The 72,089-nt window shown below is 39.5% G+C and overlaps 2 protein-coding genes across 6 annotated transcripts in view; one reads left to right on the forward strand and one right to left on the reverse strand.

The window, feature by feature from the left end:
* Myo81F (Myosin 81F) overlaps nucleotides 1-11,416 on the forward strand; it is a 243,317-nt gene extending 231,901 nt beyond the window's left edge. For both annotated transcript variants that reach the window (XM_070090678.1, XM_070090679.1), the window contains 8 exons: nucleotides 118-249; nucleotides 526-692; nucleotides 839-1,046; nucleotides 1,256-1,401; nucleotides 1,878-1,997; nucleotides 2,640-2,879; nucleotides 10,005-10,208; nucleotides 10,749-11,416. In XM_070090678.1, coding sequence (XP_069946779.1) covers nucleotides 118-249; nucleotides 526-692; nucleotides 839-1,046; nucleotides 1,256-1,401; nucleotides 1,878-1,997; nucleotides 2,640-2,879; nucleotides 10,005-10,208; nucleotides 10,749-10,955 — 1,424 coding nt within the window. In that variant the 3' untranslated portion in view covers nucleotides 10,956-11,416. The remainder of the gene's footprint in view (nucleotides 1-117; nucleotides 250-525; nucleotides 693-838; nucleotides 1,047-1,255; nucleotides 1,402-1,877; nucleotides 1,998-2,639; nucleotides 2,880-10,004; nucleotides 10,209-10,748) is intronic.
* Nucleotides 11,417-21,843: 10,427 nt separating this feature from the next.
* Nucleotides 21,844-58,974, reverse strand: CycE (cyclin E). Of its 4 annotated transcripts, none has more exons than XM_053778784.2 (10): nucleotides 58,899-58,974; nucleotides 56,755-56,824; nucleotides 55,951-56,077; nucleotides 50,969-51,060; nucleotides 47,554-47,755; nucleotides 45,800-45,911; nucleotides 29,044-29,174; nucleotides 27,434-27,595; nucleotides 24,849-25,127; nucleotides 21,844-23,868 (listed from the first exon to the last, which is right to left on the reverse strand). In XM_053778784.2, exons 2-10 carry the CDS (start codon nucleotides 56,772-56,774, stop codon nucleotides 23,749-23,751), a joined length of 1,245 nt encoding a protein of 414 aa, XP_053634759.1. In that variant the 5' UTR covers nucleotides 56,775-56,824; nucleotides 58,899-58,974; the 3' UTR covers nucleotides 21,844-23,748. The 4 variants fall into 4 exon arrangements, with proteins under 4 accessions (XP_053634759.1, XP_053634757.1, XP_053634758.1 ...); XM_053778782.2 differs by lacking the exon at nucleotides 58,899-58,974 and adding an exon at nucleotides 58,615-58,756; XM_053778783.2 differs by lacking the exon at nucleotides 58,899-58,974 and adding an exon at nucleotides 58,503-58,651.
* Nucleotides 58,975-72,089: the final 13,115 nt, after the last annotated feature.

Raw genomic sequence — 72,089 nt, forward strand, 5'->3', positions numbered from 1 at the left:
CAGAATCGCATTTAAATGCACCTCAACCAGAACTTCATCTTCAGTGTATTTAATCATAACTTTATAAATGTGTGCAAGTTTATCTGTTGTTGTAACCTGAATCAAAATTGTTCATAGCGGAAGCAGCAGTGACGAGTGATGACCAACAACTGACTATGGTGCAGGGTGTGGTAGAGCAGTGCATGAAGAGAGATCTCCTCCTCAATGAAACCTACCTCCAACTCATAAAACAGACTACAGATCATCCAGGTATTTGAACATACACTGCGGGAAACATTTCACCTGCATACTGAAAGCTCTGTCATAGAATATGGTTGATTAGAAATGGGCACTGACATTGATGAGTTTTGGATAAAGAATTGCAGTAAAAAAATTCATTATGTAGCACGGTATTGGTATTTGTATTTTCAGTGAGTAATTTTTTTTGTCTGTTATTATATACAGTATAGTATGTAATTATATATTTCCATTGTGAGTAGTGACTTATTCTTGGCCATTAACCATCTTGGAACATTTTTTCTCAAGATCCTAACTCCCGAGTTAACCTTCGACACTGGTCGCTGCTGACACTCTTCTGCTCTGTAATACCTCCTACTGATAAAACTATACGGAAATACTTGCGGGCGCACTTGCAGCGTTGTGCAACGGATTACGTATCTGAAGAAGGCAAATACGCTCGTTATGCTGAGAAGGTATATTGTAATTTTTTAAGCTTATACTGTAGTTTAAAGCCATTATACTATTTTCATAATACAGTTATGAAATACACTGTATAAGGAAACTATCAGTGAGTAAAATAGATTATTTTATGCACTTCTTGTCTCTTCCTCCCACCCAGTGTTTAATAAAAGCACTCAACAATCGACGCAGGCAGTGGGCACCTTCCAAGCAAGAGATTCTTTGTACCATAAATCGCAGACCAATTTATGCTAGGTTCCACTTCATGGATGGCCAGTTTCATTCCCTTGAATTTGATGCTTCAGCCACCGCTGCAGAAGTTGTTCAACTCATAATGCACAAAATTGGCTTAAAAAATACAGCTAAAGGTAATACAGTATATAGAGTACCCATATTTTATGTTCTCTTTTTTTCACCAAAGACAAAAAAACACTCTTCTACAGTGGCTGCCTTTGACTTAGGCAAAGCTAGATATGGTATAAAAGTAGTTAATTAACATTTATACTTACACTGTTAGTTTTCATTATCCATACTTATTGTAAAATACAGATTTCTAAATTAATTATTACCTATACAGGCTATTCAATCTATGAGATGTTGGGAACAACTGAACGATGTATAATATCAGAAGAGGTGTTGGCTGACGTCATGTCTAGATGGGAGCGATATCGCCAGTCCACCGCAGCCACGCAGCATCACACCCATCATATCTTCCTCTTTAAGGTATGTACGAAAAGAGGTAATCATTAAGTTGTGAAAGCACACTGAAGGAAGTAGTTGTAGACTTGAATTTGTATTTTAGGAGAGGGGGGGCTGTGCAATTCACTGATTGTTGGAATGAATAATGGCACTAAATTTATGAAAATTACTTTTAATATTTGCAAGTATTTTGGTATATATTTAGATTCTAATGCATTAGCATTAGAATCTAAATATATACCAAAATACTTACAATACCAATACATTTATACCAAAATACTTGACATGATTTGTCAAGATGAAACTAATGATATATTTAAATGGGCAATAAACAAAAGGCATACTACAAACATTACTGTATATGTATGTACAGATGCAGTCTGACCTCTTGTAATTTTCATGCATTCCAGTTAATGTACAGATTTCAGAAGATAAGAAAAACTTGTAAGATTTGTATCACTCAATATTTTTTTAATGATGACTTGGAACTCTTCCTGCAGAAACATCTTTTGTTGGAGTCGTGGCTTGATCTTAGTGATAATGTAGAGAAGGAGTTGCTCTATTTCCAAGTTCTCTACACTCTGCGTGCTGATAAATTCCCAGTCACACAGATGGAGGCTGTAAGTAGAAGTATTATGTATGTGTACATAGTAAAATTAGCACTGAAATAATAATTCTTAATATTCAGTCATGATGTATAAAGGGAAGACATTTTACAGGTACAGTCATGCATTGCTTAATTACTGGGATACGTTCTGAGAAATGTGTTAGGCAATTTCTTCGTCGTGCTAACGTCATGGAGTGTACTTACACAAACCTAGATGGTATAGCCTACCACACACCTTAGCTATATTTTTTTTTATTGTAGATTTGCTTGTAAGCAGATAATGCACCATGAACATTTCTTACTATTAATGAAAACCTTCTGATAAACATACGATGTATGAGGCTGCTGCCGGCGTAGTATGGCACACTGTTTTATAGTAAATTTTTTTATAAGTAGGAAGAGTACATTCTACATTAGTGATAAAAAGTACAATATAGTAAATACATAAACCAGTAACATAGTTGTTTATTATCATTATCAGTATTATGTACTGTACATAATTGTATATGCTATACTCTCATATGACTGGTAGTGCAGTAGGTTTGTTTACACCACTGTCGTATATGTGATTTGTCATTGACCTTAAGGTTGTGCGGCACATGACTGTAATAATAAATTCATCTAACTTATTATAATTTCTCTTAACCATTTTTAGGTGATGTTATGTTCCCTAAGAGCCCAGATAGAGCTGGGTAACTTCACTGGAGCAAACATGGACTATGGAGAGGTGATAGCACACACACTCTCACCACGGCTTTTATCAAATGTGACTCATGAGGCAGTGGCCATGCACCACCAGAGTTTGTTTAATATGGACTCACAAGAGGCAAAACAAGCCTTCCTCAATCTCATCAAATCTTGGCCATTGCACAGGGCCACAATATTTGATGTCACGGTAAGTTATAATCTTTTATTTTTGCGTGAAAATGGTTCTTTCTTTCTTTCTTTCAACACACCAGCCGTATCCCACCGAGGAGGGGTGGCCCAAAATGAAAAACAAAAGTTTCTCCTTTTACATTTAGTAATACACCTACCATCCGACTTATGACCTGCTCGACTTAAGACCACTCGACTTACGACCGTGTTTTTTATGCCAAATTTCTGGGAAATAAACAACTATTTGTGTTGTACACAGTGTTTATCCTAAACCTTACAGTATAAAATACAGTACTAACAACATAAAAAGTAAAGTAAAACATGAAATACCAAAATAAAACAATAAAATAAAGTCATTACAAAAATGTTTTGTTGATATTCAGTAGTAAAGTTCGACTTACGACCATTTCGACTTACGACTGGTCTCTCGGAACCGAACTCGGTCGTAAGTCGGATGGTAGGTGTATATAAAGGAGAAGGGGTTACTAGCCCCTTGCTCCCGGCATTTTAGTCGCCTCTTACGACATGCATGGCTTATGGAGGAAGAATTCTGTTTCAACTCCCCATGGAGGTGAAAATGGTTATAGCTATCAAACTAAGTGAGAGATGTGTTAAGGCAGTGCAAATCATTTCACATGCATTTTTTTTTCTTTCAACAAATGGGCTGTCTCCTACCTAGGGAGGGTGACCCAAAAAGAAAGAAAAAATCCCCAAAACGAAAATACTTTCATCATCATTCAACACTTTAACCTCACTCATATGTAATCACTGTTTTTGCAGAGGTGCCCAGATACAACAGCTTAGAAGCATATATAAAGATATAAAAAGTGACCAGAAATAATATAATAAACTCCATATAGAATATAATATCAGGGCCCCAATTATATATATACCGTCTTATTACACATCCCTCCAAACATGCATGTACATATATATATACTGGAGCTCTGTCCCTGCAAACACATGCCCTTCAATGGCCAAAGTAGAGGAAATCATGTTGTCTGAGTGTTATCAGACAAATATACTACTTAGTTAGTTTTGACATTGATAATTTATTGGAATTTTTAACTGAAGTTTGTTAATTTAACTTAGTTTGATAGTACAGTTGACTCTTTTTTAACAACTTAGAAAGGAACCAGGTAAACATTTTGTTAAGTGAACTGTGTCTTCCCAGAGAGGCTTGTGTCATAACCTGTGATGCAGACTGGGATAGGAATATTCTCTATCTAGTTCCTATCAATTTTGGAGGAGTATAAAATTCATAACTATGTACTACTGAGCTCATTAGAGATTGGCTTCCATCTCTCCCATTCCCTTCCTCATTCTTTCCCATACCTTTTTTTTTATTCTTCCATTCCCACTTCCTCTCAAATGCCTGATCCAGTTTCTATTCCAACTAAGGGACGTCAACATATGCTTTAAATGTCCAGTACATTGAAAGTCTTGCACTCTTACACTTAGGTCACACTACACATACATGTACACGTTTATTTATACACACTCATCTGAGTTTTCTTTGATTTTATCTTAATAGTTCTTGGTCTTATTACTTTTCCTTTTATATCCATGGGGAAGTGGAATAAGAATCTTTCCTCCGTAAGCCATGCGTGTTGTAAAAGTCAACTAAAATGCCGGGAACAATGGGCTAGTAACCCCTTTTCCTGTAAAGATTACTAAAAAGAATAAGAAGAAGAAAATTGTCAAAGTGGGAAGTCTGAATGTGCGTGGATGTTGTGCAAATGATAAGAAAGAGATGATTGTGGATGTTATGAATGAGAAGAAACTGGATGTCCTGGCTTTAAGTGAAACAAAGCTGAAGGGGGTGGGAGAGTTTCAATGGAGAGGAATAAATGGGATTAGGTCAGGGGTTTCAAATAGAATTAGAGCTAAAGAAGGAGTAGCAGTAATGTTGAAGGATAAGCTATGGCAGGAAAAGAGGGACCATAAATGTATTAATTCAAGGATTATGTGGAGTAAAATAAAGATTGGATATGATAAGTGGGTTATAATAAGCATGTATGCACCTGGAGAAGAGAGAAGTGTAGAGGAGAGAGATTTTGGGAAATGTTGAGTGAATGCGTGGGGAGTTTTGAATCAAGTGTGAGAGTAATGGTGGTTGGGGATTTCAATGCTAAAGTGGGTAAAAATGTTATGGAGGGAGTAGTAGGTAAATTTGGGGTGCCAGGGGTAAATGTAAATGGGGAGCCTTTAATTGAGCTATGTGTAGAAAGAGATTTGGTAATAAGTAATACATATTTTATGAAAAAGAGGATAAATAAATATACAAGGTATGATGTAGCACGTAATGAAAGTAGTTTATTAGATTATGTATTGGTGGATAAAAGGTTGATGGGTAGGCTCCAGGATGTACATGTTTATAGAGGGGCAACTGATATATCGGATCATTATTTAGTTGTAGCTACAGTTAGAGTAAGAGGTAGATGGGAAAAGAGGAAGGTGGCAACAACAAGTAAGAGGGAGGTGAAAGTATATAAACTAAGGGAGGAGGAAGTTCAGGTGAGATATAAGTGACTATTGGCAGAAAGGTAGGCTAGTGCAAAGATGAGTAGTGGGGGGGTTGAAGAGGGTTGGAATAGTTTTAAAAATGCAGTATTAGAATGTGGGGCAGAAGTTTGTGGTTATAGGAGGGTGGGGGCAGGAGGAAAGAGGAGTGATTGGTGGAACGATTAAGTAAAGGGTGTGATAAAAGAGAAAAAGGTAGCTTATGAGAGGTTTTTACAAAGCAGAAGTGTTATAAGAAGAGCAGAGTATATGGAGAGTAAAAGAAAGGTAAAGAGAGTGCAAAAGGAGAGCAGATGATAGAGCGGGAGAGGCACTGTCAAGAAATTTTAATGAAAATAAGAAAAAATTTTGGAGTGAGTTAAACAAATTAAGAAAGCCTAGGGAAAGTATGGATTTGTCAGTTAAAAACAGAGTAGGGGAGTTAGTAGATGGGGAGATGGAGGTATTAGGTAGATGGCGAGAATATTTTGAGTAACTTTTAAATGTTAAGGAAGAAAGAGAGGCAGTAATTTCATGCACTGGTCAGGGAGGTATACCATCTTTTAGGAGTGAAGAAGAGCAGAATGTAAGTGTGGGGGAGGTACATGAGGCATTACGTAGAATGAAAGGGGGTAAAGCAGCAGTGTTGGAGTGGTTGGTACTTTTGTTTAATAAATGTATGAAAGAGGGGAAGGTACCTAGGGATTGGTGGAGAGCATGTATAGTCCCTTTATATAAAGGGAAAGGGGACAAAAGAGACTGTAAAAATTATAGAGGAATAAGTTTACTGAGTATACCAGGAAAAGTGTACGGTAGGGTTATAATTGAAAGTATTAGAGGCAAGACAGAATGTAGGATTGCGGATGAGCAAGGAGGTTTCAGAGTGGGTAGGGGATGTGTAGATCAAGTGTTTACATTGAAACATATATGTGAACAGTATTTAGATAAAGGTAGGGAAGTTTTTATTGCATTTATGGATTTAGAAAAGGCATATGATAGAGTGGACAGAGGAGCAATGTGGCAGATGTTGCAAGTATATGGAATAGGTGGTAAGTTATTAAATGCTGTAAAGAGTTTTTATGAGGATAGTGAGGCTCAAGTTAGGGTGTGTAGTAGAGAGGAAGACTACTTCCCAGTAAAAGTAGGTCTTAGACAGGGATGTGTAATGTCACCATGGTTGTTTAATATATTTATAGATGGGGTTGTAAAGGAAGTAAATGCTAGGGTGTTCGGGAGAGGGGTGGGATTAAATTTTGGGGAATCAAATTCAAAATGGGAATTGACACAGTTACTTTTTGCTGATGATACTGTGCTTATGGGAGATTCTAAAGAAAAATTGCAAAGGTTAGTGGATGAGTTTGGGAATGTGTGTAAAGGTAGAAAGTTGAAAGTGAACATAGAAAAGAGTAAGGTGATGAGGGTATCAAATGATTTAGATAAAGAAAAATTGGATATCAAATTGGGGAGGAGGAGTATGGAAGAAGTGAATGTTTTCAGATATTTGGGAGTTGACGTGTCGGCGGATGGATTTATGAAGGATGAGGTTAATCATAGAATTGATGAGGGAAAAAAGGTGAGTGGTGCGTTGAGGTATATGTGGAGTCAAAAAACGTTATCTATGGAGGCAAAGAAGGGAATGTATGAAAGTATAATAGTACCAACGCTCTTATATGGGTCTGAAGCTTGGGTGGTAAATGCAGCAGCGAGGAGACGGTTGGAGGCAGTGGAGATGTCCTGTTTAAGGGCAATGTGTGGTGTAAATATTATGCAGAAAATTCAGTGTGGAAATTAGGAAAAGGTGTGGAGTTAATAAAAGTATTAGTCAGAGGGCAGAAGAGGGGTTGTTAAGGTGGTTTGGTCATTTAGAGAGAATGGATCAAAGTAGAATGACATGGAAAGCATATAAATCTATAGGGGAAGGAAGGCGGGATAGGGGTCGTCCTCGAAAGGGTTGGAGAGAGAGGGTAAAGGAGGTTTTGTGGGCAAGGGGCTTGGACTTCCAGCAAGCGTGCGTGAGCGTGTTAGATAGGAGTGAATGGAGACGAATGGTACTTGGGACCTGACGATCTGTTGGAGTGTGAGCAGGGTAATATTTAGTGAAGGGATTCAGGGAAACCGGTTATTTTCATATAGTCGGACTTGAGTCCTGGAAATGGGAAGTACAATGCCTGCACTTTAACCCTTTGAGGGTCGACAGGCCCTCTCCGAAACTCGTTCTCAGGGTCGTCCAAATTTAAAAAAAAAAAAAAATATTTTCTCTTATGAAAAGATAGAGAATCTTTTCCCGATCATAACGACACCAAAAGTTTGAAATTTGATAGAAAACTTACGGAATTATGCTCTCGCAAAGTTAGCGGTCTCGGCGATGTTTACGGATCGGCGATTTTGCCCACTTTGAGCCCCATTTTCGGCCAATTTCACTGTACTAGTCGACAAAAAACATGAATATTTCGCTAGAACTCCATTTTTTCTATCGAATGGGTGCAAGAAACCACCCATTTATAAATTCAACTATCCAGTACAGTGGTCAGAATTTAGCAATTTTGCCAATTTCACACAAATTTCAAAAGATGCCAATTTCGGAATAGGGTCCAGAATAAACAAGAAAGACATTCCTGGCACTAAAATGACATTTCCTCTAGTCATTAGTCACGTCTCAAGGCCCCTCTTATATTCTTTTGCTTTCCACTTTGAATTTTTATTCTCACAAAAAATATAAGATTTACTGTTATGCAGACTACTGCATTAGTGTAAAAAATGGTATAAATATTATTGGTGCACTTGTGAAAGAATATTAGACTCACCAGTTGACGTATATTGCACGCTTGGCACGATTTGTTTACTTTTGAAGTTTGGTAAAAATCGAACATTTCTGCTACTTTGAGCTCAATTTCAAGGCACCTTTCATTGTAAAACCAGTCAAAATCATCTCAATTTCAGTAATATGTCTTCCATTCTATAAAATGAGACCAAGAAAACTAGAATACAACAATAAATACTATACGAAAATACACTGTAAAGTCACTGATTTATTAAAAAAAAATGGAAAAAGTTTTTTTTTTCTCATTATGCACCGTGTGCTGCAGGATTTTTTTTAGACTGTGCACACTGACCACATAGACCCATTCTTTCATATGAAGGCCTACCAGCTTTCTCCCACTAGATTTGAGGTCGCTAGAATTTATGAGTACTAGTACGTCAAAAACCCCTACGCGTAAGACGTACTAGTACGACGAAAACCCTCAAAGGGTTAAAGGAGGGGTTTGGGATATTGGCAGTTTGGAGGGATATGTTGTGTATCTTTATATGTGTATGCTTCTAAACTGTTGTATTCTGAGCACCTCTGCAAAAACAGTGATAATGTGTGAGTGTGGTGAAAGTGTTGAATGATGATGAAAGTATTTTCTTTTTGGGGATTTTCTTTCTTTTTTGGGTCACCCTGCCTCGGTGGGAGACGGCCGACTTGTTGAAAAAAAAAAATACACACACACACACACACACAAAACAGTTCATCATAACATCCATACATACAGAATAGCCAGCATGAATTTACATTTATTTGATCTCAAGATTCAGAAAGTTTTCTCTGTTTCAGCTAGAAATATAAATATTTCACAAGCACATTGTTTTAAAAATCTTATTCTGGTGACCAAAAAAATTTTAGAATCTAATATTTAGAAGGGATTTTGGCATTCTCTTTTAAGAGTCACGTGAAAATGCAAAGTGTAGTTTAGGTTTGTGTACCTTGACAAGGGAGCAGTGGTTATCAGAAAAAACTAAAGTACAAAGGGAAGGGCATACTAAAGAGATCTAATGTTTTGTTTTTTAAAGCCCTGGCCATCTCCCACCGAGGAAGGGTGACCTAAAAAGAAAACGAAAATTTTTCCTTTTACATTTAGTAATTTACACAGGAGAAGGGGTTACTAGCCCCTTGCTTCCTTCATGAATATTATTTTTTTTTTATTATCACACTGGCCGATTCCCACCAAGGCAGGGTGGCCCGAAAAAGAAAAACTTTCACCATCATTCACTCCATCACTGTTTTTAAACTGCAACATTAACACCCCTCCTTCAGAGTGGAGGCACTGTACTTCCCATCTCCAGGACTCAAGTCCAGCCTGCCGGTTTCCCTGAACCCCTTCATAAATGTTACTTTGCTCACACTCCAACAGCACGTCAAGTATTAAAAACCATTTGTCTCCATTCACTCCTATCAAACACGCTCACGCATGCCTGCTGGAAGTCCAAGCCCCTCGCACACAAAACCTCCTTTACCCTCTCCCTCCAACCTTTCCTAGGCCGACCCCTACCCCGCCTTCCTTCCACTACAGATGGGGTAGGGGTTGGCCTAGGAAAGGTTGGAGGAAGGGGGTAAAGGAGGTTTTGTGTGTGAGGGGCTTGGACTTCCAGCAGGCATGCGTGAGCATGTTTGATAGGAGTGTTACTAAATTATGGATTTTCTTTAAATAAATAATTTGCTGTGAGGCAAGTGAGTTGTGATGTAACACTTGTAAAATTACCTAATATTTTTCTCCTAATTTGAGTTGAATACATGTTGAAGAGGTAATAACTGTGCCTTACATATTTCTTTTAGACTCTTATATTTATAGAGGTTTGATTATATATATTTTCTCTCCCTCAGCAATCATTTACCTCCAACTGGCCAAAGGTTCTCTGGCTAGCTATTGATGAGAGCGGCGTCCACTTGCTGGAACACCGTTCAAGAAATGTCCTCTGTACGTATGAGTACGACTATATTCTGAATTACTCGGCTTCCATCACAGCTCTCATGATTATTACTGGATCAACACGAAAACAGAGCAAAATTATTCTCAACACTACACAGGTAAAGAAAAAAAGTTTGTCTTGAGGTATGGAAACATTGAAGGATCATTATGCCTTGAAGTAGTATATTGATTTATAAAATGTACATTGTTATTATTGCATACATTTGGTTCTATTTTTTCATTATCTAACATGATACACTATATTATCATATTTTTTTTTCTTAATATCAGTCAACAAGACCATTTTCAATGTTTAAACTTGTTTTTTGTATCTTATTTTGGATATCTTTGACATGTCTTTTGAGTTTTCTATTTTGTCCACATGGTTTTTAGGTGTACACATCACACTACTGTGGCATATTTCAATTTTGGTCAAATGTGAAGATAAAAACGAGTCATAATACCATGACTGGAACAATAAACAAATAACTTACACAGGAGAATGAACTTCCTGTAATAATATTAAAAATAATAATAATTGTGTATTGTTTTGACCAAAAATAAAAAGGGAGAGTTTTTCCTATTCACTGATTTCTGCTTTAAGTCCTAAACTGCAAGATTTTTTTTATGTGCTTTAATTAGTGCTGCTATTTTTTCAGGCTTTTATGATCGCTACTTTAATCAAAGACTACACAGAAGTTTTGAGGGAGAATCTTGGCGTGAGCAGCGATGGTCCTCCTCCTGCTGGACTAATGGCACCACCTGCAGCACAAGAAGCGGTACCTCAGGAACCCCGACGTTCCCGCCCTCACAGTATTATGGCTCGACCACCACCCACGTTAACGGAAGAACTGGTCACTCAGTGATCCCCTCGTACTTGTTGTTTCTGTCATCCACACTCCACTTAATTCTTTGAATATCTTTACAATATTGTTAATTGAGCCTTTACTTAAAATTATGACTTTCTGCAAAATACTGACAAATTCTGTACTGCTGTATTTATCCTTGAAATAATTGTATGAGTAAGGCTGACTAATAATCATATGATTACTTTAAAAAAATATTACTTTCAGACAGAGAGGTTAAGTGCCAGAATAATCATACAGTATTTAACAAAAAAGATATGTTGTGATAATATACAGTGTCAATTCATAATTTTTGTCAGTTTGTGTTTCAAAGATGGATACTGTAATAGTGCAGTCAGTAGTAGCAGTTTGAATATTATTTAATCCAGTTTACAGTACCTGAGAATACTTGATAAATGACAAGTTAATATGTACTGTAACTTTAACTTTGTGAGTTACTAAAGAATTTTCAATCAAATTTGTTTAAATCTTTTTCAAAAACTTGCTTACCCCAGAGTATTATATATACAGTGGACCCCCGGTTAACGATATTTTTTCACTCCAGAAGTATGTTCAGGTGCCAGTACTGACCGAATTTGTTCCCATAAGAAATATTGTGAAGTAGATTAGTCCATTTCAGACCCCCAAACATACACGTACAAACGCACTTACATAAATACACTTACATAATTGGTCGCATTCGGAGGTAATCGTTATGCGGGGGTCCACTGTACTGCGTACTTACTTGTCTGTTCTTACCTATATGTGGTAGCAGGGGTCAAGTCTCAGCTCCTGGCCCTGGCTTTCAATTTTCTGCTTGCCAAAATCACTCACTTCTAGCCTTATGTGCCATGTCACACCTGCTCTTCAAACTGTGGAGTCTGCCCCCACTACTTCCTCATTCAAATCATTCCACTTCTTGACCACCTTTAAACTAGCGAAGTACTTCCTGACATTCCTGTGGCTCAACTGTGTCTTTATCTTCTGGCTGTGACTCTAAGTACCTGTTTCCCACCACAATGGCCTATCTGTCTACTTTATCAATTCCTTTGAGTATTTTGTATGCTATCATGTTTTCCCTGGTTCTGTTTTCCAGTGTTAATAGATTCAGTTCTGATAATCTCTTCTCATAGCTCATACACTTCAGTTCTGGAACTAGTCATGTTACACACCTCTGCACACTCTCCAGTTTGTTTAAATGTTTTCTCAGGTGTGGATTCCATGCTGGTGCTGTATACTCCAAGATTAGCTTGACATAAGTTGTACAGTAGGGGCCCCTCTTTACTGCATTTCACTTTACAGTATTCCACTAATAAAGACATTTCAAATTATGACCAAAACTTGCTGTATGGCTCCCCCACCTGATTTTCTAATATGGTCATCGCGTCCCACCCGGTTTGTTTACATTCTCCGTGAGCACTGCATCTCTCCATTATGTTTTAAATCTACTCTGATAATTATACTTATGTGTACCTGTACTTAAACTTATACACTGTGCTGGCATGCAGGTACACATTAAAATCACTAAGTGTGTCTTATTAGTCTTGAGGACACCATATTAATAATAATAATAATAATAATAGTGATAATATGCAATAATAATCACTCTGAGGCACATTAAATGTCATATACAGTATTATATATTATTATATATTACGTTAATATACACATTTTCAATAATCCATCTTTGATATTTTTTGAAAATTATATAATAAACATGCTACATAACATATAAACATAATAAATACACCCCACAGTAGAATAAATTAACATAAATATGAGATGTTTTTCTAGTCATCGGAATGTCAGAAAGAATAACGTTTTCTCTAGTTCAACACCAAAGAAAATGTGTACGCAGTATTACTGGTGGGGTAACTGGGAATGAAGAGAGAGAGAGAAAGCTTGTGTTTTGTTGGAAGCTAAATAATATTGTATTTATTATTATTATTATTAAAGAGAGAGAGAAAGCTTGCATTGTGTTGGAAGCTAAACAATACAGTATTGTATTTATTATTATTTTTATTAACACATTGGCGAATTCCCACCAAGGCAGGGTGGCCCGAAAAAGAAATACTTTCATCGTTCAATCCATCACTCTCTTGGCAGTTTATAAAACTGCAGCATTAACACCCCTCCTTCAGAGTGCAGGCACTGTACTTTCCATCTCCAGGACTCAAGTCCAGCCTGCCAGACTTGAGTCCTGGAGATGGAAAGTACATTATTATTATTATTATTATCATTATTGTTAATATTACCATCATAATACAATTGTGTTTGTTTACATCGTCTGTGCCTCTGTCCTCTCTCTCATTTACTCATTCTCTCTCTTGTTTATTTGTTTAATCTTGTTTACTCACCTCTTACCCTACATTAAGACTAGAAATATTGTAAGGTAAGTAATGAGTGAATTGTATGTGTATTTTATCACTCTGGGACGCTTTAAATGTTAAGTGGATGGGGCTGGCTACCATACCAACGACACCTGATTTCTTACTATAAATACTACTCATCACACCCTACATTAAGACTACAAATAAGTGGAAAAAAGGGCCCTCCACTTTATGACGATTTCCACTTTACGGCAATAGCCTGGAACCTAACCTGCCATATAAGTGGGGCTCTGCTGTATAAAGGGCCCAAAATGACTGAGATTTCTGAAAGCTACTTTTAGATGTGCCAGATAACCATTAGCTACAAAGATTCAGTTGATGTGAAAGTGGTTAGGAAGTGGAATGATCTTCATGAAGTTGTGGAGGCATGCTCCATACGTAGGTTTAAGAGCAGGTATGAAATGGCCCACAAGGCTAGGAGGGAGTGAATCTGGCAGACATGTTGAAGGGCAGGAGCTAGGACTTGACCCCCAACAACCACATGTAGGTAAGTATATAAATGTACAGATACAGTACCTCACAAAAATATCCCCTTTGTATAATCTATGAATTTAAACTGAGTTCATAAAAAAATATATCAGCTCTTAAAAATCTCAGTGGAAGGCTGAGACAGTGTACATGACAGATCTCTATATATAATATGTGATGTTGCTGGGCCAGACAATGGCAGACTCTCCACTTCCATGCACTGACTTGCTCAAGAGCTTAGCGTGCCGACTGGTTCCTAGTGATCTCTCGCATGCAGCAACAACCAAAGCCATGTGTTAGTGTTTTGTGCCAAGTATTGGCTCTGTTTTTTCTTTCAGCAAAGTGCTTTTAAGTGTGAATGTCTCTGAATGATGATATTTTTTGGTGGTTAATTCTCATCTCCTGGAATAATTATACAGTTCATACAAAAACTTGTTCACAATGTTTCCTTCTCGTACAAATATTATTAATATTACATACATGTGTGTGTATATATATATATATATATATATACACTAAAAATATTAATTACCTTGAAAAGAATAAACCTCTTAAATTGCATTGGAATTTAGGATGTTGTGTACTAAAACAAATTAGATGCTATTCATTCCTAGTACATTATTTTCCAAACTTTTGTAAAGTTATGCCCAAAAAAGTCGTTAATTAACCATTTAAGTAGTTAATTGAGCATATATTTCTGGTGCTACATGTTTGTTGATTGTTTTCTACATACAATGTAGGAATACTTGGTTTTTGTGTAATATCTTGTTGATGAGTCTGATAGTGACTGCAGACCTGTGTTGTGAGTACTGGCCATCAGTAGTGCCTTCTATTTAAATACTATTTATCACTGCTGATGATTGTATCACTGTTAAATGAGCCAATATGTGATACTCTTGGTAATTAAAATCTTTATTAAGTGAAGTCTGCATTATCTAAATATTTGGTGCACATTTTTTTGTAAGAGTTGAAACGGTTGTAATTATTCCCATATTAAATATATGGTGCAAGTAAATCCTCAGAGCTCCTTTTTAAAGTAGCATAATGAACTATGCTGCAGTTGTCTGTCAAGACAGGGAGTATGTGATTAATATATTCATGTTTGTCTGTGTTACTCAAGACAGGAAATAATCATGTACCTCCCTAGTTCAGCTCATGCTAGTCGTTACTATTTCACTTTGAACTATTTTTAGTTATTAATTTAAATGCTCTGGTTTGGTTTTATGTATAATGATTCCAGACTTTTTTTTTCTTACTCAGTGAATGTAGTGTGCAAGCATAACAAGTTATATGATAACTATTAATTGTTGAACAATATGATGCTAATGATCAAAGTTTTTACATGTATTTTTGTTTTTAGGAAAACTGTGTATATAGTGTAAGAAGAAAATATAATCGTTAAATATGGTCTCCAGATAAGAGTAAAATAACATCTTTAAAGTGAAGAAAAAAATTTGATTAATTAATATTTCCTGAAGCCTTTCCTCGATTTACTTTTAAATGCAGTTTTTTATTTCAAGGCATTTCCTTTTTTTGTGATACCATCCTTCAGACAAAATAAATATTAACATTGTATCAGAGGTCCTAAAAAATTATCTACAAATATTTTTGGTCTCAGCTCAGGTGAGTTAACATGACAGCTGTAAATCAGATGGCTAAAATGAAAGAATAACTAATAGTTAATTATGATATTTTCATTAGTATTTGGTAAGGGTTTCTGTAATAAAGAGGGATGGCATTTGACATAATATCCCAAGAGACCAGAGTCTGACTGTATAAACTAGGTTGGTCTGCAGGCCAAGAAAAGCTAGTTTAACCACATGAACAGGTTAAACTGGTAAGCCAGGAAAGCCTAGTTTAACCACATGAACAGGTTAGACTGGCAGGCCAAGAAAGACTAGTCTAACCACATGAACAGGTTAGACTGGTAGATCAAGACCCAGATCTGACTGCATTAAGAAGTTGGTCATTTTAAGAGGTCTGCACAAAGATGATCGCTCTGGACACGATGGTGGAAGATGACAAATAGATGTCAGCTTAAACTCTTGCTTATCAAAATGTGATGTATTTCAATATGAAAAATAAGATTAATTATGATACATCATCTTTTGCTATCTATCCAAATATTCCAGAATGCCTTAATGTTTAGAGTTGCTTCCTGTGCAGTATTTGTGTAATGTGATTATGGGATGAATATGAATGTATTATTGTAACCACAGTTATGTGAAACAGATTCTCCTCATGCCTTTTGTACTTATATTTTTACCAAAGAATCTCTCGATGGTAGCATGAACGTGTGTATATATTTATTATATGGTGACTCGTGATGAGAAACCGCTTCTTTGTTTAACTTTGGCATGACTTTGACTGAGATAATTTATGTCACATTTTTAACACAATGTAACGAACACAAAATGACTGTTAATAGTGTCCCTTTATGCAAAATAAGATAATCTTCCTTAAAATCACTCTGATATTACAATGGTGTGTATATGATGCTACAGTACAATTATTCAACATTTTGTCAATAGGAATTTTCTAAACGATTAAACTAGAAAGCTGTAGAATTTATTTTCTATTTTTTCAAGAGTAAGGCCGCCATAAGAAAAGCTCATTATAAACTAGCAGACATTGCAGATACAAGAATGTGCTAGGAGAGATTGAAAGTTGTAAAACATTGAACATGGACAGTGTTACTATTATATTCTTAAGTGTCTCTTCAGTAACTAGTTTTGAAATGATGAGTGTGTACAAGGTTGTTAACTGTTATTTATTACAAGTCAGTACCTAGAAGGTGGGTGTTCATCTCTTACTGATTGTGTTGCATCAAGGGTCTCTGGTACAATTATTATATACCCAGTCCTTCACAATTATTAAAAAAAAAAGTAAACTTGAGTGATTTTTAGTTGGTATTATAGTGTTTTTCAATTATTTATAGGCTATGTTTTTATTTTATTATATACATATATATATTTTTAAATATTTTTGGCTGCATATGAGATGTAAAATCTCATTTAAGAAGACGGAATGTGATGGTATTATCAAGAACACAACATTAATGATTGTGTGAAACTCTCAATGAGCTTTTGTAAATCTTGTCAGTGGTATGTAAGATGTTATTTCTACACAAATATATAACATTAATTGTATACTGTTAGTGATTTTCCTGATTAACAATACTGTGCTGTATATATTGTGTACACCAGGTTGTACACAACCTGTGTACACCAGGTTGTACACAACCTGTGTACACCAGGTGTACACAACCTGTGTACACACAGGTTGTGGCGTCATTTATTATATTAACACATGCTATTATTTATTATCAGCGCTGTATAACCCTTGTGGTTTAGCGCTTCTTTTTGATTATTATTATTATACTCGTTGGGTCATATAGTGTCTGGGAAATGGGAAGGGTAACCTTAGCCAGCACCCAGACACCCTTCTCAAATTAAATTAATGGACCTGAGAGGTGAATGAAAATACAGTGGTTACTCAAAACTCCTTTTTGTGGAAGTTTTTCATGCCACTAATTATACTGGTCAAAAACATAGGGATAGTCTTAGAACTGATTTTTCTTCTGAAAGAACCACACTGGAGATGAGTTTATTTCCCTGCAGTACTTCATTTTCAAAATACCATAAAGGATTGTGAAATTTCAGTTCATGTAGACAGGAGTATTAGGGAACAATGGATCACTTTACAGAGTACTGGTTTGATGTCCTGATTATTATTATAACTGGAGGAGTGCTAAACCCACAGGGGTCATACAGCAGATAGGAAATATGAGCAATTAGGTGAGAATATGTCCAGTTCCTTGATTCAAGAGTCCCTCACCAGCATCAAGGCACCTTACTTATTTCTGCTAAAGAAATAAAATATCAGTTTCAGTATTCTTTCCTGTTTGTGAGAAAATGCCAAAGGGGACCCACATTACTCTAGAGGAAAAGGCCCTGCCAGGACACAAGCCTATGAAAGACAGGCTAACTCTTTCGTTCTGTGCTGGCATCTGGAAGATGCCAGCAAGTCTCTTCAATAAAGGTAAGTAAATGTTAGTTTAAATGTTTATTTAAATATTAATTTATCTATTGTATACTAGTACAGTGGACCCTCAGCTAACAATGGCATCACCTTATGTTAAATCCAGTATACGATACATTTTAATGCAAAAATTTTGCCTCGGCTAATGCTAAAAAAACTCGCCCTACGCGAGCGCGCCTCAGTTGTCCCGTGGATGTCAGTGTTTACAAGCCAGCCAGTGCGGTCGCATCCACGCATACAATTGGAACATTTCATATTATCACAGTGTTTTTAGTGATTGTACCTGCAAAATAAGTCACCATGGGCCCCAAGAAAGCTTCTAGTGCCAACCCTGCAGGAAAAAGGATGAGAATTACTATGGATATGAAGAAAGAGATTAAGGAAATGTGTGCAAAGTGGCTTGAAGTGCAAACCTTAATGGATGAAAATCACCCTCACACAGCCATTGCAAGCCGTGCTGGTGACTATTACAATGACAATGTTGTGAACCACTTTAGACAAATCATAAAGGAATGAGAGGTACAGGCCTCTATGGACAGATATGTTGTGTGACAGAGGTCCAGTGACTCTCAAGCTTGTCCTAGTGGCATTAAAAGAAGGGAAGTAACCCCGGAAAAGGACTTGATACCTCAAGTCCTATTGGAAGGGGATTCCCCTTCTAAGCATTAACAACTTCCACACTCTCCCCCTCCTCCCATCCCATCAATCATCACCAGATCTTCAATAAAGGTAAGTGTCAGCTTGTGTATTAAAATTAATATTTCATGTGGTAAAAAAAAAATTTTTTTCATACTTTGGGGTGTCTTGCACGGATTAATTTGATTTCCATTATTTCTTATGGGAAAAATTAATTCAGCTAACGATAATTTCAGCATACGATGAGCTTTCAGGAATAGATTAATATCGTTAGCTGAGGTTCCACTGTATATATATTTATCTGTGTTGTGTGTAAAATTATAGTTATTCTTTAAAAAATGTATTTTTTGTGAATATTTGTGGGTCTAGAACGGATTAATTTTATTTACATTATGGGAAATATTGTTTCGCCTTTCGGCCGTTTTAGTTCAGGCCTAGCTCCTGTAATGGATTACGGCTGAAACTCACGGTTCCACTGTACTAGGAAAATATATTTTAAGTATTCACATATACATGTACCAGTAATATCAATTCAACTATGCCAGTACGGTAAATCCTCACTTAACATCGTTTCAAAATAACATTGATAAGGAAAAAAATAAATTCATGGCCGGGGCCACTGTCTGTGGAGTTTACATGTTTGTTTTTGAACTGTAAGTGGTGCTTCTTACATTATTATTATAATAAAAAAGAAGCACTAAGCCACAAGGGCTATACAGCTAGTGCTTCTTACAATTTTCACTTTGTAAACATTTATTCCTTGATTTAACCCTGTTGCAATGAGTGTTAAAGGTGCACTGTGCTCCCCTCATATTTCAATCAGTTAGCTTATGGTAAAATTGGTTTCGTTATACATCGTTTCGCTTGAAGTCGCAGTTTCCAAGAACCTAGTGACAACGTTGAGAACTTGCTGTAAGTTTATTCTAATGGTTTGTTTTATCAGGTTGAAGAGAATGAAGCTATGATTGAGCACCTGCTAGAGAATAAGCCAGAACTGGTGCTAATTCCAACTAGGGTTTCTCTATATGTTCCTCCTGGCTTCACTCTCATGGATGCAGGTACAGTTGGCTCCCAAGTCAAGGTTTTGTGCCCAGGATATATATTTACCATTTTAATAGTTCATTATTACCATTACACAAGAAAAGTTCAGCCCACATAGCTTATTCAGTGCTGTCGAACAATGTAGGACAAATGGTACATGTGTACCCCTTTCCTGTCTTGAAGTAAATTTGCTACACATTTTATTATTTTTTTTTGTTTATTTTAACATCTTTTTCAGTGTTTCCACTACTGACATACCTGTACTTACAAAAGAGCTATATTTTTTATCTTTTTATTTACAGTGCTTGTACCTCATTCCATTGTTTTACCATTCTGCAAAGAGGATTATAGTTATGACATCAACCTTATTTGTTAGTTTTTCTTTTTATACAGTACTGTACTGTGTGACCCTTAAGGGTTTAGTGCTTCATTATGATTGTTATAGTTTCTTTTTATAATTTTGTGGTTATGTCTCATCAACTAGTGGGTGAATTTTTTTTTTAACAGGTATTTGCCACACAAGAGTTCACTTCTAGGCTTAAATGCCAGGATGCCTTACCACTTCTCAAAATATCTAGAGAAGAATGAAAAATTGGATATCAAATTGGGGAAGAGGAATATGGAAGAAGTGAATGTTTTCAGATACTTGGGAGTTGACGTGTCGGCGGATGGATTTATGAAGGATGAAGTTAATCATAGAATTGATGAGGGAAAAAAAGGTGAGTGGTGCATTGAGGTATATGTGGAGTCAAAAAACGTTATCTATGGAGGCAAAGAAGGGAATGTATGAAAGTATAGTAGTACCAACACTCTTATATGGGTGTGAAGCTTGGGTTGTGAATGCAGCAGTGAGGAGGCGGTTGGAGGCAGTTGAGATGTCCTGTCTAAGGGCAATGTGTGGTGTAAATATTATGCAGAAAATTCGGAGTGTGGAAATTAGGAGAAGGTGTGGAGTTAATAAAAGTATTAGTCAGAGGGCTGAAGAGGGGTTGTTGAGGTGGTTTGATCATTTAGAGAGAATGGATCAAAGTAGAACGACATGGAGAGCATTTAAATCTGTAGCGGAAGGAAGGCGGGGTAGGGGTTGTCCTCGAAAAGGTTGGAGGGAGGGATTAAAGGAGGTTTTGTGGGCGAGGGGCTTGGACTTCCAGCAAGCGTGCGTGAGCGTGTTAGATAGGAGTGAATGGAGACGAATGGTATTTGGGACCTGACGATCTGTTGGAGTGTGAGCAGGGTAATATTTAGTGAAGGGATTCAGGGAAACTGGTTATTTTTATATAGCCGGACTTGAGTCCTGGAAATGGGAAGTACAATGCCCGCACTCTAAAGGAGGGGTTTCGGGATATTAGCAGTTTGGAGGGATATGTTGTGTATCTATACGTATATACTTCTAAACTGTTGTGTTCTGAGCACCTCTGCAAAAACAGTGATTATGTGCAAGTGAGGTGAAAGTGTTGAATGATGATGAAAGTATTTTCTTTTTGGGGATTTTCTTTCTTTTTGGGTCACCCTGCCTCGGTGGGAGACGGCTGACTTGTTAAAAAAAAAAAAAATTAAAAAGGAATCCTTGTGTAAATATCTCCCAATTGTGGTTCTATGGTGACTTTCTCACCAGCCAAAGGGGACTGAATCATCAGTGCTACTAGACATTACCTGCAGATTCAGAATACAGGGTATCCACAACTTTTAAAAATTTCAGAAGTTTATTATAAACTAAGACATGATTCAGTTCTCTGCATGCAATAGCATACTTATTGAACACAAAGTTTCATATTTGATGAACAGTGCATGAGTATCCTACCTTAAGACTGGTTAAAACGGTGGAAGGACAGTACAGCAGACTGACCTATCATTCCTTCAAGTTTTATCTGCTGAAAGTGCTACAGTGTAATTATCCTAACAAGTTTTTCCTTCTTAGGTTCAGCACGGATACATGCTTCACCAGACGAATATATACCCATCACATGGATGGAGTGTTCAAAGATACAGATAAATAATTTTTTAAGATGTTTAGGATCTGTTGCAAGTTTCTTTCTTGATTAAATTTTGTTTAATTATTAAAGAAGCATAAATTTTTTTAACTATACCATTTTGTAACAAAATGGGTTAATGACTGAGCTTGAATTAAAAAGTTGCAAGTCTTTTCCACCTACTAAGGATTAATGAATTTACGTATTAAACACTGTTTTAGTAAATGTTTGTTGTGTTAAATGCGGCAGCTGTTGGTTCTTCTGTGCTGCACTTAACAGGTTTAGAATGTTTTATATATGTATTCCTTGAGATCATACACTTTAATGGCTTTTAGTTAAGAAAAATGGCCTAATATTTTGACATTATGTTCCTGGGGAAACACTAAATCCATAGGGATTATTCAGTGCCAGGAAAACCAAATTCACTCCCAGGAAAAGGAGCGTAGCTCCAGTTAATTGGATCAAGAGCCCTGCATCTTACATCTAAACACCTCCATTGAAAGATGGACATTTCATTACCTTTGAGAATGGTGCCTTTCTGCTGGTGGAGGGCTCTTAATCCAAGGAATTGGATTTATCTTCCCGTTTAAACCTGATTACCTCCTAAGCTCTTTCGGCCTCTACAGGTTTAGAGCCTGCCTGTAAGTATTATTATTGAACTCTAAGTGATGAAATGCTACAGTTCTTACATAAACGTATTTCAATACCTAATAGGAAATTTTAAGTGTGCTTTTATATCTACAATTATTGGATTCACAAAATGCAGGCATTTTAATTATTTTTATCAAAGTTCCACCATGATTCACTAGTCTATCATTCAGTCCCAACCTCAAGAGATCACACAAATGAATGTCACCAATGGATATGCAAGACACTTTTAAAAGTTTTTTATTTATATTCGTTTTCCAGACTGCACACTAATTCAATGCAGTAAAATTAATTTAACAATTATAGTTTGTTAAGTGTACAAAGAAAAGAAGCAAATTTTCATTTAAACTATTGTGATTACTGGAATTTGTAAGTAAAAAAAGAGACCTTATTTTTCTCATTGCTTATGTTAGGAAATTACACAAGTAACAGCAAACACACATGACATGACCAATGCATCTTTGTATATGTTCTTAATCCAAATTACTAAAGATATTAAATGCCCAGCTTACTTGTAATATGTAAAGAATCAGAAAATACAATTCTAATAAGTCGAAGTTGTGAACTGTAATATGCCTCTGTATCCCTTATCTGTCTAGTTGGCACAGTCATTAGGGACAAAACAGTGCCATGCTTTGGAGATGATGGATGACAATATGTATATGTGAAAAATATATAGATATAAATAAAAAGCCCTGTAGCATCACGCAGACATGTCACCACATATCTTTCCTTGATACACATTTTTTAGTATATTTTCATATACAGAAAGCTGACAGGATTCGCCCAAACAGCTCAAAAGAACAAGTAATTTTCTAAAGTAAGAGTTATGAAGCAAAACCCTGAACGAGCATTTCATACTACTATGAAATGCCATTGCACGTGGCACTAAAACAATAAACTGTACTCCCATTACGGAAAAGACTAGATTTGTTTTGCCAGGCACAGTCATGCTATTTACACGGCCTGTTTCGATGGCTGGCCAACTACTAAATATTGACCATAAAGAAATTAACTTTTAAACCTCAGGTTTAATTATTAATCGCTTCGCTACATACATTTACGTACCATATTATGTACAATATCATAAATTAAGAATAATTAAAACCTTACAAGATTTCAATAGGAAGAATTCAGCATGTTAACAAATTGCCTAGTTGTCAAATTAGAGAACAAAATTATAGAAAGTTTAAAAATTGCCATTGAAGCTCCTTCCAAATATAAGACTTGCCCACAAAGTCAATACTGTACACAAAATAACATTCATAAGAAACACAATGTTGCACAGCATGCACATTAGTGAGAAAAGCAAGTACAATAAAATGTTACTTTTTATATTAGATTCATTATAAAGTAATATGAAATGCTTCTGATATGTATAAGCATGGCCAAACCTATCTGATATGTATAAAAATAACCACAAGACAGTAAAACACTTGTGTACACCCACTATTGGCCAACAATCTTCATGGATGAACAATGACAAGTCATTAATGTCTTGTAGCTTCAGGAATCCCTTAAAAATTAAGGTGATTCATCTACAAAGAGATATCATAATGAAATGAGCTTATCAAAAACTGCAAATGCCATTTCCTATTTAAATTTTAAAAATAAATCACTTTAAAATTTGGTTTTCTCATCTGTTTTTGGAGGTGTAAGCATCACGACTGAAACTCCTGATGACTCGGGACTATTCCGAGAAGAAGACCGTATCTGACTCAACCTGATCTGTGCTCGCTCCTGTAAGGAACAAGAATTATTAATTACAGTATTATAAAATAAGCTCTGTGTGAGAGGGGGATGTACGAGTAAGTCAGTGAAGTTGTGGGTTAGTGCAAATACAAAATTAAAAGTCATGTTGATGCAACACATTAGTTTATCAGTCATGGACATTAGGGGTAGACTTTCAGCAAGGAGGACACTTGGAATAACAGTATCATTGAATTGCCTTGAATTTGTCATAAGTGTGGTCAATTATATGATGAACTAATAGTACTATCTGGCAGTCCTTGCAGAGAGGAGCTAGGTGCAATTTTCATTTTGCATATATCACCAAACATTTCTATTTTATTATTTAACACTGAAGTAGGATCCCCCCCCCCCCAAAAAAAAAACACTTTCACTATCAGTGTCTTGCCAGAGGAGGCAGATACTCCAGTTCAAAACTGCATATATCTCCACCCCTCCTTCAGAGTGAAGGCACTGTACTTCCCACCTCCAGAACTCAAGTCCTGGAGGTGGGAAGTACAGTAATCACAGGATCTGCTCAATAATGTTCATGGCAATGCCAACAATTTCTTCAAGCACTGATATCTAGACACCAAATTCTCTCCAAGCACACCTGCCTTAGGGGGTACAATGTCATGCACTTTTGCATGCTGTTTTCCTTCATGTAAAGCAGTTTTCCCATACCCATACCAAATATTTAGAAGGGCTGAGAATAAATCAATGGGTAAAAAGAAAAGGTCACTAAAAATAATAGACCACAAAGAAGAGTTGAAGCGAGTTGGGAAAGATATAAACATTCTGGTAAACGATATTTCACTTGGTATTATTATAATAAGCTCCCAAGACATGCATTTACTCACCCCAAATTTGCAACAAGGATTAAAGTTACCTCCTGTCAACACTGTTTTCTAAAGCTTTAGCATTCCTTAAAATCAAACTTTTCAGGGTTCAAGGATGTGATTACAAGTACACAACCATGTATAGTTATTTACCAAAACATCGAGGTCTGCAGTGTGTGTCTGGATGTTGTGCATATCGTCTTGTGCCACTTGGCTAAAAGATTTCAACTGTACTGGCCCCATCTCATGTACTGTAATAGCAAATGCTGCCATCCAGTCATAGCACTCCTGTAGATCTTCTGATGAGTAGCCAGAGACCTGAGTTGCCAACTGAGGGGAAATCATATAGCACATAGCTGTTGCTGCAACCATGCTTGAAGTGAATCCCAGACTTGACATATCCAGAGTACACAAATCTAGTAATCTTGCAACCTGAAAGAATTTAAATAGAAAAGTAAGAAAAATACTTCATGAAAGCCATGCAGAACTTGTCAAAAAGAAAATGGGGAAGGTTTTTGGTACTGTCAGTGTGGTAATGGAGTGTAAAATAGTAAGTGCTAAAATACATACATTTGAGCAAGTGCCTAATATAATTTTAAAGAAGACTGAATATCAAATTGCATCAGCAGAAAAAAAAAGCTCACTTTCATTCAACTAAAGCTTTATTCATTTGCAATTAAAAACAGAAGCTACAGTTAATTACATATGAGTTATATACAAAAAAATCAAAATGTAGATTGACATCTGATCTCACACCCTTCTTTTGTAACTAGAGAATTCTTCATAAAACTACTTAAGGATCCTCAACTAATAAAAACTGCAACCAATGAATGTATATTACAGGCCTATGAATCTTCATGGTAACACCATGTTTTCTACAGAAACTACACTACATTCTCAAGAGTGTAGGACTAATGTAAAATATCCAACAGACATTCCTGCCCGTGAGAGGTACCCTGATGCCAGTGAATGACTTGATCCAAGGAAGTGGGTTTGCCCTTGCATTCCTTGAATCCAATTCATTTGCCTCCCAGTTCTATACATTATATGAACCCTACCGGTTTAGCGCTTCCCCTCCCCTCACCTGATAATCATCCATAAACATCAGTAATCTTTCAAGTTTAGAATTTAAGGTTTGGCTATTTAACACAGTGTAACTGTATCATGTTCATTATCACAAAATGCCAAATAATTTTCCGAGTACAGGCACTCAACACTCATTCCATGTTGAAGACTAACCCCTAAACGGTCCAAACGTATATATACATTCTTACCACTAGCGCCCCAAACGTATATATACGTTTTAATTTTCCTGCCTCCAAATTTGGCACGACTGACCCGAGATGCCTGGTGAGCATATATTGGGTCTAAACATTCGGTGTGCACCATATTAAAAAAAATCTGGGACCTTTTAGTACCTTGTGGGAGCGCCAGTTAAATTGAGTGCCAGCTTGAGCCAACAGTGCAGCAAACACCAAGGATTCACTGATGTAATGTCATATTAACACTCCCCTTTTAAGAGAAAAGTAATGTTAACCCCAAGTTTTGGGTCTGTCTATCTCTATCTATGTCTGTCGCTGTCTGACTGTCTATCTGTCTCTCTATCTCTTTTTATCTGTCTCACAGGTACACACAAATACAATTATACATAGTGTAAATTACCTAGGATAACCTAAACAATCTGAAGTGCTATACTGTGCTTGTAGATATAATGCATATGAATACCTGTTGGTTCATAGTGGCTCTCTCTGAGACAGACAGACAAGCAGAGAGACGGAAAGACAAGCAGACAGAGAGACAGATAATCAGAGACAGAGATACGAGCTCATCAAATGTCATCCCTTATCTCTGCACCTTCGCTGGCGCCCATCAAATGTCATCCCATATCTCATCACTGCCCTCCCGGATGCTTGTCACATTGCTTCGAGGGAGCCTCTTCCTTCTTCTTCTGTACTCCCGTGTGTCCAAAACATTGCTGGGACCTATAATACTTTGTATATATTACTAGACAATAGTAAATGACCAAGGCAGGTGTAAATGTCCATCTGTCAATGTGTTTGTGACAATCCGAGTACAATTTCAGTACCTAATATTAGTGTCAGAACAAAGATTGGTTATGAAATGCCAAGAAATACAATAAATTGTGATTATATCAGAACATAAAAATTATATAAAATAATATAAAATTGAGAAAAAATGGTATATCGGCAACACTTCCGCAAGCGGTGGGACTCGATGCTGCCATCAGGTGACCATTAAGTGCCAACTTTGTAGCCTCATATCTCAGTAAGTACTGACCCTAACTTTTTTATTTTAATCCTATTGCATTTAGAAAATTTTTTCTCTGTATTTCGAAGAAAAAAAAACTTTTTTTTTATTTTTCAAACTATTTGGGGCACTGGGGGAGAGAACCTATATATACGTTTGGACCATTTAGGGGTTTATGCCACTTTCATACATAATCAGTGTTTGCAGAGGCACTCAGATATGACAGTTTAGATGTCCCTCTAAACTGCCAATATCCCAAACCCTTCCTTTAAGTGCAGGCATTGTACTTCCCATTTCCAGGACTCAAGTCCGGCTATCCGGTTTCCCTGTATCCTGTCACAAAATATTACCCTGCTCACACTCCAACAGCTCATCAGGTCCCAAAAACCATTTGTCTCCATTCACTCCTAACACGCTCATGCATGCTTGCGTGATTTTTAATTTTTATTTTTAAATCTTATGTAACTCACCTGTACAAACTTGAGGGGAGAATACCGGGGAAAGACGAAGCTGTGGTCATCAGTGGCCGCATCGCCGTCACCCGATTCTCTTTGCGACTGTTCTTGTGCCAGCTGTAGATATGTATTTAACCAACAGTTGGATGTGATGGGGGAAAGGTCCCAGTTAAGTTTCTGCAATTTAAGTTACAAAAAATTATCATGTATCAGAATTGTACAGCATTACAAATTAATGTGCCTTGATATGATAATCAATCAGTTTTTCATCTTCACGAAGTGGGAAGACACTTGCTCTTTAAGGGTATGAAGGTCCTAAGTGTAAAAGCTAAATATTAAAGCAATTCAGAATCTTGTAAAGGAATATTTGTAGAGTACTGCACAGACTACAAAAGCTATTAAATGTAGTACAGTATATTATTGTGACCACGAACGAGTGGTATTGATCAACAACACTGCACTAGCCAAGGACTCGAACTCATGCTGCTTTGGCCTGCCTCGTGGTGGGCGAAAACATATGACGCCCTTATCCACTGGACCATATGAAGGATCGTATGGTCCAGTGGATAAGGGCGTCATGTGTTTTTGCCCACCATGAGGTAGGTCAAAGCAGCATGGGTTTGAGTCCTTGGCTAGTGCAGTGTTTTTATTGAGTAGTACAGTATATATTTTTACTAATAATTCCCAGTGCCTAACCTTAGTCCCATCATGAGAAATTAATACCATCATACTAAAGAACAAAAATGGAACAATACACAAGTAACCCACACATAGGAGAGAGGAAAGCTTATGATGACATTTCAGTCCATCTTGGACCATTTACCATTTACTGGTCTTATGTGCGAGTTATTTGTGTATACTATCATACTTGTATCTCATCTGTTGGACAAAGTATAAAGTATGTCACAAACTACTGTCCCACACAATACCACTTCACAGCAAAATATTATAAATTTCCACAGAATTGTTTTGCAAAATACTGAACTCTTTTTGCAGTGTTGTCCTTGACCAGCAAGAATCATTTTAGCAGCTGTTCTCTAAACACTATCAGCGGCAAAATTTTATGGACCACTAGAAAATTAAAATAATTTTCTATAAATAGCTGTACAAGAGGGTCCCACTTATACAGCAGGTTAGGTTCCAAGCTACTGCTGTAAAGTGAGAATTAATATAAAGTGAAACAGCCTTATTTTTTTCACTCTCAGATGTATATAAAAGCCTGAAAACATGTTTACACTATCATATATTATGTGAGCAATAGAGCTAGGCCTAAAAAATGCATATACAGTACACACATTACTTACCTTAAAATATTTTCATCCTTAGCTTATAGTGGGTGGTGAATATATTTATTGTAGGAAGTCTGAATAAATGAAGAATGAGTATAATTGAAAACCACTGTACTGTTGAAACACTGTAAAATGGGGCCTGCCTGTACCTGTTTATTATCGTTACTTGGGTTAAGTTTAGTTATTCTTGAAAGATCAGTTTGAAAAATCTTGGATAATTTAAGAAGACGAAAATTTAGGGGTTGAGGTGCAGCTGACAGTCAGAAGTCTACAACTGACACAGACATTACTGAAGCTAAATATGAGATGGAAAAACATTTTCTCAACATACAGTACCTTTAAAATGACTAGCTCCTTCTCCAAGATCTCATTATCTGTGCAAGCACCGTCAGTCACATACGCAAATTCCGAGAGCTTTGGTGGGTAAATTTCTTCTATTTTTGCTGCTATAAATAAACATGTTATACCTAAAAAAAAATAAGAAAATATAATATACATAGAAGTATATACAGATCAAATACTTACATACAATACATAAAATTTAAGAACTAGAATATCTGGACTACTCAATGGGAGTTAGTCTTCTTGATTCTGTACTGGTATATTATTTATATTTTCATATACAGTACATCACATACCCTCAAATTGTATTTCCTCAGTTATATAGGTACTGTACTTCACACATACATGTGGCATGTGATAAACAAATGGCCAAGAAGTGAACCACTGCCTTAAATGGAACAAACAAGTTGATATTGAGAAAAGACAGTGTATCACTACACTACAAATCACCTTCAGCAGCATATTAAATCATTATGAATACAAGAATTAACACTTAATACAAGACTAGCATTTTCTACACTCACTGTCTTAAGCAGGTTACTATTACAGAGATCAAAGACATACTGAAAAATAACAGCTTTGTCTATCTTCAGCTCTTTAAAACAATTGTTTCCCAGCTGTCCTCTTTTTTTCCCATTCCTTTATTCTAAATCTATACACAAAACTTGGAAAATCGTATAAAACGACTGTAAGCAACGCACAGAACAGGATTTAAACCTACAACACTTCAATTTTAAAATTAGAATACCAATTCACCATCCCAGCCCAATACCATTCATCCACTAAGTATATTTGTACATGCTACAGAGGTTAGCATGGTTCCCACTGTGACCACAAATCCAGTTTTAGATAGTCTCTCACCATCATGGATGTAGCAAGATACAGGTCCCTTCAAAGATGTTATCAGTCTTATTAGACTGGCATGGTGTAGTGGTCAGAGCACTGCTCTGCTGATATTAGCACTCTCTTGGCAAAGATCTGAATCCTGCCTGTTCCATCAGTTGAGTTGCTCTACACATAGGCTGCTTACTATCAGCATATACAGAATTTCAATGAACATACTCCTTGAAGCAAGATGATACATTTATAGAGAGGTGCTTAGCCTGTAAGGATCATGCAGCACCCAGAGCATGTACACACAAAGTCTCAGTTTAGTGAAATTATGACACATTGGCATCACACAGATATGAAAAGCAATGCTGCAGCATAGGTCTACTTATTTACCCAAGTGATTATTTTATTCATTACAAAAATTTTTCTTGGAAGGGAACTCTTGTGGCCACTTGTACAATGCTGGGTACATCCCAGCCTGTTTCTGTTCTTTCTAAAATTGTTACTGCCCATCTCTCTCATACTGTAACATGCTGTCACTAGTGTCATCAATGGTGTCACTTTCACTGTTTGTTTGTTTTTTTAAATATACTCTAACAATATTCTCTACCTATAAAGCATCGTGTCTTACAATCACATATTGCTGTACTGCAACCTGATTCCTATAATTAACAGTCACTATTACTTAGGCCTAAATCAGTGGAAAATGACCACCAGAAGTGTGTTTATGATAGGGCTTTCCTAATAGCATGTACATTCTTTCATTTTCTACTAGATCTGCATCAATATTAGTAGAATTGGCTCTTTCTGTTTAACACTAATTTTTTTTGTTTTAACACGTCGGCCATCTCCCACTGAAGCAGGATGACCCACAAAAGAAAAACTTTCACCATTATTCACACATAATCACTGTCTTTGCAGAGGCGCCCAGATACAACAGTTTAGATATCACTCCAAACAAGATTTATTTCATCCTTACCAGGAAAATCATTATCGTAATGCAGGCTTATGTTTCCAAGTAACTTGTGTAATGTGCATACCTTACAATTACCTTGTGACGTTTCCAAGTCACTGCCCCCTCCTCCCTAGCTTGGTCCCAGACTAAACCTCCTGGTTGCTGGCCCGTTTATGTTGGCCACACACAGTCCAATATACAGTAGACCGTCGCATAACACGTGATCCTCAGTTTAAGCACTGAACAATTCTCATGGTGATGTATACAGAAAATAAATTGTTCACCGAATATAAATTATCACACCTCACTAAAAATCAAAGAAAATGAAAACAGATATGACTAGATCAACATGCCAAGGAAGTGTATATGTATATTGTAGTACATGTATACATAATAAGCCTAAAAACAATGAAAAGGATGTCGAGCCTTATAGGACCCCACTTTTTGAAGCCATTTCTCATCTTTCTTATCTTCATATTTCTTACAAGAAACCTCTCATCCATTACAGTGATTTATATTTTTATACCTCGTATCATTCTGCAATTTCCAAACTTATCCCATAAGGCACTACCAAAATCCTTTTTAGAAATCTAAATAAATACAATCTATAACACTATTTCTTTCTTGTAGAATTTCTATGACAATTCTCTCTCTTATCCACACTGAATAAGATAGAAATCACAGCACTATCTCTGCATCTTTCATTTCTATCTATGTACCTTGTTTCAGTTTCCTGCATCACAAGTCTTTCCCTGTCTGCCATACCAGGTCCTTTAACGTATTTTGTACATTGTAATCATATCTCCCATGGTCTATCTATTGAGATCAGGGTCAGTTCTTTCAGTCATGTATTTCCCAAGGGTCATTCCTCACAGCTCTGAGGTTAGTCTCATTGTGAACTTCTGCATGCTCTCTCACATCCAGACATATTTATTCAGAAGTGGGCTCCATCATGGTGATGGATGATACTATATGATCGACCTGACAAATATTGTACATTGGGTCATGGATGACTGCTGTGCTTCCTGAAAGTAAATCCTAAGTTTGCAGGTCATGTATCTTCTGCAGAAGTTATTCGGTCGATGTGTGCCTCCAGTGATATGCTTGATTTTATACTCACCTCTAGGCGATCCTCCTCAAGCGAGCTCTACATCCCGTCCACCCAGTCTATAATTCGTTTCTGGTCTTCTTTTCCCTTTCCCCAATTTTCACAACCATGTATTTATTTGGGATGAATTCCAGAGGTCACTTGTTTGATCAACCCAGCAGTTTGTCCAGTTCATATTGCAGCCTTTCCCTGTCATCTTGTTTTATTCTCCTCATTATTTCACATCTGCGAATAGGGATACACAGGACTATCTCTTCTGCCATGTGGTTTGAGTATACAGTGGATGCTCGATCAACCCTCATGATGGGGTTGGGGCCGTGTACAAATAATCACACCTTTACAAAAGAGCATCAGAATTTTGGGCCCCTTTACTCTTATCTACCAGTTGTTTCATGAATGCAATTTTTACAATGTAAAAGTGATAAGAATTAGCAGAGTGCAATTCTTATCAGTGAAAAAATGGATGAATCTGTCAGCAATTTTTTTCTGAAGAGAAATTACTAAGTTGATAAAGCCTGGGGAGCAGATAAAGCAGGGAAGATGTTATATGGGAAGGGAGAGGTAGTGGAAACACAGAGAGAATATTTCGAGGAATTGTTAAGAGTTGAAAATTAAAGGGAGGTGGCAATATCCTGCCTTGGATAAAGAGGAAGACTTGGTAATATACATGGTAGGCAAAACAACACGCAGTAAATACTTGGGCTTTACACGTCTCGTTTATCATGTTATATACCTTAGATTTAACAAATCTTGTTTGATGCAGCAGATGCGAGGAATCTTAGAACAGAGACCATCTACAACACTATCGCTAACCTCTCGCTCACTACATAGACCTGACCTACTTCCACTAGTAGACCCCTCATATGTGACTTCTACAACTGCTGCACTACCCCATGTCTTCCACTAGCTCTTCTATGGAAGTCACTTTTCTCAGGTCTCTCTATTAAACTGATAAAGCCTCTGGTAGGTAAAATGTTTCTCAGTGAAAATATCAAGGTGATGCACGTCTTATTCATCAATCATGGGCAGGCATGTTATGGTTTGCTAGGTCATTTCAATGGCGATGTTGCACACTTCTGGCAATACAGTGATTGAATGAATAATGGTGAATGTTTCCTCTTTTTTAGGGGCCACCTTACCTTGGTGGGAGACAGCCAATGTGTTAAACATTAATATATGATACAATAACCAAAAAAATAATAAAATAATTCATTATCAACACCAAAAGTAATACATATAAGATCCACTTTTACAATAAGGATCCCAGACTAGATGCACTTTTGTCGTTAAGCAACTGAAAACTTGCAAAACCAAGTTCAGTTGATGAGAACGCTTGAGAGCTACTGACCAGAAACCAAATTATTAAATTATTAAATTATCAATTATAATAATTTTAACAAAGACAAACTCATACCCCCTACAACTTCAACAACCACCCCCATCCATGTCTTATCATACCCCCTACAACTTCAACAACCACCCCCATCCATGTCTTATCATACCCCCTACAACTTCAACAACCACCCCCATCCATGTCTTATCATACCCCCTACAACTTCAACAACCACCCCCATCCATGTCTTATCATACCCCCTACAACTTCAACAACCACCCCCATCCATGTCTTATCATACCCCCTACAACTTCAACAACCACCCCCATCCATGTCTTATCATACCCCCTACAACTTCAACAACCACCCCCATCCATGTCTTATCATACCCCCTACAACTTCAACCACCACCCCCATCCATGTCTTATCATACCCCCTACAACTTCAACCACCACCCCATCCATGTCTTATCATACCCCCTACAACTTCAACAACCACCCCCATCCATGTCTTATCATACCCCCTACAACTTCAACAACCACCCCATCCATGTCTTATCATACCCCCTACAACTTCAACAACCACCCCCATCCATGTCTTATCATACCCCCTACAACTTCAACAACCACCCCATCCATGTCTTATCATACCCCCTACAACTTCAACCAACCACCCCCATCCATGTCTTATCATACCCCCTACAACTTCAACAACCACCCCATCCATGTCTTATCATACCCCCTACAACTTCAACAACCACCCCCATCCATGTCTTATCATACCCCCTACAACTTCAACAACCACCCCCATCCATGTCTTATCATACCCCCTACAACTTCAACAACCACCCCCATCCATGTCTTATCATACCCCCTACAACAACAACAACCACCCCCATCCATGTCTTATCATACCCCCTACAACTTCAACCAACCACCCCCATCCATGTCTTATCATACCCCCTACAACTTCAACAACCACCCCATCCATGTCTTATCATACCCCCTACAACTTCAACCACCACCTCCATCCATGTCTTATCATACCCCCTACAACTTCAACAACCACCCCATCCATGTCTTATCATACCCCCTACAACTTCAACAACCACCCCATCCATGTCTTATCATACCCCCTACAACTTCAACAACCACCCCATCCATGTCTTATCATACCCCCTACAACTTCAACAACCACCCCATCCATGTCTTATCATACCCCCTACAACTTCAACAACCACCCCATCCATGTCTTATCATACCCCCTACAACTTCAACCACCACCTCCATCCATGTCTTATCATACCCCCTACAACTTCAACAACCACCCCCATCCATGTCTTATCATACCCCCTACAACTTCAACAACCACCCCCATCCATGTCTTATCATACCCCCTACAACTTCAACAACCACCCCCATCCATGTCTTATCATACCCCCTACAACTTCAACAACCACCCCCATCCATGTCTTATCATACCCCCAACAACTTCAACAACCACCCCCATCCATGTCTTATCATACCCCTTACAACTTCAACAACCACCCCCATCCATGTCTTATCATACCCCCTACAACTTCAACAACCACCCCCATCCATGTCTTATCATACCCCCTACAACTTCAACAACCACCCCATCCATGTCTTATCATACCCCCTACAACTTCAACAACCACCCCATCCATGTCTTATCATACCCCCTACAACTTCAACAACCACCCCCATCCATGTCTTATCATACCCCCTACAACTTCAACAACCACCCCCATCCATGTCTTATCATACCCCCTACAACTTCAACAACCACCCCATCCATGTCTTATCATACCCCCTACAACTTCAACAACCACCCCCATCCATGTCTTATCATACCCCCTACAACTTCAACAACCACCACCCCATCCATGTCTTATCATACCCCCTAAAACTTAAACAACCACCCCATCCATGTCTTATCATACCCCCTACAACTTCAACCACCACCCCATCCATGTCTTATCATACCCCCTACAACTTCAACAACCACCCCCATCCATGTCTTATCATACCCCCTACAACTTCAACCACCACCCCATCCATGTCTTATCATACCCCCTACAACTTCAACAACCACCCCCCATCCATGTCTTATCATACCCCCTACAACTTCAACAACCACCCCATCCATGTCTTATCATACCCCCTACAACTTCAACAACCACCCCCATCCATGTCTTATCATACCCCCTACAACTTCAACCACCACCCCATCCATGTCTTATCATACCCCCTACAACTTCAACAACCACCCCCATCCAGGTCTTATCATACCCCCTACAACTTCAACCACCACCCCCATCCATGTCTTATCATACCCCCTACAACTTCAACAACCACCCCCATCCATGTCTTATCATACCCCCTACAACTTCAACAACCACCCCCATCCATGTCTTATCATACCCCCTACAACTTCAACAACCACCCCCATCCATGTCTTATCATACCCCCTACAACTTCAACAACCACCCCCATCCATGTCTTATCATACCCCCTACAACTTCAACAACCACCCCCATCCATGTCTTATCATACCCCCTACAACTTCAACAAGCACCCCCATCCATGTCTTATCATACCCCCTACAACTTCAACAACCACCCCATCCATGTCTTATCATACCCCCTACAACTTCAACAACCACCCCCATCCATGTCTTATCATACCCCCTACAACTTCAACAACCACCCCCCATCCATGTCTTATCATACCCCCTACAACTTCAACAACCACCCCCATCCATGTCTTATCATACCCCCTACAACTTCAACCACCCCCCATCCATGTCTTATCATACCCCCTACAACTTCAACAACCACCCCCATCCATGTCTTATCATACCCCCTACAACTTCAACCACCACCCCATCCATGTCTTATCATACCCCCTACAACTTCAACAACCACCCCCATCCATGTCTTATCATACCCCCTACAACTTCAACCACCACCCCATCCATGTCTTATCATACCCCCTACAACTTCAACCACCCCCCATCCATGTCTTATCATACCCCCTACAACTTCAACAACCAACCCCATCCATGTCTTATCATACCCCCTACAACTTCAACAACCACCCCCATCCATGTCTTATCATACCCCCTACAACTTCAACAACCACCCCCATCCATGTCTTATCATACCCCCTACAACTTCAACAACCACCCCCAACCATGTCTTATCATACCCCCTACAACTTCAACAACCACCCCCATCCATGTCTTATCATACCCCCTACAACTTCAACAACCACCCCCATCCATGTCTTATCATACCCCCCCTACAACTTTCAACAACTTCCACCACCCCCATCCATGTCTTATCATACCCCCTACAACTTCAACAACCACCCCCATCCATGTCTTATCATACCCCCTACAACTTCAACAACCACCCCCATCCATGTCTTATCATACCCCCTACAACTTCAACAACCACCCCCATCCATGTCTTATCATACCCCCTACAACTTCAACAACCACCCCCATCCATGTCTTATCATACCCCCTACAACTTCAACAACCACCCCCATCCATGTCTTATCAAACCCCCTACAACTTCAACAACCACCCCCATCCATGTCTTATCATACCCCCTACAACTTCAACAACCACCCCCATCCATGTCTTATCATACCCCCTACAACTTCAACAACCACCCCATCCATGTCTTATCATACCCCCTACAACTTCAACAACCACCCCCAACCATGTCTTATCATACCCCCTACAACTTCAACAACCACCCCATCCATGTCTTATCATACCCCCTACAACTTCAACAACCACCCCCATCCATGTCTTATCATACCCCCTACAACTTCAACAACCACCCCATCCATGTCTTATCATACCCCCTACAACTTCAACAACCACCCCATCCATGTCTTATCATACCCCCTACAACTTCAACAACCACCCCATCCATGTCTTATCATACCCCCTACAACTTCAACAACCACCCCATCCATGTCTTATCATACCCCCTACAACTTCAACAACCACCCCATCCATGTCTTATCATACCCCCTACAACTTCAACAACCACCCCCATCCATGTCTTATCATACCCCCTACAACTTCAACAACCACCCCATCCATGTCTTATCATACCCCCCCTACAACTTCAACAACCACCCCCCATCCATGTCTAATCATACCCCCTACAACTTCAACAACCACCCCATCCATGTCTTATCATACCCCCTACAACTTCAACAACCACCCCATCCATGTCTTATCATACCCCCTACAACTTCAACAACCACCCCAACCATGTCTTATCATACCCCCAACAACATCAACAACTTCAACAACCACCCCCATCCATGTCTTATCATACCCCCTACAACTTCAACAACCACCCCATCCATGTCTTATCATACCCCCTACAACTTCAACAACCACCCCATCCATGTCTTATCATACCCCCTACAACTTCAACAACCACCCCATCCATGTCTTATCATACCCCCTACAACTTCAACAACCACCCCATCCATGTCTTATCATACCCCCTACAACTTCAACAACCACCCCATCCATGTCTTATCATACCCCCTACAACTTCAACAACCACCCCATCCATGTCTTATCATACCCCCTACAACTTCAACAACCACCCCATCCATGTCTTATCATACCCCCTACAACTTCAACAACCACCCCATCCATGTCTTATCATACCCCCTACAACTTCAACAACCACCCCATCCATGTCTTATCATACCCCCTACAACTTCAACAACCACCCCATCCATGTCTTATCATACCCCCTACAACTTCAACAACCACCCCATCCATGTCTTATCATACCCCCTACAACTTCAACAACCACCCCATCCATGTCTTATCATACCCCCTACAACTTCAACAACCACCCCATCCATGTCTTATCATACCCCCTACAACTTCAACAACCACCCCATCCATGTCTTATCATACCCCCTACAACTTCAACAACCACCCCATCCATGTCTTATCATACCCCCTACAACTTCAACAACCACCCCCATCCATGTCTTATCATACCCCCTACAACTTCAACAACCACCCCATCCATGTCTTATCATACCCCCTACAACTTCAACAACCACCCCATCCATGTCTTATCATACCCCCTACAACTTCAACAACCACCCCATCCATGTCTTATCATACCCCCTACAACTTCAACAACCACCCCCATCCATGTCTTATCATACCCCCTACAACTTCAACAACCACCCCCATCCATGTCTTATCATACCCCCTACAACTTCAACAACCACCCCCATCCATGTCTTATCATACCCCCTACAACTTCAACAACCACCCCCATCCATGTCTTATCATACCCCCTACAACTTCAACAACCACCCCCATCCATGTCTTATCATACCCCCTACAACTTCAACAACCACCCCCATCCATGTATTATCATACCCCCTACAACTTCAACAACCACCCCCATCCATGTCTTATCATACCCCCTACAACTTCAACAACCACCCCCATCCATGTCTTATCATACCCCCTACAACTTCAACAACCACCCCCATCCATGTCTTATCATACCCCCTACAACTTCAACAACCACCCCCATCCATGTCTTATCATACCCCCTACAACTTCAACAACCACCCCCATCCCTGTCTTATCATACCCCCTACAACTTCAACAACCACCCCCATCCATGTCTTATCATACCCCCTACAACTTCAACAACCACCCCCATCCATGTCTTATCATACCCCCTACAACTTCAACAACCACCCCCATCCATGTCTTATCATACCCCCTACAACTTCAACAACCACCCCCAGCCCTGTCTTATCATACCCCCTACAACTTCAACAACCACCCCCATCCATGTCTTATCATACCCCCTACAACTTCAACAACCACCCCCATCCATGTCTTATCATACCCCCTACAACTTCAACAACCACCCCCATCCATGTCTTATCATACCCCCTACAACTTCAACAACCACCCCATCCATGTCTTATCATACCCCCTACAACTTCAACAACCACCCCCATCCATGTCTTATCATACCCCCTACAACTTCAACAACCACCCCCATCCATGTCTTATCATACCCCCTACAACTTCAACAACCACCCCATCCATGTCTTATCATACCCCCTACAACTTCAACAACCACCCCCATCCATGTCTTATCATACCCCCTACAACTTCAACAACCACCCCATCCATGTCTTATCATACCCCCTACAACTTCAACAACCACCCCCATCCATGTCTTATCATACCCCCTACAACTTCAACAACCACCCCATCCATGTCTTATCATACCCCCTACAACTTCAACAACCACCCCCATCCATGTCTTATCATACCCCCTACAACTTCAACAACCACCCCCATCCATGTCTTATCATACCCCCTACAACTTCAACAACCACCCCCATCCATGTCTTATCATACCCCCTACAACTTCAACAACCACCCCCATCCATGTCTTATCATACCCCCTACAACTTCAACAACCACCCCCATCCATGTCTTATCATACCCCCTCCAACTTCAACAACCACCCCCATCCATGTCTTATCATACCCCCTACAACTTCAACAACCACCCCCATCCATGTCTTATCATACCCCCTACAACTTCAACAACCACCCCATCCATGTCTTATCATACCCCCTACAACTTCAACAACCACCCCCATCCATGTCTTATCATACCCCCTACAACTTCAACAACCACCCCCATCCATGTCTTATCATACCCCCTACAACTTCAACAACCACCCCCATCCATGTCTTATCATACCCCCTACAACTTCAACAACCACCCCCATCCATGTCTTATCATACCCCCTACAACTTCAACAACCACCCCCATCCATGTCTTATCATACCCCCTACAACTTCAACAACCACCCCCATCCATGTCTTATCATACCCCCTACAACTTCAACAACCACCCCCATCCATGTCTTATCATACCCCCTACAACTTCAACAACCACCCCCATCCATGTCTTATCATACCCCCTACAACTTCAACAACCACCCCCATCCATGTCTTATCATACCCCCTACAACTTCAACAACCACCCCCATCCATGTCTTATCATACCCCCTACAACTTCAACAACCACCCCATCCATGTCTTATCATACCCCCGACAACTTCAACAACCACCCCATCCCTGTCTTATCATACCCCCTACAACTTCAACAACCACCCCCCCATCCATGTCTTATCATACCCCCTACAACTTCAACAACCACCCCCATCCATGTCTTATCATACCCCCTACAACTTCAACAACCACCCCATCCATGTCTTATCATACCCCCTACAACTTCAACAACCACCACCCCATCCATGTCTTATCATACCCCCTACAACTTCAACAACCACCCCCATCCATGTCTTATCATACCCCCCCTACAACTTCAACAACCACCACCCCATCCATGTCTTATCATACCCTCTACAACTTCAACAACCACCCCCATCCATGTCTTATCATACCCCCTACAACTTCAACAACCACCCCATCCATGTCTTATCATACCCCCTACAACTTCAACAACCACCCCATCCATGTCTTATCATACCCCCTACAACTTCAACAACCACCCCATCCATGTCTTATCATACCCCCTACAACTTCAACAACCACCCCATCCATGTCTTATCATACCCCCTACAACTTCAACAACCACCCCCATCCATGTCTTATCATACCCCCTACAACTTCAACAACTACCCCCATCCATGTCTTATCATACCCCCTACAACTTCAACAACCACCCCCATCCATGTCTTATCATACCCCCTACAACTTCAACAACCACCCCCATCCATGTCTTATCATACCCCCTACAACTTCAACAACCACCCCCATCCATGTCTTATCATACCCCCTACAACTTCAACAACCACCCCCATCCATGTCTTATCATACCCCCTACAACTTCAACAACCACCCCATCCATGTCTTATCATACCCCCTACAACTTCAACCACCACCCCCATCCATGTCTGTTATACCTGCTACAACTTCAACAACCACCTCCATCCATGTCTCTTATCATACCTCCTACAACTCACTCCAATGCCCAAACTTTCTCACAAGTTTAAGTCATGTATCATTCCCATAATTTTATATAAAACCCATTTCCCTACTTCATCACATCTGCACCCCTTAAGGAACACACACCTGACCTGAAAATTCAAAGCCACAACAGCAAAATAGAAAGTTTATTCAGGTACAGATACACAAATATAGTTACATAAATTATCATACATAGCAGCATATATGTAGATTATCTAGAATAACTCAAAGAAAAGTCAGACAAAGTGAAATATTTCCATTGGGGTCTTTGACTTATTTCTATATAGAGAGATACCTGGAGAGAGTTCCGGGGGTCAACGCCCCCGCGGCCCGGTCTGTGACCAGGCCTCCTTAGGTCAGTGTCCCAGGATGCGACCCACACCAGTCGACTAACACCCAGGTACCCATTTTACTGATGGGGAACATAGACAACAGGTGGAAAGAAACACGTCCAATGTTTCTACTCTGGCTGGGAATCGAACCCAGGCCCTCACCGTGTGAAGCGAGAGCGTTAACCACCAGGCCACCAGATAACATTTGTTTTTTTACTAAGGTGCACACAAACTGGAACTCTGAGGGCAATCCAAAGATGCAGTCTTAACTCATGCTGCAGAAACTAAACACTGCTAAAGCAAAAGCAAAAACAATAACTCCACGAACTATATAGATATCAGTCTCTGAAAGGATACTTAATAAGTTAACTTTGTATACATGTGACAATTTCTTTTCCCAAGTGTTTGACTGACATATATTGACCAGAAATCATTTTCAAAAAATTCCTCTTGCATTACATAACACTTAATGCTCTTTATACTTCCTATGTGAACTAATGTACACTTTCTCAGGATTCATAAAGGCCACATATGTACTTACTAATTCTCACTCTCTCATTCATACATTCTCTCTTATTCATTCATTCTCTCTTATTCATTCATACATTCTCTCTTGTTCATTCATTCATTCTCTCTCTTATTCATTCATACATTCTCTCTTATTTATTCAGTTTATCTTATTCTTTCATTTTTTCTTATTCATTCACTTTCTATTATTCATTCATTCTCTTCTATTTATTCACTTTCTCTTATTCATTCATTCTCTCTTATAGTATTAACTTTCTCTTATTCATTCATTCTCTTATTTACTCACTTTCTCTTATTCATTCATTCTCTTATTTATTCATTCTCCATCTCATACATTCTCTTACCTTCTCTAGCTTTCACTGCAAGTGTCTAACTCACACAACTTGATATACCATGAAGTCTGCCAGACAGGAAAAAACTGGTCTCTCTTACTAAAAAACTAATACAATCTCATACAGCACTTATCAAGTCACTCAATGATACAAAATTTTTATTATTTTTTATTATCACACCGGCCGATTCCCACCAAGGCAGGGTGGCCCGAAAAAGAAAAACTTTCACCATCATTCACTCCATCACTGTCTTGCCAGAAGGGTGCTTTACACTACAGTTTTTAAACTGCAACATTAACACCCCTCCTTCAGAGTGCAGGCACTGTACTTCCCATCTCCAGGACTCAAGTCCGGCCTGCCGGTTTCCCTGAATCCCTTCATAAATGTTACTTTGCTCACACTCCAACAGCACGTCAAGTATTAAAAACCATTTGTCTCCATTCACTCCTATCAAACACGCTCACGCATGCCTGCTGGAAGTCCAAGCCCCTCGCACACAAAACCTCCTTTACCCCCTCCCTCCAACCCTTCCTAGGCCGACCCCTACCCCGCCTTCCTTCCACTACAGACTGATACACTCTTGAAGTCATTCTGTTTCGCTCCATTCTCTCTACATGTCCGAACCACCTCAACAACCCTTCCTCAGCCCTCTGGACAACAGTTTTGGTAATCCCGCACCTCCTCCTAACTTCCAAACTACGAATTCTCTGCATTATATTCACACCACACATTGCCCTCAGACATGACATCTCCACTGCCTCCAGCCTTCTCCTCGCTGCAACATTCATCACCCACGCTTCACACCCATATAAGAGCGTTGGTAAAACTATACTCTCATACATTCCCCTCTTTGCCTCCAAGGACAAAGTTCTTTGTCTCCACAGACTCCTAAGTGCACCACTCACTCTTTTTCCCTCATCAATGATCTCACACCAATTTATTTTTTTTTTTTTTTTTTTTTTTTTTATTATCACACCGGCCGATTCCCACCAAGGCAGGGTGGCCCGAAAAAGAAAAACTTTCACCATCATTCACTCCATCACTGTCTTGCCAGAAGGGTGCTTTACACTACAGTTTTTAAACTGCAACATTAACACCCCTCCTTCAGAGTGCAGGCACTGTACTTCCCATCTCCAGGACTCAAGTCCGGCCTGCCGGTTTCCCTGAATCCCTTCATAAATGTTACTTTGCTCACACTCCAACAGCACGTCAAGTATTAAAAACCATTTGTCTCCATTCACTCCTATCAAACACGCTCACACATGCCTGCTGGAAGTCCAAGCCCCTCGCACACAAAACCTCCTTTACCCCCTCCCTCCAACCCTTCCTAGGCCGACCCCTACCCCGCCTTCCTTCCACTACAGACTGATACACTCTTGAAGTCATTCTGTTTCGCTCCATTCTCTCTACATGTCCGAACCACCTCAACAACCCTTCCTCAGCCCTCTGGACAACAGTTTTGGTAATCCCGCACCTCCTCCTAACTTCCAAACTACGAATTCTCTGCATTATATTCACACCACACATTGCCCTCAGGCATGACATCTCCACTGCCTCCAGCCTTCTCCTCGCTGCAACATTCATCACCCACGCTTCACACCCATATAAGAGCGTTGGTAAAACTATACTCTCATACATTCCCCTCTTTGCCTCCAAGGACAAAGTTCTTTGTCTCCACAGACTCCTAAGTGCACCACTCACTCTTTTTCCCTCATCAATTCTATGATTCACCTCATCTTTCATAGACCCATCCGCTGACACGTCCACTCCCAAATATCTGAATACGTTCACCTCCTCCATACTCTCTCCCTCCAATCTGATATTCAATCTTTCATCACCTAATCTTTTTGTTATCCTCATAACCTTACTCTTTCCTGTATTCACCTTTAATTTTCTTCTTTTGCACACCCTACCAAATTTATATTATTTGAAAATATTATGGGTTAAGCACACTGTCACCTCTAAGACTATAAAATCATTGTTAAAAAAAAAAAAAGTTGAAGTTTAATATTTGAAATAAAAAAAAATATGATCTGGCTTAGTTTTCTCCAGTAAAATATAATTCTAGCATCATTTGTGATTAAGTGTGATAATTTATATATTTAAGCTAAAAATGAAGCATGTCAGAAAATGCTTCAAACTGCTCTGAAGCATTGAATTATGCAATAGAAAGTTGAGCAGTTAATGCTTCAATTAAATTCCGACTCTGAACATGTGGCTCTTATGTTGGTCTGCGTGTGGCCAGCAGTAACAGCCTGGTTAATCAGGCCCTGATCCACCACGAGGTCTCGTTATGGACCGGGCCGCAGGGTCATCGACCCTCGGAATACCCTCCGGGTATACTCCAAGTACATGCATGTATAAAAACAACTTTTTTCAGAATCAATCCAATTATAGAATCCCTTCAATTATCTGAAATATGCTTACAACACAAGTACCTAACAAAGCTTGCAGCTCAGCAGGAAATGGATATCACAGTAAATATACATGGCTAGTTCAGAAAATCATTTGAAATGAAATATTGGAGCACTTCTGGCAAGATGACTACTGACTGAGTGATAGTGAATCACTTTCCTTCTTTGGGTTGTCCTACCTTGGTATGAGACAACCGTGTGGTTAAAATAATCAACAAACGCTGAGGCCAGTGACAATACTGACTCTTCTCACCCTGGTGTTTCCAAGCAGCATAAATGAGAATAAAATATATTTAGCTCTAAATTAAAAAAAAAAATAGTTGGCTTGTGAAACAGAACAATTGTAATACATTACTAATGTGCTAAAGAAATATTCAATTAGCTAAAATTATTCTAAAAATTTAAAGTTTAGTAAATACTGAGTAAGAAACAAGACTGGAGTATTATTAAACAGATAAATTCGACATGTGCAACACTTGGATATCCATCGTGGAAACATTGTGCCACACAGTGGCTTCATCAGTCCAATGTAAAGATGAATAGCGAAGATCAGAAGGAGACTGAGGCACTCAGTCCCTCAGCCTGGAGTCCATTACATCATCTCCAGGCTCAAGGACTGATTACCTCAAACTCCTCCTGATCGTCACTATTCTTCTTTGTCCTAGACTGATGAAGCCACTGTTTGGAGAAACGTTTCCACAATAAAAATAACCAAGTGTTGCACATGTGTCTAAACCTGTTGGTTCTCTGAAGCATTTATCTACATTATTAAAGGGAGAAGAGCAGACCAAACTAACCTATAAGTTGCAGTTGTTGTTTGGGAACATCTCTCGAGGCACTTAAGTAGCGATCGATGAAGTCAGTGGCTAGGTAATATGTTTCACGGTGTAGCCTATATACTTCACACACCTGTTGCAAATATCACAATACATGAATATTCTATGAAAGACAAGTTAGGACATTAAAAAGCTGACTCACCTCACTTGTGTAACCCTATCAACTTCAGCCTCCATATATTAAACTTCAAATGAATATACTAAATTAAAATACTTGCACAGTACTAAATCACATTTTTACTCTTGATGCTCATATAATTCATCATGCAAGAATAATATCTAAATTTGACTTTATTCCTCAAATAAATCCATTTTTCATTAAACCCAAAACAGGTTTTCAAAACTTCACTGTCCTTCAATAGTCATCCACCACAAGGAGTCAACCACATCAACTGGTAATTACATCTACCCATGCAAGTGTTTTCCTTCATATTTTACCACTGTTGCACGACTTCTTTACCAAGCAAGAAAATTTCAAATATAAATTGTCTTTAAAAAGTAAGGAAAAATCTTAAGGCTGGTACTTGAGCTGATTTTTAGACTTGTATGATCTCAGTGCTACAATACACTGTGCTATAATAAAACATTGTAAAAACATTATATACCGAGTTATTTTCACACGTATTATGTTCAAGGTTTTTTCCCAACACAGTTCAGATGTAAATTCTACCCTTACAAATTACTGCCAATGCCACACATGCATTTTATTTTAGGCAGCACTGCATGGCAGAAAAGAATAGGCCAAAATCCTGGTTAGTGAATGAATCAATTCCTTAATGTCTCATTAGTGGTAATGCATAGTATGGTAACTCAAGCTTCACTGCTCTGATCTCCCCCATGCCTAAGTTTTTCTCCATTCTTCTGTGCTATGCAACACCTTGTATAGTCTAAAAACAGGATTCTATTATTTATAGGGTAGTTAACTGATTAGGGGTTGAAAGTTTATCTTGCCTCTCCGTTGAGTAACCGCCAGGATAAAAATAATTGTAACTTTTGTGATGACTGGAGTTCATTTAGAGGTGCCCCAATGACACAAAATTTTCACCCCTACATAAGGTAATGTCTGTCATCATCTGTCATTATTGTATGTGTAGCCATTGCCATCTGTCATCATTGTCTGTGTAGCCATCACTGTCTGTGTAGCCATCGCCGTCTGTCATCGTCTGTGTAGCCATTGATATCTGTCATCATTGTCTGTGTAGCCATCGCCGTCTGTCATCACTGTCTGTGCAGCCATCATCGTTTGTCATCGTCTGTGTAGCCATCGTCATTTGTCATCATTGTCTGTGTAGCCATCACCATCTGTCATCACTGTCTGTGTAGCCATCATCACTGTCTGCATAACCATCATCATCTGTCATCAGTCTGCATAACCATCGCTGTTGAATAATGATGAAAGTTTTTTCTTTCTTTCTGTGATACCCTGCCTCAGTGGGAGACAGCTGACATGTTTAAAAAAAAAAATCTGTAGAATGTGTACACTGCACTATACCGAGTACGTATAAAGTACTACTGTGCTTCTTTTTCTAATTTTAAACATCATTCCGATTTAACAGACACTCAGACAATCCCTAATATTCCATTAAACCGAGGGTTTACTATATACCTGGTAACCTACTAATAAAGAATCCATCATACCCAGCAATAACAACTATTATTTCACTACAAAAATTATTTCAATGCTGTACACAATTAAACAGTAATGGAAAATGTACCTCTGTCAACCAGTCTAAAAGAATGGCCCTCATCCGTGCTTGTAACGAGGGATGTTGACTGAGGTAATCTGGACATCGAGGATAGAGGCGATCTTTCCGGCACATGAGCGCCCATACCTCACCTTGATCGGCCCAACTTAACTTTGGCAATGGCAGTTTCCTGGTGGACTGTGGTGTTGGGATGCATGTCAGACCTCGAAACCTGAAAGCATTTAAATTTTGCTTGTTATCTTTGATATACCTTTGATGAGTTTTGAGAATCTTGCTACTCTCAGAGCCCAGCCATGCACCAGGCTCATCTCGCCAAGTTGAGCGTTCGTGGGCATTTATATATTTATGATGAGGTTACGTTCCGATGAACCCATTATAACGTGAAAATCTCGTAAGTCGAATTTCAATAAGATACAGCAGACTGTCATTTAACACAGTAGTTACGTTCCTGAAAATGCCGCGTTAGGTAAAAAACAGTGCAAGATGAACTGAAGAACTTATGTGAAAATAGGGTTATGTTCCATAGTGCCCCTAAAAAGCAAAACTTTTCTTAGGCTTCCACATCTTACAAAAATAAATGTGAATATGTAATTGTAGTTCACTGCTGTGATGTATTATGTTTTTTTACTGCTTAAGACTACAAATGTAACAGAAATAATAATATTTCTTACGTTAAATTGTGGGTGCTGGTGTTTGTGGATGATTGTAAAGAGTGGAGAGTTATGCTGTGGCCCTACTGGTCTGAGGTGGATGGTAGAGGTTCTGGTACTGAGTTGATGGTTGTACTGGAGTGACTAACTTTATGTCATTTAGTCAGTCAAGTGATTCAGTATGTCAGTCAAGTGATTCAGTAAGTCAGTCAAGTTGTTTAGTAAGTCAGTCAAGTTCAGTAAGTCAGTCAAGTCATTCAGTAAGTCAGTCAATTCAGTAAATCAGTTAAGTCGTTCAATAAGTCAGTCATGTCATTCAGTAAGTCAGTCAAGTCATTCAGTAAATCAGTCAAGTCATTCAATAAGTCAGTCAAGTCATTCAGTAAGTCAGTCAGTCACACAAGCTTATGTTCACCTCTTTTTATGTGTACAAAGTAACACTTCATTATGGCCACAGGTTATGTTTTGTCTAATATCTTTGTTTCCTTCGTTAATTCTAAAACTTAAATGATTACACCTTTTCTTGGCACTTTGAGGAACACTGGATATACCTACTGGGTGTCATGATTGCTTAGCAGATACAAGATTTATTTATTTTTTTTTATTATCACACCGGCCGATTCCCACCAAGGCAGGGTGGCCCGAAAAAGAAAAACTTTCACCATCATTCACTCCGTCACTGTCTTGCCAGAAGGGTGCTTTACACTACAGTTTTTAAACTGCAACATTAACACCCCTCCTTCAGAGTGCAGGCACTGTACTTCCCATCTCCAGGACTCAAGTCCGGCCTGCCGGTTTCCCTGAATCCCTTCATAAATGTTACTTTGCTCACACTCCAACAGCACGTCAAGTATTAAAAACCATTTGTCTCCATTCACTCCTATCAAACACGCTCACGCATGCCTGCTGGAAGTCCAAGCCCCTCGCACACAAAACCTCCTTTACCCCCTCCCTCCAACCCTTCCTAGGCCGACCCCTACCCCGCCTTCCTTCCACTACAGACTGATACACTCTTGAAGTCATTCTGTTTCGCTCCATTCTCTCTACATGTCCGAACCACCTCAACAACCCTTCCTCAGCCCTCTGGACAACAGTTTTGGTAATCCCGCACCTCCTCCTAACTTCCAAACTACGAATTCTCTGCATTATATTCACACCACACATTGCCCTCAGACATGACATCTCCACTGCCTCCAGCCTTCTCCTCGCTGCAACATTCATCACCCACGCTTCACACCCATATAAGAGCGTTGGTAAAACTATACTCTCATACATTCCCCTCTTTGCCTCCAAGGACAAAGTTCTTTGTCTCCACAGACTCCTAAGTGCACCACTCACTCTTTTTCCCTCATCAATTCTATGATTCACCTCATCTTCCATAGACCCATCCGCTGACACGTCCACTCCCAAATATCTGAATACGTTCACCTCCTCCATACTCTCTCCCTCCAATCTGATATTCAATCTTTCATCACCTAATCTTTTTGTTATCCTCATAACCTTACTCTTTCCTGTATTCACCTTTAATTTTCTTCTTTTGCACACCCTACCAAATTCATCCACCAATCTCTGCAACTTCTCTTCAGAATCTCCCAAGAGCACAGTGTCATCAGCAAAGAGCAGCTGTGACAACTCCCACTTTGTGTGTGATTCTTTATCTTTTAACTCCACGCCTCTTGCCAAGACCCTCGCATTTACTTCTCTTACAACCCCATCTATAAATATATTAAACAACCACGGTGACATCACACATCCTTGTCTAAGATCAAAACACAATTCACAATCACAAGCTTGTAGCAGAGATGTTGGACTGGACACGTATGAAGTACAAATGCTGGGGTGGTGTTGGGTGGGGGGGGGGGAGGTCTCCCCTGCTGATCTACAACAAGGCGGCCGCTTGAGGAAAAGGGAAGTTTTTTTTTTCTTCCCGCAAACTGAACCGTGTTAAATTCAACTTACGACGTGTTACATAAAATTGGCACAATTCTTCAATCATGCCAAATAAACTCATGCTAAATGACAGTCTACTGTATGTAAATACAGCCTCTCCTCACTTAGCAACGCACTCGTTTACCAACGACTCAAACTTACGATGGGCTCTCTGACCAGTATACATACCTGATTGCCTCTATTATGTTTATTGCAATATATGCACAGTACACTACTGTATAAACATTTAAAAATATATCAGAAATGTTTTAAATGGCACAATGGTGACATTAAAACAATATCAAATATGGTTGACACAAACCCACTACTATTATAGTATGTTCCTCACTTAGCGACAAATTCGTTTACCAACACGGTCTTAGGAACAGAAGCTGTACATAAGTAAATAAATAACTACTGTCACTGAATAAGTAAATAAACAAATAATTACTGTGACTAACTAAATACCAGTATTAAAAAGTAAATAAATGAATACAAGATTAAAATTTAAAGTTTGACAGCTACTGAATATGCATCGCTATTGCACCACCGCAGTTGAAATATCATAAGTCAAACCATAGTAAAGTGAGGAGCATCTGTATATTAAAAACAACCCTTTCATTTTATTATGATTTTCACAAATTGCTAAAATTAATAAAAATAAGTCACACTTTTGTAGCTGATTATTATATTATTAACCCACAGGGGTCATGCAGGACCTGGGGACTGCAAGATAATCAGCCCCAATTTCTTTATCACGAACCCTTATAATACAGGAACAATTCACAAATAAACTACAAACGGGATGAAATGAGATGATGTTTTGGTCTCTCGAGTGAACCTACTTATTCCATGTCTCGGGTACAGGGTTGTCTGGGGTCACTGACCGCTCCCTCTCCACATTGAGGCTGGATGTCACATCGCCCAATGGCTGAGGCTGTGGACAAGTACAACCAGGTAATTAATAAACTTAAGACAGGGAAAACTAAATGATTTACACTAAACACTTATTGAAAGTGACGTGAGAAATGCAATGGAATGAAATAATATATATATGGGAGAATTAGACATAAGAGGATGGAAGAGTGAAACAGAAGATTGAAATAAAGAGGGGAGAGAGAAAAAAGGGTGCTAATTTAGTGTGCGGTCTACCGCAGTATTCGTAGTCTATGAATACTGCATATGCCAATCTAAATGCCATGGGCTATTGCCATCTTTTTTACCTAACCTAACTGAGAAAAGATGCAGCAGATTTGTGTAAAAGTGCTGGTAGACGGCATGCTAAAGTGTAAATGAGCTGGTAGACTGCACGCTAAAGTAGCACCGAAAAAAGAGAGGACAGGGTAGAACAGGGAAGGAATGGCAAAACAGGGAAGAGCAGAGTCAACTAGGACAAAGAAAACAAGGGTGACAAAGAGAAAGCAGTAACAGTAAGCATGAAATAAGGAGAAGACAAGGGCAACATAAGAAGACAAGAAAAGTGCAACAGAGAGAAGGCAAGGATGAAATAAGGACAAAGGATAAAAGAAGGGTCAAGGGAGAAATATACAGGATGGTGAAGGGGGGGTTAATGAGGGAAGTGAAGTATAAAGAACATAGAAAATGAATGCACTGTATTACAGAACTTACATATGTGATGCACAATAGAACAATTATGTAGTTATATAGCAGGACAGTTATGTATACCTGTAACAGAACACTTATGAAACACTTAGGTACACACTATAACAGAACACTAATGTGAACACTATAACAGAACACTGATGTGTACACTATTACAGCACACCGATAAGTACACTATAAGAGAACAGACATGTACACTATAACAGAACACTGATGTGTATACTAACAGAACACATGTACACTAACAGAACATGTGTACACTAACATACCAATGTGTACACTAACAGAATACCAATGTGTACACTATAACAGAACACTGATGTGTACACTATAACAGAACACTGATGTGTACACTACAACAGAACACCATTGTACAAACTTTCTGGATAGTCTTTCACATAAACGTCAATATTAAACAGATCAGAAAAATGGTTAAAAAAAAAATAACTGGTCTCAGCACAAAATAAGAATGAATCCAAAATACTTTACTATGCAGACAAAATTTAGTAATATTCATGAGGACATTTAAGAACCAAGAGGTTTGATATTCACAAGGTCATCGAAACCAAGATTTTAAATTTTTCCACTTGGCTGGGATACTAGCTAGAACAGTTCAAACTTCATACACCAGCTACGATATAAAAATGTTACAATATATTGTGTGGTGCCTGATAATGTTTAAATAAATAAATTATATACACTGGTATGTATGTGCATATATTTTTTTCAATGAGCTGGCTGTATCTCACAAAGGCAGGGTGACGTAAAATGAAAAAATTTTTACGTTTAGTAATTTATAGAGGAGAAGAGGTTACTAGCTCCTTGCTCCTGGCATTTTAGTTGCCTCTTACAACATCCATGGCTTATGGAGGAAGGATTTTTCTCCACTTCCCCAATGAAACAGATAGACACACACACTTAGGTCCAAGAGCTGTGACTCAAACCCTGCAACCACAAATAGGTGAGTACACAGACAATCACTGACACATACTGACACAGACACACAGACAGACACACACACACACACACACACGGGGCCACGAGCTAGGACTCGACCCCTGTAACCTAAACTAGGTGAGTATACACACACACACTCACTCAGGTCCAGGAGCTGTGAATCAAACCCTGCAACCACAAATAAACAAGTAGACAGACAGACACAGACAGACAGACAGATACACACAAACACTACAGACCTCACTCAGGGAGAAAGACCTTGGGGTGACCATAACACCGAGCACGTAACCGGAGGCACACATCAACCAAATAACTGCTGCAGCATACGGGCGCCTGGCAAACCTGAGAACAGCGTTCCGATACCTTAATAAGGAATCGTTCAAGACACTGTACACTGTGTACGTTAGGCCCATACTGGAGTATGCAACACCAGTCTGGAACCCACACCTGGTCAAGCACGTCAAGAAGTTAGAGAAAGTACAAAGGTTTGCAACAAGGCTAGTCCCAGAGCTCAGGGGAATGTCGTATGAGGAAAGGTCGAGGGAAATCGGACTGACGACACTGGAGGACAGAAGGGTCAGGGGAGACATGATAAAAACATACAAGATACTGTTGGGAATAGACAAGGTGGACAGATAGGATGTTCCAGAGAGGGGACACAGAAACAAGGGGTCACAACTGGAAGCTGAAGACTCAGATGAGTCACAGAGACGTTAGGAAGTATTTCTTCAGTCATAGAGTCGTCAGGAAGTGGAATAGCCTAGCAAGTGAAGTAGTGGAGTTAGGAACCATACATAGTTTTAAGAAGAGGTATGACAAAGCTCAGGAAGCAGAGAGGGAGAGGACCTAGTAGCAATCAGTGAAGAGGCGGGGCCAGGAGCTGAGTCTCGACCCCTGCTATCACAATTAGGTGAGTACACACACACACACACACACACACACACACACACACACACACACAGAAACAAGGGGTCACAATTTGAAGTTGAAGACCCAGATGAGTCAAAGGGATGTTAGGAAGTATTTCTTCAGTCATAGTCAGGAAGTGGAATAGCTTAGCAAGTGAGGTAGGAGGCAGGAACCATACATAGCTTTAAGATGAGGTATGATAAAGCTCATGGAGCAGGGAGAGAGAGGACCTAGTAGCACTCAGTGAAGAGGCAGGGCCAGGAGCTGAGTCTCGACCCCTGCAACAATTAGGTAAGCACACACACACACACACACACAGGGACCAGGAGCTGTGACTCAACCCCTGCAACCACAACCAGGTGAGTGTACATACCACCCACACCCACACACACAGGCTAAGGAAGGGGGGAGGAGAGACAACCAGAAATGACCGTGAAGTATGTGAGGAACTCAACAAGAGATTCAAAGAAGTGTTCACAGAGGAGACAGAAGGGGCTCCAGAAAGACGGAGAGGTGGGTTACACCATGTGCTGGACACAGTACACACAACCGAGGAAGAAGTGAAGAGGCTTCTGAGTGAGCTAGATACTTCAAAGGCAATGGGGCCAGATAACATCTCTCCATGGGTCCTGAGAGAGGGAGCAGAGGCGCTATGTGTACCCCTAACAACAATATTCAATACATCTATCGAAACAGGGAGATTGCCTGAGGCATGGAAGACAGCAAATGTGGTCCCAATCTTTAAAAAAGGAGACAGACATGAAGCACTAAACTACAGACCAGTGTCTCTGACATGTATAGCATGCAAAATCATGGAAAAGATTGTCAGGAGAAGAATGGTGGAACATCTAGAAAGGAATGATCTCATCACCAGCAGACAACATGGTTTCAGAGACAGGAAATCCTGTGTCACAAACCTACTGGAGTTCTATGACATGGTGACAGCAGTAAGACAAGAGAGAGAGGGGTGGGTGGATTGCATTTTCTTGGACTGCAAGAAGGCGTTTGACACAGTACCACACAAGAGATTAGTGCAAAAACTGGAGGACCAAGCAGGGATAACAGGGAAGGCACTGCAATGGATCAGGGAATACTTGTCAGGAAGACAGCAGCGAGTAATGGTACGTGGCGAGGTGTCAGAGTGGGCACCTGTGACCAGCGGGGTCCCACAGGGGTCAGTCCTAGGACCAGTGCTGTTTCTGGTATTTGTGAACGACATGACGGAAGAAATAAACTCCGAGGTGTCCCTGTTTGCAGATGACGTGAAGTTGATGAGAAGAGTTCAGTCGATCGAAGACCAGGCAGAACTACAAAGGGATCTGGATAGGCTGCAGACCTGGTCCAGCAATTGGCTCCTGGAGTTCAATCCCACCAAGTGCAAAGTCATGAGGATTGGGGAAGGGCAAAGAAGACCGCAGACGGAGTACAGTCTAGGGGGCCAGAGACTACAAACATCACTCAAGGAAAAAGATCTTGGGGTGAGTATAACACCAGGCACATCTCCTGAAGCGCACATCAACCAAATAACTGCTGCAGCATATGGGCGACTGGCAAACCTCAGAACAGCATTCCGACATCTTAATAAGGAATCGTTCAGGACCCTGTACACCGTGTACGTTAGGCCCATATTGGAGTATGCGGCACCAGTTTGGAACCCACACCTAGCCAAGCATGTAAAGAAACTAGAGAAAGTGCAAAGGTTTGCAACAAGACTGGTCCCAGAGTTAAGAGGTATGTCCTATGAGGAGAGGTTAAGGGAAATCAACCTGACGACACTGGAGGACAGGAGAGATAGGGGGGACATGATAACGACTTACAAAATACTGAGAGGAATTGACAAGGTGGACAAAGACAGGATGTTCCAGAGACTGGACACAGCAACACGAGGACACAGTTGGAAGCTGAAGACACAGATGAATCAAAGGGATGTTAGGAAGTATTTCTTCAGCCACAGAGTAGTCAGGAAGTGGAATAGTTTGGGAAGCGATGTAGTGGAGGCAGGATCCATACATAGCTTTAAGCAGAGGTACGATAAAGCTCACGGTTCAGGGAGAGTGACCTAGTAGCGACCAGTGAAGAGGCGGGGCCAGGAGCTTGGACTCGACCCCTGCAACCTCAACTAGGTGAGTACACACACACAAGAATTAAAGGAAAAGAGAGAGGGAGAAAAAAGAAAGAAAAATAATAAAGAGAAAGAACATGAGAAAGAAAGAAAAAGAGAAAATAAAATGAGAAAAATAAGAAAAAAAAATAGAGGAAAAAAAGAAAGAAATGATGAGAGAAACAGAATCAGACAGATTGACAAACAAGAACCACAATCACTGGAGTCTTGACGTACCATCTCTGTAGGTTCCACACGTGCCTGTTTTACATGTCGTTCGTCTTCATCGTTTTCTGAGCTCCTTCTCTTCCTGGTTCTCAGAATGGCTGGCTTAGTTCTAGTTGACAGTGAACCATTTTTCAGTCTGAAAGTTAGAAATTGTCTCATTCCAACTTTTGCAGAAATTCTTACTAAACTGGAATACTCAGTGCATGTAATAAATACTGTATCACTGAGGTTGTCCATTTATGGTGATCAATCTCAAAGATTAAGTAAAATTTTGAAAAAAAAAAAAAAAATACCACTAAAGCAATAGTTGGAACATTCTAACAACACTGCTCTACTCGTCAAACTTGCTCCAATAACACTAGTGTAAAGAAAAAACAGAAACAAATGCCGTATGTGATTCTTTATTGACTACATGGGCATAATGTAGTCGATAAAAGATTGTATTATGCTGCATTATATCATTTATCTCCACTAGTGTAATACCATACATTAATTACAGTAACTGGTAGTAAAAACCCCAAGCATGCACTTTCTGGTGTAAAATAGTTTAGTAGTTTTACTATGCACTGCATACCCATCCTGTAGGTGGAAGTCAAAAGATTACAAAGGCACATAATGGCTAAAGGGACTGGGCCTCATTGCTGCTTTTGCCAAACTCTATCCAAGTAAAAAAAATGAATTCCAGTCATTAGGTTAGTTAGGATGCAAAATGAGCTAAAGAACTTTCTTAACCTGCAAAGATAGTGATAGAAATCACTGCCAACTCAATTGCAGTTAGCAAGTTAAAGACTATTAGGTTAATAGAGCTCATACCTTCTTTGGTTCTGAGACATGAGGCTGTGAGTGATGATCAGTGGTGAAGGTCTGGTGATGCGTACAGGGCCTGGGGAAAAAAATAACATCGCTATTCATCTATCTATGCACCACCTTTAGCATGAAAATGTTGGCCATCGCAGCTTACAAGTATGTAAAAGGAATCACCCTCTTTCCTTCTGATCATCTTACTTCCCTATTTCAACCAAAATTATCATCAAATTTACTGTAGATTCCTCTAATTCTTACCCTGAACTTTAAGCAATTCATCTGTATCTATAACTTAAGTTTCATTTTGATAATTGCCATATAATTTATAAAGAAGGATTAACACTTGAGAGTTAGTAACACAGGATAAACCATGTGAGCCAATCAGTGTGGTTTATTTCCATTGTGGTCCTTTGGTCCTCTTTCCCAGAATGCAGCCCATAAAAGATGATTAACAACCAGGTTCCTATTTATTGCTAGGTGAACAAGGTCAGCAGGTGTCAGGAGATTCAGCCATACGTACCAGAAATGACACACGCCCAGAACTGAACTATGAATCCTTTGGTTGCGAGTCAAATCCTTTAATACTGGGCTTCTTTCATAACTCCAGGAAAATATGACTACTGAATATAATAGCCATATGCTACCCATACATCATCTATTGGTAGTCAAGTTAACTAGCTAATCTGCATTTGATTCCACTTAGTAAATCTAACTTAAGCCTCAAACAGAAATCCTGAACATCAAGATATACATAAATATGTTTAATTAGGTTCCAATCAATAAAAGTGGAAATATCACACTAACTATGTTGGGTTATCTTGGGTTAAATCTCCATAATTTACCACTAATGTATGGCTGCATCAATTATGTGCTTATTGTACTTAATGTCCATGAAGTGCTGTCTGTAAAACAATATGTACTTAATATTCATTTGCATTATTAAAATATTTCCATATACATCGTAAAATAGCAACAGATGGCTTTACCAAGGATAGTTTTCAAGGTAACTTTCAGGTCACACTAGAATTTCGACACACACAAATGACAGTGTCTTGGCACTGTAATGCAAGAAAATATCTTTCTTTTCTTTTAAAGATACGAGCAAATAAAAAAATCTTTCCCGCGCCAGTCAAGAAGATCCTACCATTACGTCAGTCATGTATCTCACCATCCCACACACCACAACTCTTGCCATATATGTATTTACCGAGTTGTCTGGCGGGAGAAGACATTGTGGAAGCCAGAGAAGCGCAGAGTCCATCAAATGGGTCAGGAACTGTGTCCAGATGATATATTGTAAAGTGGTTTCCAGGTGTCCTGGGCGGCCAAGTTTGCCCGCCAACCCACCTCACCCCCCTCCTGCTTCTCCTCCCATCCACCATTTTTCTTCATTATTTAACTCTCCTTCTCTCGCCTCCACGAGCACACTGGTACCTATTCTCTAACCTGACACTGAGATCTTAGGTGGTAATAAGCGACTAGTGCCGCTCCAAAGCCTACAAAATCAGACCCATTATCCTTTGTGGCCTTCGGGGTCCTGGGTTAAATAAACTCACATTTCTGCTTCTCTGGAGAAGATTTTTGCAAGTGAACACAACTGCAATGAATTCAAGTGAAGAATGTACACCCCCCAGTAGAACTACCGAATATTACATGTGAAATAAGTGCTAAATATCGTTAAATTAAGGAGCGCAAATCGCCCTGCTTGTCTACCCGGGTTAGGTATCCCGGGATAATCCTGAGCATCACTGACTTACCTCCGTAACTCGAGCTTCCTGGCTCGTGTATCCACAAATCTGTCACGGATACACCTTGATAACAAATCACTCCATCACATAACCACGCCAGAAGAGTAAAATCCCAGTTTACCTTGATGTTATAGCTTCACAAACTCAGAGGTCGGCCACCATGGTCAAGAGACCCGCGGATGTTGATCAGTGTGCGCGGGCTGGCAGGCTGGCCGCCAAAATCAGCTGGGCGGAGTCAGGCCCAACTCGCCCGCTGATTGGTGCTTTTTCTTTCAACATGCCAAGTAAACTCTTATAAAAGTTTCGAATGTAAACATTGGATTTTATTTTCTCGTGTCAATATAAACTGCTTGGCAAAATATATACATCTTTTCGTAATAATTTCAGCAGTCTATATGGTCTTACCGGGTTTGAAATTAAGTTGTGGCGTCAAAGATATAAGGGATATTCCGAGCGCCAGAGCACAATGACCCTTGCGACTATTGGAATTTGAGACAACGCTGCCGGCTCGCGATTGGCTAATCGGTGTGACGTTTAGCGCGCCAAATATGAATTTACCAGCGCCAGAACCAGCTGATCAATACATAAACACTGGCCAGGCGCGCCAGGGAGCTGCCGGCCCATCTGCGACACCCAGTTGAAGTTCATTTATATAAACCTTATCCCTAATGCCTACATGCTTCTAATAAATTTATATTAGAAATAATATTGTCTTTTACATCTTCATTATATGTTATAATTTATATACACAGATGGCAAGCGCCACGAGGGTCTGCCAGACAATAATTGATTAATTATATTTCTATACGAGGCAGAAATATAAACAAAATTACTGACAGCACCAAATACACTTCCCAGGAGCAAGTAGGCCGCATAATACACAAGCGAAAATGAATTCCGATAGTTATATACAAATAAATATATTGTTTTTTGAGCACGAGCTTATAGAGTTGACCATGCCATCCTCGATGCAGTTTAACCACTTAAAGGAAGATTCTCCCTTGATTCTGAATGGTAGTTCACACAAAGATTGATGGATACTTATAGCTATGTTTGCTAGAAATGTGGAAGGGGATGAGGATGGAGGAGAGGGTTCTATGAAGGAAGGCTAGAGAGGGGCCCTCGCGGCGTCTCATAACACCTTGGCGCGCACTCCCCATCCCCCACAACGCCACACTCTCTCCATCCCACTAATCCCCCACTATCGCAATACCCTCCCTCTTCTCAACCGGTACCCCCTCTTCCGTTGCCGCTCTTACCTTTCTCTCCCTCTTATCCCCCCGCCTCTTTCTCCCCCCCCCACCTTTCCCTCACACTCTCTAACACCTTGTCTTAATATCTTTTCTCCTTCCCGCTTTTCTCTCTCATTCCTACCTCTCCATCCCTATCTTACAATTTTCTCTCATTGCCTCCCTCCCACTATTCCCTCATCATTTCCACCATCTTATGTTGATTTACTTCTAAAATTACTAAGGGTAGGATTGAACATGTATTGTTATATAAGTTTATTTTTTACTATGATGCGTATATATGTTCAATCCTACACTTAGTAATTGTTATATAAGTTTATTTTTTACTATGACGAGTATATAACACAAGAGTCTTAAACAAAAATGTCACAATGATTTTATTCGTTTATCCTAAGTTTATTTAGGTACAGGAACACATAAATACAGTAATACAAATTATCATACATAGTAACGTATGTGTAAATTGTCGAGGATAACCCAAGTCAGACAAAATGACTTATTTCCACTAGTGCCCGTGAGTCAACCTACATAACTGCCATATAAAACTATCGTAAAAGATGAAAATTATATTAGAGAAACTTTCCCTCACACTTATCCTTTATTTAGAATCTTCTCCTCCTTCTCCATTAGTTTAATGTTAATTATGAACCCCATGCCCATCCTGTGGGCAATAATGGCACCCTGATTTTTCCATACATTTAGCACACGACATACTAAATGTTGATTTTATTCGTGGCATTATGAATAATGGCGTCTACTAGCAAATGTTAAGCGCTATTTAATGTGCTCAATAGTCAACCATCACAATGGAAATTAGTCACTCTGACTCTTTTGGGTTTTCCTATATAATTTACACGTATATAACTAGTTATGATAATTGTACTTATGTGTACCTGTACCTAAATAAACTTACTGGATGGGGTGAGCGCGTGGTTAGGTGAAACACGATATTTAAGCCCTGGGGGTCTGGCGCTCCACACCCGGTGCACCAAAATACCCCCCCTGGATTCACAACTCTGAAGACCAGGAAAATGAAACACATAGAAACATCGACACATTAAATAATAATAATCATAATCTTTGTTTCTACAAGTACAACTTATACAGACCATAACTGACATCAGTGACACACTACTATATAGAAAGCCCCTAATTATGCAGAGCATAATTAGGGGCTTTCTATATAGTATATTCGCAATATGCTTCAAGAAAACAAGAGTAAGTTTGCGGCAAACAAATATTTCATTCATTGAGAAGGTTTTGGCGGGCATGCAATTTTTCCCGCTTTTTTCCGGGAGAAGCCCTGAGGTAACCCCTCCCCCTATTACCTCTTCATAATACACCATCCTGACACCTTTTAAACTCCCCTACTGGCTATTATACATACTAACCGAGCTTAACAATGCAAAATCTGTACACATTGTCTTGAAAATCACAGTTAAAATCACCCAGCGTGAAATAAAATAGCACTAATGGAGTGGAGTTCACTGTAGAGAGGTGCGCGTTCTTGACAGTTGGGACCCCCCCCTAAACCAGCCAAATGTTTCCCGCCCAAAAAAAAAAAATGGCAGCAATAAAAAAAAAGCATTTCGATAATAATTATGTTAATAATAATATGGATATATATAAATATTTTTATATTTATTAGTAAAATCATTATATCTTTATTATTGCTATGATCTTTGTATTCACGAGTTATATATATATATATATATATATATATATATATATATATATATATATATATATATATATATATATATATATATATATATATATATATATATATATATATATATATATATATATATATATATATATATATATTACAAACAATCGGAGACAGGTGATCTTAACTATGCAAGACAAGCCACAGGGGGTAGAAATCTTTAGCTCGAATACTTTCACACTTCTCAGTGCGTCATCAGGAGCTATGCAATCTTGCAAGGTTGCAGCTGAAGGAGTTAATGGAAGATTTTTCTCAGAATAGCGCACAGTGCAACAATATTGCATCTACCTGGAGGGTATCCCAGGGGATCAACGCCCCCGCGGCCCGGTCCACGACCAGGCTTCCCGGTGGATCAGGGCTTGATCCACCAGGCTGTTACTGCTAGCCGCACGTTGTCCAACGTAGGAACCACAGCCAGGCTGATCCGGCACTGACTTTAGCTCCTGATGACGTACTGAGAAGTGTGAAAGTACTTGACCTAAAGATTTCCACCCCCTGTGGCTTGTCTTGCATATATGTATATATATATATATATATATATATATATATATATATATATATATATATATATATATATATATATTATATGTGTATGTTGTAGATATGTGTACAATCTAAGTGAGGTTTTACTAATGTTGTACAGAACTGTACAATAGTTTCCAGATCGCTCTCTTGCATTCGGATTTCTCTCTTTTTCCGTACATTTTGTGCAGTCAAGGTGTACATCACTTATTGTTGTACAACTGCGTGGACTGGTGTCATTCATGGTCATTAGGGCTTTGTACTTTTCCACACTAAACTGCCTCTGTAACCCCGTCTTGTCTGTAACCCCGTCTTGTCTGTAACCCCGTCTTGTCTGTAACCCCGTCTTGTCTGTAACCCCGTCTTGTCTGTAACCCCGTCTTGTCTGTAACCCCGTCTTGTCTGTAACCCCGTCTTGTCTGTAACCCCGTCTTGTCTGTAACCCCGTCTTGTCTGTAACCCCGTCTTGTCCGTAACCCCGTCTTGTCTGTAACCCCGTCTTGTCTGTAACCCCGTCTTGTCTGTAACCCCGTCTTGTCTGTAACCCCGTCTTGTCTGTAACCCCGTCTTGTCTGTAACCCCGTCTTGTCTGTAACCCCGTCTTGTCTGTAACCCCGTCTTGTCCGTAACCCCGTCTTGTCTGTAACCCCGTCTTGTCCGTAACCCCGTCTTGTCTGTAACCCCGTCTTGTCTGTAACCCCGTCTTGTCTGTAACCCCGTCTTGTCTGTAACCCCGTCTTGTCTGTAACCCCGTCTTGTCTGTAACCCCGTCTTGTCTGTAACCCCGTCTTGTCTGTAACCCCGTCTTGTCTGTAACCCCGTCTTGTCTGTAACCCCGTCTTGTCTGTAACCCCGTCTTGTCTGTAACCCCGTCTTGTCCGTAACCCCGTCTTGTCTGTAACCCCGTCTTGTCTGTAACCCCGTCTTGTCTGTAACCCCGTCTTGTCTGTAACCCCGTCTTGTCCGTAACCCCGTCTTGTCTGTAACCCCGTCTTGTCTGTAACCCCGTCTTGTCTGTAACCCCGTCTTGTCTGTAACCCCGTCTTGTCTGTAACCCCGTCTTGTCTGTAACCCCGTCTTGTCTGTAACCCCGTCTTGTCTGTAACCCCGTCTTGTCTGTAACCCCGTCTTGTCAGTAACCCCGTCTTGTCTGTAACCCCGTCTTGTCTGTAACCCCGTCTTGTCCGTAACCCCGTCTTGTCTGTAACCCCGTCTTGTCTGTAACCCCGTCTTGTCTGTAACCCCGTCTTGTCTGTAACCCCGTCTTGTCTGTAACCCCGTCTTGTCTGTAACCCCGTCTTGTCTGTAACCCCGTCTTGTCTGTCTTGCTGGTATTACTGACTTACTAAGTTAAAAAGTTAGTAAATAAGTTTGTAAGTTGGGTAGTTAGTAAGTTAGTAAATAAGTAAGTTAGTAAGAAAGTTAGTTAATGAGTTTGTAAGTTAGTAAGTGACTTATTTCTATTGATGTCTTCCTCTTCTCTGATTCTATTATTTGTGTTATTTTGGTGTATGGTCGTGTCGCTTTTTATTCCTCCTTATGATGTATGTTTGTAAGTATGAATGTATGTATCTATGCATGTGTGAATGTTATATATATATAATATATATATATATAAATATATATATATAATATATATATATATATATAATATATATATATATATATAATATATATATATAATATATATATATATATATATATATATATAATATATATACCACCTCTATAGCTGGAATGGGGACCCTCATCCTCAGAGAAGACAATAAACGTACCTCAGGGAAAACTCAAGGTTCTCCCCGGAGCTGTTTGAATATTTTCTTCTCCTACCACCCCCTATATATTTTTTAGTCTATGTGAACATTTATTAATAAACAAAATACATTTACGGAAAAAAACATGAACATGGATACAAAGGCACAATGTATCAAAGATCATGAATTTCCTCCAGCTCCTCCGAGGCTGGACGTGAGCCAAGTATGCAGCAAGCATTTCCCCTCTGGATGGCGACGCTGAGGCGCTGGAACATGAAAGTGGCTGCCCTTGGGTCCCTGGTGGTGTCGATGAGTCTGGAACCCAATTCTTTAAGGAAACGTGTGGCATTTTTTCCCCATGATCCCAAGGTCTCTGATCCCACTGGGACAAATTGATACTGTTGGCTAATGTCCCTGTACTTGCTGATCTTGTACTCCTCCCTGTGGTCAGCAGCTCCTCCCTGTCGCCCCACACTGTGATGGATATAGGTGTCAGCCAGTGTGGACACACAGGTATAGTCCCATGCTAAGAGCTTGCCATTCTTCCAAGGATAGATGGTGATCCCGTCGGGGCGGTTTGCTGGGTTGTGGGTATTGTTTGCTGCAAGTGATTGTGGCTCCCTCTCTGCAGGGCATCCAGCTGTAGCAAGGGTTCTCTTAATGATGTCGTTGACCTCATTGTGTCTTGCATGCCAGCCCTTGGTTTTGGAACAGTTAAGACGATGTAGACCGTATTGGTCTGCTTGCACTTCGCCGCACATACACATATATTCTGTGTGAATTGGGGCAGCAAGGCACAGAGCCACTGCAATACGGAGGGTCTTAGGGTCGAGTCGCGTTCCCATTGCCGATATGGGAACTGTTTGGAGGAAGTCCCCGGAGTGAGGTGCACTCACAGCCTGTAGACGGGCAATCTCCCTATCTGATGTTGCAGCCCTGAGCATGTTGGCAAGCACCTTTTCAGCAATTGGGCCATCCCAGCTTGACTGTTTGTGAGCCAGTGCTGCACTAGGGTTTGGTGCTGGAGCAGCAAGAGTCTCCCATTCGGTGATGGCACTGGCATAGCTAGGGTCTTCTATTCCTGCTGAGTCACTGAGGGTGCCAGGAAGAACTTGTCTTATCAACTCGTTTGATGCAATGGAAGAGGATAGGAAAGCTGGTAGAGCAATCTGGGAGGATCTGCGTACTCCTAGCCTGACCGGAAGTGAGGCTTGCAACCACTGTCCATTGTCAAGGGAAAGATTCAATACATATATATATATATATATATATATATATATATATATATATATATATATATATATATATATATATATATATATATATATATATATATATATATATATATATATATATATATATATATATATATATATATATATATATATATATATATATATATATTAACAAGTCGGCTGTCTCCCAACGAGGCAGGGTGACACTAAAAGAAAGAAAATCTCCAAAAAGAAAATACTTTCATCATTCAACACTTTCACCTCACACGCACATAATCACTGTTTTTGTAGAGCTGCTCAGAACACAACAATTTAGAAGTATATACGTATAAAGATATACAACATATCCCTCCAAACTGCTAATATCCCAAACCCCTTCTTTAGAGTGCAGGCATTGTACTTCCCATTTCCAGGACTCAAGTCCGGCTATATGAAAATAACCGGTTTCCATGAATCCCTTCACTAAATATTACCCTGCTCACACTCCAACAGATCGTCAGGTCCCAAATACCATTCGTCTCCATTCACTCCTATCTAACACGCTCACACACGCTTGCTGGAAGCCCACAAAACCTCCTTTACTCCCTCCCTCCAACCTTTACGAGGACGACCCCTACCCCGCCTTCCTTCCGCTACAGATTTAAATGCTCTCCATGTCATTCTACTTTGATCCATTCTCTCTAAATGACCAAACCACCTCAACAACCCCTCTTCAGCCCTCTGACTAATACTTTTATTAACTCCACACCTTTTCCTAATTTCCACACTCCGAATTTTCTGCATAATATTTACACCACAATTTGCCCTTAGACAGGACATCTCCACTGCCTCCAACCGCCTCCTCGCTGCTGCATTCACAACCCAAGCTTCACACCCATATAAGAGTGTTGGTACTACTATACTTTCATACATTCCCTTCTTTGCCTCCATAGATAACATTTTTTGACTCCACATATACCTCAACGCACCACTCACCTTTTTTTCCTCATCAATTCTATGATTAACCTCATCCTTCATAAATCCATCCACCGACATGTCAACTCCCAAGTATCTGAAAACATTCACTTCTTCCATACTCCTCCCCAATTTGATATCCAATTTTTCTTTATCTAAATCATTTGATATCCTCATCACCTTACTCTTTTCTATGTTCACTTTCAACTTTCTACCTTTACACACACTCCCAAACTCATCCACTAACCTTTGCAATTTTTCTTTAGAATCTCCCATAAGCACAGTATCATCAGCAAAAAGTAACTGTGTCAATTCCCATTTTGTATTTGATTCCCCATAATTTAATCCCACCCCTCTCCCGAACACCCTAGCATTTACTTCTTTTACAACCCCATCTATAAATATATTAAACAACCATGGTGACATTACACATCCCTGTCTAAGACCTACTTTTACCGGGAAGTATTCTCTCTCTCTTCTACACACCCTAACCTGAGCCTCACTATCCTCATAAAAACTCTTTACAGCATTTAGTAACTTACCACCTATTCCATATACTTGCAACATCTGCCACATTGCTCCTCTATCCACTCTATCATATGCCTTTTCTAAATCCATAAATGCAATAAAAACTTCCCTACCTTTATCTAAATACTGTTCGCATATATGCTTCAATGTAAACACTTGATCTACACATCCCCTACCCACTCTGAAACTTCCTTGCTCGTCCGCAATCCTACATTCTGTCTTACCTCTAATTCTTTCAATTATAACCCTACCGTGCACTTTTCCTGGTATGCTCAGTAAACTTGTTCCTCTATAATTTTTGCCCTTTATATAAAGGAACTATACATGCTCTCTGCCAATCCATAGGTACCTTCCCCTCTTTCATACATTTATTAAACAAAAATACCAACCACTCAAACACTATATCTCCCCCTGGTTTTAACATTTCTGTCATGTCATTTCATGTCATGTCCCGTCAGTTTCAGCTGCTTTACCCCTTTCATTCTACGTAATGCCTCACGTACCTCCCCCACACTCATATCCTGTTCTTCTTCACTCCTAAAAGATGGTATACCTCCCTGACCAGTGCATGAAATTACCACCTCCCTTTCTTCGTCGACATTTAAAAGTTCCTCAAAATATTCTCGCCATCTACCCAAAACCTCCATCTCCCCATCTACTAACTCCCCTACTCTGTTTTTAACTGACAAATCCATATTTTCCCTAGGCTTTCTTAATTTGTTTAACTCACTCCAATTTTTTTTCTTATTTTCATTAAAATTTCTTGACAGTGCCTCTCCCACTCTATCATCTGCTCTCCTTTTGCACTCTCTCACCACTCTCTTCACCTTTCTTTTACTCTCCATATACTCTGCTCTTCTTATAACACTTCTGCTTTGTAAAAACCTCTCATAAGCTACCTTTTTCTCTTTTATCACACCCTTTACTTCATCATTCCACCCATCACTCCTCTTTCCTCCTGCCCCCACCCTCCTATAACCACAAACTTCTGCCCCACATTCTAATACTGCATTTTTAAAACTATTCCAACCCTCTTCAACCCCCCCACTACTCATCTTTGCACTAGCCCACCTTTCTGCCAATAGTCGCTTATATCTCACCCGAACTTCCTCCTCCCTTAGTTTATACACTTTCACCTCCCTCTTACTTGTTGTTCCCACCTTCCTTTTTTCCCATCTACCTCTTACTCTAACTGTAGCTACAACTAAATAATGATCTGATATATCAGTTGCCCCTCTATAAACATGTACATCCTGGAGCCTACCCATCAACCTTTTATCCACCAATACATAATCTAACAAACTACTTTCATTACGTGCTACATCATACCTTGTATATTTATTTATCCTCTTTCATAAAATATGTATTACTTATTACCAAATCTCTTTCTACACACAGCTCAATTAAAGGCTCCCCATTTACATTTACCCCTGGCACCCTAAAATGTTATATATATACCTGGAGTTTACCTGGAGAGAGTTTCGGGTAAACTCCAGGTATATATATAACATTTTAGGGTGCCAGGGGTAAATGAAAATGGGGAGCCTTTAATTGAGCTATGTGTAGAAAGAGGTTTGGTAATATATATATATATATATATATATATATGTGTGTGTGTGTGTGTGTGTGTGTGTGTGTGTGTGTGTGTGTGTGTGTGTGTGTGTGTCGTGCCGAATATGTAAAACTGGTCAATTAGCAAGAAATCATTTAAAATTAAGTCCTTTCTAAAATTTTCTCTTATACGTTTAAAGATATATTTTTTTCATTAATGTTGATGTAAAAATTTTTAATTTTGCACCAAAAGAATCTTAGAAAACTTACCTAACCTTATTATAACAAGAGCAATTTATTTTAGCCTAACCCAACTAAATATATTTTAGACTTGCTTACAGTAATTTAATAATAAACAAACACAGTGAAATATATTTTTTTCGTTAGGTTCAGAATGATTTTGGCGAAATTATTGCATACACATTTTCACTTGTCCTATATGGCAAGATGAGCGTTGCTATTTAAGCCAAGATCGCAAGTTCTGCCTATTCGGCACGACATTATATATATATATATATATATATATATATATATATATATATATATATATATATATATATATATATATATATATAATATATATATATATATATATATATATATATATATATATATATATATATATATATATATATATATATATATATATATATATATATATATATATATATATATATATATAGATAGATAGATAAATAGATTTATATTTCTAAATATATTAAATGATGTATTTATTTTGTCATATAGCATGAAGTCCTAAACCCGCGGGGGTCACACAGCGCATGGGGAATAGGAGGCAATGAGGTTTGATCTAAGGAAGAAAGGAAGGAGCCACTCCACTTTCTCGGATCAAGAGCACCTGCGGCGGCACTTCCCTGCTAAAATCATGGTCAGTGGTCAGTCGTCACGTGAGGTCACAGACCCTGAGCTGCTTGGGGATTAGCGTGGACGGTTACAAAGCATGGCTTGCTTCTACAGTGTTTTAAAAGCTGAGGTTGGAGAGTTGAAGGAGGAGGTCTTGCTTCTCCAGGAGGAGATTAGGAGGCTGAAGGTCCACCTCAATGGGCCTGGGAGAGAGTGTGAGGTGGTTGGAGATGTGGGGAATGAGGCTTCTAGCAGTGAGGTGCAGTCTGTCTCTCACTGTGAGGAGGCTGTTGGTGGGGTGGTAGCAACGGCTACCAGCAGTGAGGTGCAGCCCAGCACCTGCTACAAGTGGCGAGTTGTTCACAGTAATGGGAGGCGCATCAGAGTAAGGAAAGTTAAGAGTGCAGATCTGAAGGTAGGAAATCGCTTCTCTGTTCTCCAGGATGAATGTACTTCAGTGGCCAGTGAAGGTAAGGGTACTACTGCCCCTGCTAATGAAGGTAAGCGCATTCTTGTGGTTGGTGACTCTCAGGTAAGATATGTTGATCGTGCTTTTTGTAATAGGAATAAGAAGATGAGAGATAGAGTGTGCTTCCCTGGAGCTGGTGTTGGGGACATTGTCAACAGACTGGATAATATCATGTCAGGTAATGGGAACAAGCCCATTATCTGTCTCAGTGCTGGTGGAAATGATATTGGGAAGGGTAGGAGAGAAGAGCTGCTAGATAAGTACAGGTCAGCTATAGATTTCATTAAGTCTAAGGGAGGGATCCCAATCATATGTAGCATCTTGCCTAGAAGGGGAGTAGGAAATGAATGGTTGTCTAGGGCAATTGGTGTAAATTGCTGGCTAGACAGATACTGCAAGGAACTTGCAATCCCATTCATTGACAACTGGAACAACTTTTATGGCAAACATGATATGTATGCAAGGGATGGGGTTCATCTCTCTGGGGCAGGGGTGGTAGCACTTGCAGACTCGATTGAGAAGGCCATTGGTGAAATGCCTATGATTTTAAACTGATGGAAGATAGAGGTATGGGTGTGTGTGGGAAACAAGCAGGTTGCAACACTAGGGTTGGAAACAGTAAATGTATAAAAGGCATTCAGCATGAAGTTATAAATAAAGACAATAGAACAGGTCAGCAAACAAAGGGGGACAGCAGAGGGCAGCAAGGGACTAGCTCCCTTAAGGTTTACTATACTAATAGCAGGAGTGTTAGAAATAAGATAGATGAGCTAAGATTAATTGCAAGTGCAGGAAACATAGACATTATTGCTATAACAGAGACCTGGCTCAATCTGAAAGATAGAGAGATGCCCTCTGAATGTCACATACAAGGCTATAAATTATTCCACACTGACAGGGTCAACAGGAAAGGTGGTGGAGTAGCGATGTATGTCAGAGACAATTTAAATTGTTGTGTTAGACAAGATATTAAATTAGAAGCGTCAGCCACTGAATCTGTTTGGTTACAGCTTCTCGAGGGCCGAGAAAAACTAATTTTGGGTGTGATTTACAGGGCCCCAAATCTTGATAGGGAGTGCAGTAAACTTCTATGGGACGAAATTCGTAAGGCATCTACATACGAAAATGTTGTGCTAATGGGAGATTTCAACTATAGACAGATTGACTGGAGCAATTTGACAGGAAATTTAGAGTCGGGTGACTTTCTTGATACGATCCAGGATTGTTTTTTAAAACAGTTTGTGACAGAGCCAACTAGGGGAAATAACCTCCTTGACTTGGTTCTTGCCAGTAGGGAAACACTAATTAATAATCTTGAGGTTAATGATGAGCTTGGGGAGAGTGATCACAAATCACTCAGTTTTAACATATCATGGAATTCCCCTAATAATGGCAATCAAGTCTCCGTCCCTGACTTTCGCTTGGCTGATTTCATAGGACTGAAAAATTACTTAGGTGGGCTGAACTGGAATGACCTGACTAGGGGTCAGGTAGGTGGTGATGGTTGCCGATATGATGCTTTCCAGGGCATAGTTCTAGCTGCTCAGTCAAATTATGTTCCAAATAGGGAAATCAGATCAAACAAAAATGATCCTAAATGGATGAACAATAGATTAAAATATCTGATTGGTCAAAAGAGAGGCATATATAGGCAAATCAAAAGAGGAGAGGGGCAATTAAGAAATCGATATATTCAGTTAAAGAGAGAAATAAAAAAGGGAATTAGAAAAGCAAATAGAGATTATGAGGTTAAAGTTGCAAGAGAATCGAAGACTAACCCAAAAGGATTCTTTCAGGTATACAGAAGTAAGATCAGGGACAAGATAGGCCCACTCAAAAGTTCCTCGGGTCAGCTCACTGACAGTGATAAGGAAATGTGTAGAATTTTTAACACATACTTCCTCTCAGTTTTTACACAGGAGGATACCAGCGATATTCCAGTAATGATAAATTATGTAGAACAGGACGATAATAAACTGTGCACTATTAGGGTCACAAGTGACATGGTCCTTAGGCAAATAGATAAATTAAAACCTAACAAATCCCCAGGCCCTGATGAACTGTATGCAAGGGTTCTAAAGGAATGTAAAGAGGAGCTTAGCACACCTTTGGCTAATCTTTTCAACATATCACTACAAACTGGCATGGTGCCAGATAAGTGGAAAATGGCAAATGTGATACCTATTTTCAAAACAGGTGACAGGTCCTTAGCTTCGAACTATAGACCAATAAGCCTAACCTCCATAGTGGGAAAATTTATGGAATCAATAATTGCCGAGGCAGTTCGTAGCCACCTTGAAAAGCATAAATTAATCAACGAATCTCAGCATGGATTTACAAAGGGGCGTTCCTGCCTTACGAATTTATTAACTTTTTTCACTAAGGTATTTGAGGAGGTAGATCATGGTAATGAATATGATATTGTGTATATGGACTTCAGTAAGGCTTTTGACAGGGTCCCACATCAGAGACTATTGAGGAAAATTAAAGCACATGGAATAGGAGGAGAAATTTTTTCCTGGATAGAGGCATGGTTGACAAATAGGCAGCAGAGAGTTTGCATAAATGGGGAGAAATCAGAGTGGGGAAGCGTCACGAGCGGTGTTCCACAGGGGTCAGTGTTGGGCCCCCTGCTGTTCACAATCTACATAAACGACATAGATGAGGGCATAAAGAGCGACATCGGCAAGTTTGCCGATGACACCAAAATAGGCCGTCGAATTCATTCTGACGAGGACAT

Source organism: Cherax quadricarinatus, chromosome 32, assembly GCF_038502225.1.
Source record: "Cherax quadricarinatus isolate ZL_2023a chromosome 32, ASM3850222v1, whole genome shotgun sequence".
Taxonomy (NCBI): Eukaryota; Metazoa; Arthropoda; class Malacostraca; order Decapoda; family Parastacidae; genus Cherax; species Cherax quadricarinatus.

What these genes read in the sequence shown, in the direction of transcription:
- CycE (XM_053778780.2), bottom strand. Translation starts at nt 57,977, where the DNA reads ATGTCTTCTCCCGCCAGACAACTCG. An exon ending in TTCTCCCGCCAGACAACTCG is followed by an intron (nt 56,825 to 57,952) that starts GTAAATACATAT and finishes TTTTTTCCCCAG; the next exon opens with GCCCTGTACGCATCACCAGA. An exon ending in CTGCAGACCTCGATGTTTTG is followed by an intron (nt 23,869 to 24,848) that starts GTAAATAACTAT and finishes TGTTCCTTACAG; the next exon opens with GAGCGAGCACAGATCAGGTT.